Source organism: Lampetra planeri, chromosome 74 (assembly GCF_965212315.1).
Source record: "Lampetra planeri chromosome 74, kcLamPlan1.2.h2, whole genome shotgun sequence".
Classification (NCBI taxonomy): Eukaryota; Metazoa; Chordata; class Hyperoartia; order Petromyzontiformes; family Petromyzontidae; genus Lampetra; species Lampetra planeri.
The window spans coordinates 4506973-4579061 of record NC_136179.1 but is presented as its reverse complement, the minus strand read 5'-3'; the positions used below and the strand labels follow the sequence as shown (position 1 = coordinate 4579061).

The 72089-nt window shown below is 53.5% G+C and overlaps 1 protein-coding gene across 1 annotated transcript; it reads left to right on the top strand.

The window, feature by feature from the left end:
- Positions 1–30296: 30296 nt before the first annotated feature.
- On the top strand, positions 30297–70296 carry LOC144737863 (uncharacterized). The gene is made up of 3 exons (XM_078620741.1): positions 30297–30879; positions 42803–42914; positions 67269–70296. Exons 2-3 carry the CDS (start codon positions 42837–42839, stop codon positions 68781–68783), a joined length of 1593 nt encoding a protein of 530 aa, XP_078476867.1. The 5' UTR covers positions 30297–30879; positions 42803–42836; the 3' UTR covers positions 68784–70296.
- Positions 70297–72089: the final 1793 nt, after the last annotated feature.

The window sequence follows — 72089 nt, the reverse complement described above, 5'->3', positions numbered from 1 at the left end:
TGTAACTGTGTGTGTAACTGTGTGTGTGAGTAACTGTGTGTATGTGTAACTGTGTGTGTGTAACTGTGTGTGTGTGTAACTGTGTGTGTGACTGTGTGTGTGTGTAACTGTGTGTGTGTGTAACTGTGTGTGTGTGTAACTGTGTGTGTGTGTAACTGTGTGTGTGTGTAACTGTGTGTGTGTGTAACTGTGTGTGTGAGTAACTGTGTGTGTGTGTAACTGTGTGTGTAACTGTGTGTGTGTGTAACTGTGTGTGTGTGTAACTGTGTGTGTGTGTAACTGTGTGTGTGTAACTGTGTGTGTGTGTAACTGTGTGTGTGAGTAACTGTGTGTGTGAGTAACTGTGTGTGTGTGTAACTGTGTGTGAGTGTAACTGTGTGTGTGTGTAACTGTGTGTGTAACTGTGTGTGTGTGTAACTGTGTGTGTGTAACTGTGTGTGTGAGTAACTGTGTGTGTATGTAACTGTGTGTGTGTGTAACTGTGTGTGTGTAACTGTGTGTGTGTGAGTAACTGTGTGTGTGTGTAACTGTGTATGTGTAACTGTGTGTGTGTGTAACTGTGTGTGTGTGTAACTGTGTGTGTGTGTAACTGTGTGTGTGTGTAACTGTGTGTGTAACTGTGTGTGTGTGTAACTGTGTGTGTGTAACTGTGTGTGTGTGTAACTGTGTGTGTGTGTAACTATGTGTGTGTGTAACTGTGTGTGTATGTAACTGTGTGTGTGTGTAACTGTGTGTGTGTAACTGTGTGTGTGTGTAACTGTGTGTGTGTAACTGTGTGTGAGTAACTGTGTGTGTGTAACTGTGTGTGTGTAACTGTGTGTGTGAGTAACTGTGTGTGTGTGTAACTGTGTGTGTGAGTAACTGTGTGTGTGTGTAACTGTGTGTGTGTGTAACTGTGTGTGTGTAACTGTGTGTGTGTGTGTAACTGTGTGTGTGTGTAACTGTGTGTGTGTGTAACTGTGTGTGTGTGTAACTGTGTGTGTGTGTAACTGTGTGTGTAACTGTGTGTGTGTGTAACTGTGTGTGTGAGTAACTGTGTGTGTGTAACTGTGTGTGTGTGTAACTGTGTGTGTGTGTAACTGTGTGTGTGTGTAACTGTGTGTGTGTGTAACTGTGTGTGTGTGTAACTGTGTGTGTGTGTAACTGTGTGTGTGAGTAACTGTGTGTGTGAGTAACTGTGTGTGTGTGTAACTGTGTGTGTGTAACTGTGTGTGTGTGTGTAACTGTGTGTGTGTAACTGTGTGTGTGTAACTGTGTGTGTGTGTAACTGTGTGTGTGTAACTGTGTGTGTGTGTAACTGTGTGTGTGTGTAACTGTGTGTGTGTAACTGTGTGTGTGAGTAACTGTGTGTGTGTGTAACTGTGTGTGTGTGTAACTGTGTGTGTGAGTAACTGTGTGTGTGTGTAACTGTGTGTGTGTTTAACTGTGTGTGTGACTGTGTGTATGTAACTGTGTGTGTGTAACTGTGTGTGTGTAACTGTGTGTTTAACTGTGTGTGTGTGTAACTGTGTGTGTGTGTAACTGTGTGTGTGTGTAACTGTGTGTGTGTGTAACTGTGTGTGTGTAACTGTGTGTGTGTAACTGTGTGTGTGTGTAACTGTGTGTGTGTAACTGTGTGTGTGTAACTGTGTGTGTGTAACTGTGTGTGTGTGTAACTGTGTGTGTGTAACTGTGTGTGTGTAACTGTGTGTGTGTAACTGTGTGTGTGTAACTGTGTGTGTGAGTAACTGTGTGTGTGTGTGACTGTGTGTGTTTGTAACTGTGTGTGTGTGTAACTGTGTGTGTGTAACTGTGTGTGTGTGTAACTGTGTGTGTGTGTAACTGTGTGTGTGAGTAACTGTGTGTGTGTGTAACTGTGTGTGTGTAACTGTGTGTGTGTAACTGTGTGTGTGTAACTGTGTGTGAGTAACTGTGTGTGTGTGTAACTGTGTGTGTGTGTAACTGTGTGTGTGTAACTGTGTGTGTGTGTAACTGTGTGTGTGTGTAACTGTGTGTATGTGTAACTGTGTGTGTGTAACTGTGTGTGTGTGTAACTGTGTGTGTGTAACTGTGTGTGTGTGTAACTGTGTGTGTGTGTAACTGTGTGTGTGTGTAACTGTGTGTGTGTGTAACTGTGTGTGTGTGTAACTGTGTGTGTGTGTAACTGTGTGTGTGTAACTGTGTGTGTGTGTAACTGTGTGTGTGTGTAACTGTGTGTGTGTAACTGTGTGTGTGTAACTGTGTGTGTGTTTAACTGTGTGTGTGTGTAACTGTGTGTGTGTGTCACTGTGTGTGTGTGTAACTGTGTGTATGTGTAACTGTGTGTGTAACTGTGTGTGTGTGTAACTGTGTGTGTGTGTAACTGTGTGTGTGTGTCACTGTGTGTGTGTGTAACTGTGTGTATGTGTAACTGTGTGTGTGTAACTGTGTGTGTGTGTAACTGTGTGTGTGTGTAACTGTGTGTGTGTGTAACTGTGTGTGTGTGTAACTGTGTGTGTGTGTCACTGTGTGTGTGTGTAACTGTGTGTATGTGTAACTGTGTGTGTGTAACTGTGTGTGTGTGTAACTGTGTGTGTAACTGTGTATGTGTAACTGTGTGTGTGTAACTGTGTGTGTGTGTAACTGTGTGTGTGACTGTGTGTGTGTGTCACTGTGTGTGTGTGTAACTGTGTGTATGTGTAACTGTGTGTGTGTAACTGTGTGTGTGTGTAACTGTGTGAGTAACTGTGTGTATGTGTAACTGTGTGTGTGTAACTGTGTGTGTGTGTAACTGTGTGTGTGACTGTGTGTGTGTGTAACTGTGTGTGTGTGTAACTGTGTGTGTGTGTAACTGTGTGTGTGTGTAACTGTGTGTGTGTGTAACTGTGTGTGTGTGTAACTGTGTGTGTGAGTAACTGTGTGTGTGTGTAACTGTGTGTGTAACTGTGTGTGTGTGTAACTGTGTGTGTGTGTAACTGTGTGTGTGTGTAACTGTGTGTGTGTAACTGTGTGTGTGTGTAACTGTGTGTGTGAGTAACTGTGTGTGTGAGTAACTGTGTGTGTGTGTAACTGTGTGTGAGTGTAACTGTGTGTGTGTGTAACTGTGTGTGTAACTGTGTGTGTGTGTAACTGTGTGTGTGTAACTGTGTGTGTGAGTAACTGTGTGTGTATGTAACTGTGTGTGTGTGTAACTGTGTGTGTGTAACTGTGTGTGTGTGAGTAACTGTGTGTGTGTGTAACTGTGTGTGAGTGTAACTGTGTGTGTGTGTAACTGTGTGTGTGTAACTGTGTGTGTGTAACTGTGTGTGTATAACTGTGTGTGTAACTGTGTGTGTGTGTAACTGTGTGTGTGTAACTGTGTGTGTAACTGTGTGTGTGTAACTGTGTGTGTGTAACTGTGTGTGTGTGTAACTGTGTGTGTGTGTAACTGTGTGTGTGTAACTGTGTGTGTGTGTAACTGTGTGTGTGTGAGTAACTGTGTGTGTGAGTAACTGTGTGTGTGACTGTGTGTGTGTGTAACTGTGTGTGTGTGTAACTGTGTGTGTGTGTAACTGTGTGTGTGAGTAACTGTGTGTGTGTGTAACTGTGTGTGTGTGTAACTGTGTGTGTGAGTAACTGTGTGTGTGAGTAACTGTGTGTGTGTGTAACTGTGTGTGTGTGTAACTGTGTGTGTGAGTAACTGTGTGTGTGAGTAACTGTGTGTGTGTAACTGTGTGTGAGTAACTGTGTGTGTGTGTAACTGTGTGTGTGTAACTGTGTGTGTGTGTAACTGTGTGTGTGTGTAACTGTGTGTGTGTGTAACTGTGTGTGTGTGTAACTGTGTGTGTGTAACTGAGTGTGTGTAACTGTGTGTGTGTGTGACTGTGTGTGTGTGACTGTGTGTGTGTGTAACTGTGTGTGTGTGTAACTGTGTGTGTGTGTAACTGTGTGTGTGTGTAACTGTGTGTATGTGTAACTGTGTGTGTGTCTGTGTGTGTAACTGTGTGTATGTGTAACTGTGTGTGTGTGACTGTGTGTGTGTGTGACTGTGTGTGTGTGTGACTGTGTGTGTGTGACTGTGTGTGTGTGTAACTGTGTGTGTGAGTAACTGTGTGTGTGTGTAACTGTGTGTGTGTAACTGTGTGTGTGTAACTGTGTGTGAGTAACTGTGTGTGTGTGTAACTGTGTGTGTGTAACTGTGTGTGCGTGTGACTGTGTGTGTCTGTGTGTGTAACTGTGTGTGTGTAACTGTGTGTGTGTAACTGTGTGTGTGTAACTGTGTGTGTGTAACTGTGTGTGTGTGTGTAACTGTGTGTGTAACTGTGTGTGTGTGTAACTGTGTGTGTGTGTAACTGTGTGTGTGTGTAACTGTGTGTGTAACTGTGTGTGTGTGTAACTGTGTGTGTGTGTAACTGTGTGTGTGTAACTGTGTGTGTGTAACTGTGTGTGTGTGTAACTGTGTGTGTGTAACTGTGTGTGTGTGTAACTGTGTGTGTGTAACTGTGTGTGTGTGTAGGTGTGTGTGTGTGTAACTGTGTGTGTGTGTCACTGTGTGTGTGTAACTGTGTGTGTGTGTAACTGTGTGTGTGTGTAACTGTGTGTGTGAGTAACTGTGTGTGTGTAACTGTGTGTGTGTAACTGTGTGTGTGTGTAACTGTGTGTGTGTGTAACTGTGTGTGTAACTGTGTGTGTAACTGTATATGTAACTGTGTGTGTGTAACTGTGTGTGTGTGTAACTGTGTGTGTGTGTAACTGTGTGTGTGTGTAACTGTGTGTATATGTAACTGTGTGTGTGTGTAACTGTGTGTGTGTAACTGTGTGTGTGTAACTGTGTGTGTGTAACTGTGTATATGAAACTGTGTGCGTCCGTGTGAACATACGCGTGTCACCCACCCACGCGTTCCCCTCCCGCGCGCTTCGCTCCCCTCTATAAATATAAACCCGCGCGCGTGCGTGCGCGTGCGTGCGCAGGGGAGCGGTGGCGCAGTGGTTAGCGCGGTTTCTAATTTTGAAATCGGCGTAGTGACCGCCCCAACCCTCCCCCCGTCCCCCGAGATTGATTCTCGCTTCCACGCAGCGAACATCAGGCGGTGAGTGTCGTGAAGGATACGTGAACCTGTACGTGTAGTGTAGTGTGTAGTGTAGTGTGTAGTAGTGTAGTGTAGTGTGTAGTGTAGTGTATAGTGTAGTAGTGTATAGTGTAGTGTGTAGTGTAGTAGTGTATAGTGTAGTAGTGTATAGTGTAGTGTATAGTGTAGTAGTGTATAGTGTAGTGTGTAGTGTAGTGTGTAGTGTGTGTAGTGTAGTGTGTAGTGTGTGTAGTGTAGTGTATAGTGTAGTGTGTAGTGTAGTGTGTAGTGTGTGTAGTGTAGTGTGTAGTGTAGTGTGTAGTAGTGTGTGTAGTTTGCAGTGTAGTGTGTAGTGTAGTGTAGTAGTGTATAGTGTAGTGTGTAGTGTAGTGTAGTAGTGTGTGTAGTGTAGTGTGTAGTGTAGTGTGTAGTAGTGTGTGTAGTTTGCAGTGTAGTGTGTAGTGTAGTGTAGTAGTGTATAGTGTAGTAGTGTATAGTGTAGTAGTGTATACTGTAGTAGTGTATAGTGTAGTGTAGTGTATAGAGTAGTGTATAGTGTGTGTGTGTAGTGTGTGTGTAGTGTAGTAGTGTATAGTGTAGTAGTGTATAGTGTAGTGTTGTAGTGTGTGTAGTGTAGTAGTGTAGTGTGTGTAGTAATGTGTGTAGTGTAGTAGTGTGTAGTGTGTGTGTGTAGTGTGTGTGTAGTGTGTAGTGTAGTGTGTAGTGTAGTGTGTAGTGTAGTATAGTGTGTGTAGTGTAGTGTGTAGTGTGTGTAGTATAGTGTAGTAGTGTGTGTAGTGTGTGTGTGTAGTGTGTGTGTAGTGTAGTAGTGTATAGTGTAGTAGTGTAAAGTGTAGTAATGTATAGTGTAGTGTAGTAGTGTGTGTGTAGTGTATAGTGTAGTGTGTATAGTGTGTGTGTAGTGTGTGTCTGTAGTGTTTGTGTGTAGTGTGTGTGTGTAGTGTGTGTAGTGTGTGTGTGTAGTGTGTGTGTGTAGTGTGTGTAGTGTGTGTGTGTGTAGTGTGTGTGTGTAGTGTGTGTAGTGTGGTGTGTGTGTAGTGTGTGTGTAGTGTGTGTGTAGTGTGTGTGTATGTGTGTGTGTAGTGTGTGTGTAGTGTGTGTGTGTGTGTGTAGTGTGTGTGGTGTAGTGTGTGTGTGTAGTGTGTGGTATGTGTAGTGTGTGTGTAGTGTGTGTAGTGTGTGTGTAGTGTGTGTGGTATGTGTAGTGTGTAGTGTGTGTGTAGTGTGTGTAGTGTGTGTGGTATGTGTAGTGTGTGTGTAGTGTGTGTAGTGTGTGTGTGTAGTGTGTGTAGCGTGTGTGTAGCGTGTGTGTAGTGTGTGTGTAGCGTGTGTAGTGTGTGTGTAGTGTGTAGTGTAGTGTGTAGTGTAGTGTGTAGTGTAGTGTGTAGTGTGTGTAGTATAGTGTAGTAGTGTGTGTAGTGTGTGTGTGTAGTGTGTGTGTAGTGTAGTAGTGTATAGTGTAGTAGTGTATGTGTAGTGTATAGTGTAGTGTAGTAGTGTGTGTGTAGTGTAGTAGTGTAGTGTGTGTAGTGTTTGTGTGTAGTGTTTGTGTGTAGTGTGTGTGTGTAGTGTGTGTAGTGTGTGTGTGTAGTGTGTGTGTGTGTGTGTAGTGTGTGTAGTGTGTGTGTGTAGTGTGTGTGTGTAGTGTGTGTGTGTAGTGTGTGTAGTGTGTGTGTAGTGTGTGGTGTAGTGTGTGTGTGGTGGGGTGTGTGCAGTGTGTGTGTATAGTGTGTAGTGTGGTGTGTGTAGTGTGTGTGTGTAGTGTGTGTGTAGTGTGTGTAGTGTGTGTAGTGTGTGTGTGTAGTGTGTGTAGTGTGTGTGTAGTGTGTGTGTGTAGTGTGTGTGTGTGGTGTGTGTGTAGTGTGTGTGTATAGATGTGTAGTGTGTGTAGTGTGTGTGTAGTGTGTGTGTAGTGTGTGTAGTGGTGTGGTAGTGTGTGTAGTGTGTGTGTAGTGTGTGTGTGTATTGTGTGTGTAGTGTGTGTGTAGTTTGTGTAGTGTGTGTGTAGTGTGTGTGTAGTGTGTGTGTGTAGTGTGTGTGTGTGTGTGTGTAGTGTGTGTGGTATGGTAGTGTGTGTGTAGTGGTGTGTAGGTGTGTGTAGTGTTGTGTAGTGTGTGTGTAGTGTGTGCGGTTGTGTAGTGTGTAGTGTATGTGTAGGTGTGGTGTGTGTGTGTGGGGTGTGTAGTGTGTGTAGTGGTGTGTGTAGTGTGTTGTGTGTGTGTGTGTAGCGGTGTGTAGCGTGTGGGTAGTGTGTGTGGTATGTGTGTGTGTGTAGTGTGTGTGTAGTGTGTGTGTAGTGTGTGTAGTGTGTGTGTAGTGTGTGTGTGTAGTGGTGTGTGTGTGTGTGTGTAGTGTGTGTGGAGTGTGTGTGTATAGTGTGTGTAGTGGTGTGTGTAGTGTGTGTGTGTGGTGTGGGTGTAGTGGGGTGGTATGTGTAGTGTGTGTGTAGTGTGTGTGTAGTGTGTGTAGTGTGTGTGTGTGGTGTAGTGTGTGTAGTGTGTGTAGGTGTGTGTGTAGTGTGTGTGTAGTGTGTGTAGTGTGTGGGGTGTGTAGTGTGTAGGGTGTGTAGTGTGTGTAGGTGTGTGGTATGTGTAGTGTGTGTAGTGTGTGTGTGTGTGTGTAGCGTGTGTGTAGCGTGTGTGTGTAGTGTGTGGTATGGGTAGTGTGTGTGGGTGTGTAGTGTGTGTAGTGTGGTGTAGTGTGTGTGTGTAGTGTGTGTGGTGTGGTGTGGTGTGTGTAGTGTGTGTGTAGTGTGTGTAGTGTGTGTGTGTAGTGTGTGTGTAGTGTGTGTAGTGTGTGTGTGTAGTGTGTGTAGTGTGGTGTGTGTGTGTGTGTGGTGTGTGGTGTGTGGTGTGTGTGTGTAGTGTGTGTGTGTGTAGTGTGTGTAGTGTGTGTGTGTAGTGTGTGTGTGTAGTGTGTGTGTAGTGTGTGTGGTAGTGTGTGTGTGTAGTGTGTGTGTGGTAGTGTGTGTGTAGTGTGTGTGTAGTGTGTGTAGTGGTGTGTAGTGTGTGTGTGTGTGTGTAGTGTGTGTAGTGTGTGTGTGTGTGTGTGTAGTGTGTGTAGTGGTGTGTGTGTGTGGGTAGTGTGTGTGTGTAGTGTGTGTAGTGTGTGTGTAGGTGTGTGTGGTGTGTGTAGTGTGTGTGTTGTGTGGTGTAGTGTGTGTAGTGTGAGTGTGTTGTGTGTAGTGTGTGTGTGTAGTGTGGGGTGTGGTGTGTGGTGTGTAGGTGTGTGTAGTGTGTGTGTGTAGTGTGTGTGTGTGTGTGTGTGTGTGTAGGGTGTGTGTGGGTGTGTGTGTGTAGTGTGTGTGTAGTGTGTGTGTGTAGGGTGTGTGTGTAGTGTGTGTGTAGTGTGTGTGTAGTGTGAGTGTGTGTAGTGTGTGTGTAGTGTGTGTGTGTGTAGTGTGTGTGTAGTGTGTGTATGTGTGTGTAGTGTGTAGTGTGTGTGTAGTGTGTGTGTAGTGTGTGTGTAGTGTGTGTGTAGTGTGTGTGTGTAGTGTGTGTGTGTAGTGTGTGTGTGTGTAGTGTGTGTGTAGTGTGTGTGTGTAGTGTGTGTGTGTAGTGTGTGTGTGTAGTGTGTATCTGTGTAGTGTGTGTGTAGTGTGTGTGTGTAGTGTGTGTAGTGTGTGTGTAGTGTGTGTAGTGTGTGTGTGGGCTCTGAACGGGTGCGAGGGGCTTGCAACCTCCTCCACCTTGATTTAAATTTCCACAAAACCACGTAAAAAATATCAAAATAATATTTTTGCCCGAGGCCCCGGGGGGAAACATGCGTCTATGATATCTCCTGGCCAAATCCAATTTGGCGGAGCCAGGAGATTGAATCTTTACCCTCGTCGCTCCGTGGTGCAGTGTGGCCACGTGGAATGTTTGAACGCTCACTGCGGAGGAGAGAGGCTGCCACTCCTCTGTCGGGAGCTGGACCGGTACCGCCTGGATCTCTGTGGCATTCAGGAGGTCCGGTGGTCCGGCTCTGGCTCCTGCCACCATGAGGGGTGTACAGTCCTCCACTCGGGGCAGTAGACTGCCAAACAACAGGGAGTGGCTCTTATTCAGAACAAAAGAATGAAGGGGGCGTGGGAGCGTGGCAGTGAGGTGTTGGAAGCTGTAAGCCCCTGGCTACTTTGGGCTCGCCTTCCATCAACCAGAGGCGAGGAGTGGTGGTCGTGGTTACTTATGACACGACCGAAGATGAACATCAGTGGAGAGATGCAGGCAAGGCCGATGAGTCAGATGCCTTCCATGACCTCCTGTCACAGGTGCTGGCTAAAGTGGCCACTCGGGATAGAGTCATCCTGTTGGGTGACTTTAATGCCCGAGTTGGTCATGATGCTGGCACCTGGTCTGGAGTGATTGGAAGGCATGGGCCAGATCAGCTCAATAACAACGGTAGGAGGCTGCTAGATTTTTGTGCAGCCCATGGGCTTGTAATTACCAACACGCTCTTTCGGCATCGGCGCATCCACACAACATCATGGATGCATGCCGGGTCCAAGCAAGAACATGTGCTGGACTACATAGTGACGGACCAGTGGATGCGGGCCCATGTCCTTGACACCAGGACCTACCGTGGAGCTGATCTGCCCTCTGACCATCGACTAGTCATCAGTAAGATGCGCCTGCCATTCTTCCACTCCGGTGGTGGGTGTACATCAATGACCTATTCAATCCCATAGTGGCCTGGTCTCAGCTAGCTGATGAAAGTTGCAAGCGAGAATTTCATCATCGCTTGCGGCTGGGGTTGGCATCGTCCCCCACTCCACCTGATGTCGAGGGTAAATGGGCGAGGTTTAGGACTGTGGCTCATGCAGCTGCAATGGCTGCTTTGGGTACACGGTCCAGACCTCCCCAGAGACCCTGGCTGACAGAGGAGGTGTTCAGGATGGTTGAGAAAAAGCGACAGGCCCACTCTCATCGGCTACAGCATCCCACGTCAGAGAATGAGGAGGCTTACTGCAGCCTTCGCTCAGAGATTTGGAGAGCCATAAGGTGCTGCAAGGATGGGTGGTGGTCACGAAACGTGAACCCTCCTAATGGAACAACTTCGCCGGTTAGAAACATTGAGGCTGGCCTGCCTACGATCCATCCTGGGTTTAACCAGGAGCTCACAAATCCTTGAAAGATCTGGACAAAGTCCCATCGGTGAAATCCTCTGGCAGGCAAGGCTGCGTTGGCTGGGTCATGTAGCCCGCATGCCCAGCCACCGCATGCCGAAACAGCTTTTGTTCGGCCGGATCGAGGGGGCTAAACGGGCGCGGCACGGGCTAGAGAAGAGATGGAGTGATGTGGTACAGGAGGACGTGGAGCTGAGTGGACTTGCCAATGACCGTTACCAGCGGTGTCAAGATCGGCCTCTGTGGAGGAGGCTCGTGAAGGACGCTGCTACTGGGCAGTTGGAGGCAGTCGCCCTCCAACAACAACGGAGGGCGGAGGAGCGACGCTCACAACAACGAGCGGAGCGCCGGGTGGCTAAAGCACAGCAAGTTGGCACAGTAGGGGGCACAGGTGGTGCATCAGCCAGTCATCTCGGCCATCTCAGTCAGTCGACCCGTGGCACCTGCTGGGTCTGCCCCGTGACCTCCTGCCTCTCTAGGGGGTGTGTAGTGCGTGTTTGTGGTTTTTGTGGTGTGTGTGTTGTGTGTGTGGTACGTGTGTGTAGTGTGTGTGCAGTGTGTGTGTCTGTGTGTTTGTGTGTGGTGTGTGTGTAACGTGTGTGTAGTGTATGTGTGTGTGTAGTGTGTGTGTAGTGTGTGTGTAGTGTGTGTGTGTAGTGTGTATGTAGTGTGTGTGTAGTGTGTGTGTGTAGTGTGTGTGCAGTGTGTGTGTAGTGTGTGTGTAGTGTGTGTGTAACGTGTGTGTAGTGTGTCTGTGTAGTGTGTATGTAGTGTGTGTGCAGTGTGTTTGTGTGTAGTGTGTGTGTAGTGTGTGTGCAGTGTGTGTGTGTAGTGTGTGTGCAGTGTGTGTGTGTAGTGTGTGTGCAGTGTGTGTGTGTAGTATGTGTGTAGTGTGTGTGTGTAGTGTGTGTGTAGTGTGTGTGTGTGTAGTGTGTGTGTAGTGTGTGTGTAGTGTGTGTGTAGTGTGTGTAGTGTGTGTGTGGGCTCTGGACGGGTGCGAGGGGCTTGCAACCTCCTCCACCTTGATTTAAATTCCCACAAAACCACGTAAAAATTATCAAAATAATATTTTTGCTGGAGGCCCCGGGGGGAACATGCGTCTATGATATCTCCTGGCCAAATCCAATTTGGCGGAGCCAGGAGATTGAATCTTTACCCTCGTCGCTCCGTGGTGCAGTGTGGCCACGTGGAATGTTTGAACGCTCACTGCGGAGGAGAGAGGCTGCCACTCCTCTGTCGGGAGCTGGACCGGTACCGCCTGGATCTCTGTGGCATTCAGGAGGTCCGGTGGTCCGGCTCTGGCTCCTGCCACCATGAGGGGTGGACAGTCCTCTACTCGGGGCAGTAGACTGCCAAACAACAGAGAGTGGCTCTTATTCAGAACAAATGAATGAAGGGAGCGTGGCAGTGAGGTGTGGGAAGCTGTAAGCCCTAGGCTACTTTGGGCTCGCCTTCCATCAACCGGAGGCGAGGAGTGGTGGTCGTGGTTACTTATGACACGACCGAAGATGAACATCAGTGGAGAGATGCAGGCAAGGCCGATGAGTCAGATGCCTTCCATGACCTCCTGTCACAGGTGCTGGCTAAAGTGGCAGATGAACATCAGTGGAGAGATGCAGGCAAGGCCGATGAGTCAGATGCCTTCCATGACCTCCTGTCACAGGTGCTGGCTAAAGTGGCCACTCGGGACAGAGTCATCTTGTTGGGTGACTTCAATGCCCGAGTTGGTCATGATGCTGGCACCTGGTCTGGAGTGATTGGAAGGCATGGGCCACATCAGCACAATAACAACGGTAGGAGGCTGCTAGATTTTTGTGCAGCCCATGGGCTTGTAATTACCAACACGCTCTTCCGGCATCGGCGCATCCACACAACATCATGGATGCATGCCGGGTCCAAGCAAGAACATCTGCTGGACTACGTAGTGACGGACCAGCGGATGCGGGCCCATGTCCTTGACACCAGGACCTACCGTGGAGCTGATCTGCCCTCTGACCATCGACTAGTCATCAGTAAGATGCGCCTGTCATTCTTCCACTCTGGTGGTGGGTGTACATCAATGACCTATTCAATCCCATAGTGGCCTGGTCTCAGCTAGCTGATGAAAGTTGCAAGCGAGAATTTCATCATCGCTTGCGGCTGGGGTTGGCATCGTCCCCCACTCCACCTGATGTCGAGGGTGAATGGGCGAGGTTTAGGACTGTGGCTCATGCAGCTGCAATGGCTGCTTTGGGTACACGGTCCAGACCTCCCCAGAGACCCTGGCTGACAGAGGAGGTGTTCAGGATGGTTGAGAAAAAGCGACAGGCCCACTCTCATCGGCTACAGCATCCCACGTCAGAGAATGAGGAGGCTTACCGCAGCCTTCGCTCAGAGGTTTGGAGAGCCGTGAGTCGCTGCAAGGATGAGTGGTGCTCACGAAACGTGAACCCTCCTAATGGAACAACTTCGCCGGTTAAAAACATTGAGGCTGGCCTGCCTACGATCCATCCTGGGTTTAACCAGGCTGGATTGTGTGAGGAGCTCACAAATCCTTGAAAGATCTGGACAAAGTCCCATCGGTGAGATCCTCTGGCAGGCAAGGCTGCGTTGGCTGGGTCATGTAGCCCGCATGCCCAGCCACCGCATGCCTAAACAGCTTTTGTTCGGCCGGATCGAGGGGGCAAAACGGGCGCGGCACGGGCTAGAGAAGAGATGGAGTGACGTGGTACATGAGGACGTGGAGCTGAGTGGACTTGCCGATGACTGGTACCAGCGGTGTCAAGATCGGCCTCAGTGGAGGAGGCTCGTGAAGGACGCTACTGGGCAGTTGGAGGCAGTCGCCCTCCAACAACAACGGAGGGCGGAGGAGCGACGCTCACAACAACGAGCGGAGCGCCGGGTGGCTAAAGCACAGCAAGTTGGCACAGTAGGGGGCACAGGTGGTGCATCAGCCAGTCATCTCGGTCATCTCGGTCAGTCGACCCGTGGTACCTGCTGGGTCTGCCCCGTGACCTCCTGCCTCTCTAGGGGATGTGTAGTGCGTGTATGTGGTGTGTGTGGTGTGTGTGTGGTACGTGTGTGTAGTGTGTCTGTCGTGTTGTGGTGTGTGTGGTGTGCGTCTAATGTGATGTGTGTGTGTGTTGTGTGTAGTGTGTGTGTGTGGTGTGTGTGTCTCTGTGTGTGTGTGTGGTGTGTGTGTGCAGTGTGTGTGTGTAGTGTGTGTGTGTGCAGTGTGTGTGTAGTGTGTGTGTAGTGTGTGTATGTGTGTGTAGTGTGTAGTGTGTGTGTAGTGTGTGTGTAGTGTGTGTGTAGTGTGTGTGTAGTGTGTGTGTGTAGTGTGTGTGTGTGTAGTGTGTGTGTAGTGTGTGTGTGTGTAGTGTGTGTGTGTAGTGTGTGTGTAGTGTGTGTGTGTAGTGTGTGTGTGTGTAGTGTGTGTGTGTAGTGTGTGTGTGTAGTGTGTGTGTAGTGTGTGGGCTCTGGACGGGTGCGAGGGGCTTGCAACCTCCTCCACCTTGATTTAAATTCCCACAAAACCACGTAAAAAATATCAAAATAATATTTTTGCCCGAGGCCCCGGGGGGAAACATGCGTCTATGATATCTCCTGGCCAAATCCAATTTGGCGGAGCCAGGAGATTGAATCTTTACCCTCGTCGCTCCGTGGTGCAGTGTGGCCACGTGGAATGTTTGAACGCTCACTGCGGAGGAGAGAGGCTGCCACTCCTCTGTCGGGAGCTGGACCGGTACCGCCTGGATCTCTGTGGCATTCAGGAGGTCCGGTGGTCCGGCTCTGGCTCCTGCCACCATGAGGGGTGGACAGTCCTCTACTCGGGGCAGTAGACTGCCAAACAACAGAGAGTGGCTCTTATTCAGAACAAATGAATGAAGGGAGCGTGGCAGTGAGGTGTGGGAAGCTGTAAGCCCCTGGCTACTTTGGGCTCGCCTTCCATCAACCAGAGGCGAGGAGTGGTGGTCGTGGTTACTTATGACACGACCGAAGATGAACACCAGTGGAGGGATGCAGGCAAGGCCGATGAGTCAGATGCCTTCCATGACCTCCTGTCACAGGTGCTGGCTAAAGTGGCCACTCGGGATAGAGTCATCCTGTTGGGTGACTTTAATGCCCGAGTTGGTCATGATGCTGGCACCTGGTCTGGAGTGATTGGAAGGCATGGGCCAGATCAGCTCAATAACAACGGTAGGAGGCTGCTAGATTTTTGTGCAGCCCATGGGCTTGTAATTACAACACGCTCTTTCGGCATCGGCGCATCCACACAACATCATGGATGCATGCCGGGTCCAAGCAAGAACATCTGCTGGACTACATAGTGACGGACCAGTGGATGCGGGCCCATGTCCTTGACACCAGGACCTACCGTGAAGCTGATCTGCCCTCTGACCATCGACTAGTCATCAGTAAGATGCGCCTGCCATTCTTCCACTCCGGTGGTGGGTGTACATCAATGACCTATTCAATCCCATAGTGGCCTGGTCTCAGCTAGCTGATGAAAGTTGCAAGCGAGAATTTCATCATCGCTTGCGGCTGGGGTTGGCATCGTCCCCCACTCCACCTGATGTCGAGGGTGAATGGGCGAGGTTTAGGACTGTGGCTCATGCAGCTGCAATGGCTGCTTTGGGTACACGGTCCAGACCTCCCCAGAGACCCTGGCTGACAGAGGAGGTGTTCAGGATGGTTGAGAAAAAGCGACAGGCCCACTCTCATCGGCTACAGCATCCCACGTTAGAGAATGAGGAGGCTTACCGCAGCCTTCGCTCAGAGGTTTGGAGAGCCATAAGGTGCTGCAAGGATGAGTGGTGCTCACGAAACGTGAACCCTCCTAATGGAACAACTTCGCCGGTTAGAAACATTGAGGCTGGCCTGCCTACGATCCATCCTGGGTTTAACCAGGAGCTCACAAATCCTTGAAAGATCTGGGCAAGGTCCCATCGGTGAGATCCTCTGGCAGGCAAGGCTGCGTTGGCTGGGTCATGTAGCCCGCATGCCCAGCCACCTCATGCCGAAACAGCTTTTGTTCGGCCGGATCGAGGGGGCTAAACGGGCGCGGCACGGGCTAGAGAAGAGATGGAGTGATGTGGTACAGGAGGACGTGGAGCTGAGTGGACTTGCCGATGACTGGTACCAGCGGTGTCAAGATCGGCCTCAGTGGAGGAGGCTCGTGAAGGACGCTACTGGGCAGTTGGAGGCAGTCGCCCTCCAGCAACAACGGAGGGCGGAGGAGCGACGCTCACAACAACGAGCGGAGCGCCGAGTGGCTAAAGCACAGCAAGTTGGTACAGTAGGGGGCACAGGTGGTGCATCAGCCAGTCATCTCGGTCATCTCAGTCAGTCGACCCGTGGCACCTGCTGGGTCTGCCCCGTGACCTCCTGCCTCTCTAGGGGATGTGTAGTGCGTGTTTGTGGTTTTTGTGGTGTGTGTGTGGTACGTGTGTGTAGTGTGTCTGTCGTGTTGTGGTGTGTGTGGTGTGCGTCTTGTGTGATTAGTGTGTGTGTGTTGTGTGTAGTGTGTGTGTGTGGTGTGTGTGTCTGTGTGTGTGTGTGGTGTGTGTGTGTAGTGTGTGTGTGTAGTGTGTGTGCAGTGTGTGTGTGTAGTGTGTGTGTGTGCAGTGTGTGTGTAGTGTGTGTGTAGTGTGTAGTGTGTGTGTGTAGTGTGTATGTAGTGTGTGTGCAGTGTGTGTGTGTGTGTAGTGTGTGTGTAGTGTGTGTGCAGTGTGTGTGTGTAGATGTTGTGCAGTGTGTGTGTGTAGTGTGTGTGCAGTGTGTGTGTGTAGTATGTGTGTAGTGTGTGTGTAGAGTGTGTGTGTAGTATATGTGTGTAGTGTGTATGTAGTGTGTGTGTAGTGTATGTGTGTAGTGTGTATGTAGTGTGTGTGTGTAGTGTGTGTAGTGTGTATGTAGTGTGTGAGTGTAGTGTGTGCAGTGTGTGTGTAGTGTGTGTGTAACGCGTGTGTAATGTATGTGTGTAGTGTGTATGTAGTGTGTGTGCAGTGTGTGTGTGTAGTGTGTGTGTAGTGTGTGTGCAGTGTGTGTGTGTAGTGTGTGTGCAGTGTGTGTGTGTAGTATGTGTGTAGTGTGTGTGTAAAGTGTGTGTGTAGTATATGTGTGTAGTGTGTATGTAGTGTGTGTGTAGTGTGTGTGTAGTGTGTGTGCAGTGTGTGTGTGTAGTGTGTATGTAGTGTGTGTGTGTAGTGTGTGTAGTGTGTGTGTGTAGTGTATGTGTGTAGTGTGTATGTAGTGTGTGTGAGTGTAGTGTGTGTAGTGTGTGTGTAGTGTGTGTGTAGTGTGTGTGTAGTGTGTGTGTAGTGTGTGTGTAGTGTGTGTGTAGCGTGTGTGCAGTGTGTGTGTGTAGTATGTGTGTGTGTAGTGTGTAGTGTGTGTGTGTAGTGTGTGTAGTGTGTGTAGAGTGTGTGTGTAGTATATGTGTGTAGTGTGTGTAGTGTGTGGGTAGTGTGTGTGTCGTGTGTGTGTAGTGTGTGTGGTATGTGTAGTGTGTGTGTAGTGTGTGTAGTGTGTATGTAGTGTGTGTGTAGTGTGTGTGTAGTGTGTGTGTAGTGTGTGTGTAGTGTGTGTGTAGTGTGTGTGTAGTGTGTGTGTAGTGTGTGTGTAGTGTGTGTGGTATGTGTAGTGTGTGTGTAGTGTGTGTGTAGTGTGTGTGGTATGTGTAGTGTGTGTGTAGTGTGTGTGTAGTGTGTGTGGTGTGTGTAGTGTGTGTGTAATGTGTGTGTAGTGTGTGTAGTGTGTGTGTAGTGTGTGTGTGTAGTGTGTGTGTAGTGTGTGTGTGTAGTGTGTGTGTAGTGTGTGTGGTATGTGTAGTGTGTGTGTAGTGTGTGTGTAGTGTGTGTAGCGTGTGTGTGTGTAGTGTGTGTAGTGTGTGTGTAGTGTGTGTGTGTAGTGTGTGTGTAGTGTGTGTGTAGTGTGTGTGGTATGTGTAGTGTGTGTAGTGTGTGTGTGTGTAGTGTGTGTGTAGTATATGTGTGTAGTGTGTATGTAGTGTGTGTGTGTAGTGTGTGTAGTGTGCGTGTGTAGTGTGTGTGTATAGTGTGTGTAGTGTGTGAGTGTAGTGTGTGTAGTGTGTGTGTAGTGTGTGTGTAGCGTGTGTGTAGTGTGTGTAGTGTGTGTAGAGTGTGTGTGTAGTATATGTGTGTAGTGTGTGTAGTGTGTGGGTAGTGTGTGTGTAGTGTGTGTGTAGTGTGTGTGGTATGTGTAGTGTGTGTGTAGTGTGTGTAGTGTGTGTGTAGTGTGTGTGTGTAGTGTGTGTGTAGTGTGTGTGTGTAGTGTGTGTGTAGTGTGTGTGTAGTGTGTGTGGTATGTGTAGTGTGTGTGTAGTGTGTGTGTAGTGTGTGTGGTATGTGTAGTGTGTGTGTAGTGTGTGTGTAGTGTGTGTGGTGTGTGTAGTGTGTGTGTAATGTGTGTGTAGTGTGTGTAGTGTGTGTGTAGTGTGTGTGTGTAGTGTGTGTGTAGTGTGTGTGTGTAGTGTGTGTGTAGTGTGTGTGGTATGTGTAGTGTGTGTGTAGTGTGTGTGTAGTGTGTGTAGCGTGTGTGTGTGTAGTGTGTGTAGTGTGTGTGTAGTGTGTGTGTGTAGTGTGTGTGTAGTGTGTGTGTAGTGTGTGTGGTATGTGTAGTGTGTGTAGTGTGTGTGTGTAGTGTGTGTGTAGTATATGTGTGTAGTGTGTATGTAGTGTGTGTGTGTAGTGTGTGTAGTGTGCGTGTGTAGTGTGTGTGTATAGTGTGTGTAGTGTGTGTGTGTATTTGGTATGTGTAGTATGTGGTATGTGTGTGTAGTGTGCGTGTGTAGTGTGTGTGTGGTGTGTGTGTGTGTGTGTCTGTGTGTGTGTAGTGTGTGTTTAGTGTGTGTGTAGTGTGGGTGTAGTGTGTGTGTGTGGTGTATGTGTGTGTAGTGTGTGTGTAGTGTGTGTGTATTTGGTATGTGTAGTATGTGGTGTGCGTGTGTAGTATGTGTGTGTGTAGTGTGTGTAGTGTGTGTGTGTATTTGGTATGTGTAGTGCGTGGTATGTGTGTGTAGTGTGCGTGTGTAGTGTGTGTGTGTGTGTCTGTGTGTGTGTAGTGTGGGTGTAGTGTGTGTGTAGTGTGGGTGTAGTGTGTGTGTGTAGTGTATGTGTGTGTAGTGTGTGTAGTGTGTGTGTATATGGTATGTGTAGTATGTGTGTGTAGTGTGCGTGTGTAGTATGTGTGTGTAGTGTGTGTGTAGTGTGTGTGTATTTGGTTTGTGTAGTATGTGGTGTGCGTGTGTAGTGTGTGTGTGTAGTGTGTGTGTGTAGTGTGCGTGTGTAGTATGTGTGTGTAGTGTGTGCGTGTGTAGTGTGTGTGTATTTGGTATGTGTAGTATGCGGTGTGTGTGTGTAGTGTGTGTGCGTGTGTAGTGTGTGTGTGTAGTATGTGTGTGTAGTGTGTGTGTATGTGTGTGTGTGTAGTGTGTGTGTGTATTTGGTATGTGTAGTATGTGTGTGTGTAGTGTGTGTGTGTAGTGTGTGTGTGTAGTGTGTGTGTGTAGTGTGTGTGTGTATATGGTATGTGTAGTATGTGTGTGTAGTGTGCGTGTGTAGTATGTGTGTGTAGTGTGTGTGTAGTGTGTGTGTATTTGGTTTGTGTAGTATGTGGTGTGCTTGTGTAGTATGTGTGTGTGTAGTGTGTGTGTGTATTTGGTATGTGTAGTGCGTGTTTCTTAGCAGTCTGGCATCTGTTATCGCTTACAAGCTACTTGACATTTTAAACTTGAGGCATTCAGCCTAGAGGCCCACACTTGTACACTCAAACCTGCCGTGCCAGCAGCAAACTAGTGACTCACTCACAGACTCACTCACAGACTCACTCATACACACACTCACACACTCACAGACTCACTCACAGACTCACAAACTCACTCACAGACTCACTCACACACACACTGACTCACTCATATACTCACTCATACACACACTGACTCACTCACACACTCACAGACTCACTCACGCACACACTCACAGACTCACTCATATAGTCACTCATACACACACTCACAGACTCACGCACACACTCACAGACTCACTCACACACTCACACACACACTGACTCACTCATACACACACTGACTCACTCACTCATACACACACTGACTCACGCACACACTCATAGACTCACTCACTCGCACATACACTGACTCACTCATACATTCACAGACTCACTCATACACACACTGACTCACTCACACACTCACAGACTCACTCATACACACACTCACAGACTCACTCATACATTCACAGACTCACTCACACACACACTGACTCACTCACAGACTCACTCATACACACACAGACTCACTCACACACTCACTCATACACACACTGACTCACGCACACACACACAGACTCACAGACTCACTCACACACTCACTCATACACACACTGACTCACTCACTCATACACACACTGACTCACTCACACACTCACAGACTCACAGACTCACTCACAGACTCACCCACACACTCACTGACTCACTCCCAGACTCACTCATAGACTCACTCATACACACACTCACAGACTCACTCACATGCCTACAGACTCACTCACAGACTCACTCATACGCTCACAGACTCACACACACACTCACAGACTCACAGACTCACTGACACACTCACATACTCATAAACTAACTCACACACTCGCAGACTCACTCATACACACACAGACTCACTCACACACTCACTCATACACACACTGACTCACGCACACACTCACACACTCACAGACTCACTCATACATTCACAGACTCACTCACACACTCACTGACTCACTCACAGACTCACTCATACACACACAGACTCACTCACAGACTCACTCACACACTCACTCACAGACTCACGCACACACTCACAGACTCACTCACACACTCACAGACTCACTCACACACTCACACACACACTGACTCACTCATACACATACTGACTCACTCACTCATACACACACTGACTCACGCACACACTCATAGACTCACTCACTCGCACATACACTGACTCACTCATACATTCACAGACTCACTCATACACACACTGACTCACTCACACACTCACAGACTCACTCATACACACACTCACAGACTCACTCATACATTCACAGACTCACTCACACACACACTGACTCACTCACAGACTCACTCATACACACACAGACTCACTCACACACTTACTCATACACACACTGACTCACGCACACACACACAGACTCACAGACTCACTCACACACTCACTCATACACACACTGACTCACTCACTCATACACACACTGACTTACTCACACACTCACAGACTCACAGACTCACTCACAGACTCACCCACACACTCACTGACTCACTCCCAGACTCACTCATAGACTCACTCATACACACACTCACAGACTCACTCACATGCCTACAGACTCACTCACAGACTCACTCATACGCTCACAGACTCACACACACACTCACAGACTCACAGACTCACTGACACACTCACATACTCATAAACTAACTCACACACTCGCAGACTCACTCATACACACACAGACTCACTCACACACTCACTCATACACACACTGACTCACGCACACACTCACACACTCACAGACTCACTCATACATTCACAGACTCACTCACACACTCACTGACTCACTCACAGACTCACTCATACACACACAGACTCACTCACAGACTCACTCACACACTCACAGACTCACTCACAGACTCACAGACTCACTCACACACTCACTGACTCACACACAGACTCACCCACAGACTCACTCATACATTCACAGACTCACTCACACACACACTGACTCACTCACAGACTCACTCATACACACACAGACTCACACACACACTCACATACTCACAGACTCACAGACTCACTGACACACTCACATACTCACAAACTAACTCACACACTCGCAGACTCACTCATACACACACAGACTCACTCACACACATACTCACTCATACAGACACTGACTCACACACACACTCACACACTCACAGACTCACTCATACATTCACAGACTCACTCACACACTCACTGACTCACTCACAGACTCACTCATACACACACAGACTCACTCACAGACTCACTCACACACTCACTCACAGACTCACGCACACACTCACAGACTCACTCACACACTCACAGACTCACTCACACACTCACACACACACTGACTCACTCATACACATACTGACTCACTCACTCATACACACACTGACTCACGCACACACTCATAGACTCACTCACTCGCACATACACTGACTCACTCATACATTCACAGACTCACTCATACACACACTGACTCACTCACACACTCACAGACTCACTCATACACACACTCACAGACTCACTCATACATTCACAGACTCACTCACACACACACTGACTCACTCACAGACTCACTCATACACACACAGACTCACTCACACACTCACTCATACACACACTGACTCACGCACACACACACAGACTCACAGACTCACTCACACACTCACTCATACACACACTGACTCACTCACTCATACACACACTGACTTACTCACACACTCACAGACTCACAGACTCACTCACAGACTCACCCACACACTCACTGACTCACTCCCAGACTCACTCATAGACTCACTCATACACACACTCACAGACTCACTCACATGCCTACAGACTCACTCACAGACTCACTCATACGCTCACAGACTCACACACACACTCACAGACTCACAGACTCACTGACACACTCACATACTCATAAACTAACTCACACACTCGCAGACTCACTCATACACACACAGACTCACTCACACACTCACTCATACACACACTGACTCACGCACACACTCACACACTCACAGACTCACTCATACATTCACAGACTCACTCACACACTCACTGACTCACTCACAGACTCACTCATACACACACAGACTCACTCACAGACTCACCCACAGACTCACTCATACATTCACAGACTCACTCACACACACACTGACTCACTCACAGACTCACTCATACACACACAGACTCACACACACACTCACAGACTCACAGACTCACAGACTCACTGACACACTCACATACTCACAAACTAACTCACACACTCGCAGACTCACTCATACACACACAGACTAACTCACACACTCACTCATACACACACTGACTCACGCACACGCACACAGACTCACAGACTCACTCACACACTCACTCATACACACACTGACTCACTCACTCATACACACACTGACTCACTCACACACTCACAGACTCACAGACTCACTCACAGACTCACCAACACACTCACAGACTCACAGACTCACCCACACACTCACTGACTCACTCCCAGACTCACTCATAGACTCACTCATACACACACTCACAGACTCACTCATACGCTCACAGACTCACACACACACTCACAGACTCACAGACTCAGACTCACTGACACACTCACATACTCACAAACTAACTCACATACTCACAGACTCACTCATACACACACAGACTCACTCACACACTCACTCATACACACACTGACTCACACATACACTCACACACTCACAGACTCACTCATACATTCACAGACTCACTCACACACTCACTGACTCACTCACAGACTCACTCATACACACACAGACTCACTCACAGACTCACTGACACACTCACATACTCACAAACTAACTCACACACTCACAGACTCACTCATACTCACACAGACTCACTCACACACTCACTCATACACACACTGACTCACGCACACACACACACACACTCACAGACTCACTCATACATTCACAGACTCACTCACACACTCACTGACTCACTCACAGACTCACTCATACACACACAGACTCACTCACAGACTCACTCACACACTCACAGACTCACTCACAGACTCACAGACTCACTCACACACTCACTGACTCACTCACAGACTCACCCACAGACTCACTCATACATTCATAGACTCACTCACACACACACTGACTCACTCACAGACTCACTCATACACACACAGACTCACTCACACACTCACAGACTCACAGACTCACAGACTCACTGACACACTCACATACTCACAAACTAACTCACACACTCACATACTAATTCATACACTCACAGACTCACTCACACACTCACCCATTCACTCACAGACTCACATACTCACTCACAGACTCACAGACTCACATACTCACTCACATACTCACAGACTAACTCACACACTCACAGACTCACTCATGCACTCACAGACTCACAGACTCACTGACACACTCACATACTCACAAACTAACTCACACACTCACAGACTACACTCACAGACTCACTCACAGACTCACCCATTCACTCACAGACTCACATACTCACTCACAGACTCACAGACTCACATACTCACTCACATACTCACAGACTAACTCACACACTCACAGACTCACTCATACACTCACAGACTCACTCACAGACTCACCCATTCACTCACAGACTCACATACTCACTCACAGACTCACAGACTCACATACTCACTCACAGACTCACAGACTAACTCACACACTCACAGACTCACTCATGCACTCACAGACTCACAGACTCACTGACACACTCACATACTCACATACTAACTCACACACTCACAGACTCATTCATACACTCACAGACTCACTCACAGACTCACCCATTCACTCACAGACTCACTCATGCACTCACAGACTCACAGACTCACTGACACACTCACATACTCACAAACTAACTCACACACTCACAGACTCATTCATACACTCACAGACTCACTCACAGACTCACCCATTCACTCACAGACTCACATACTCACTCACAGACTCACAGACTCACATACTCACTCACACACTCACAGACTAACTCACACACTCACAGACTCACTCATACACTCACAGACTCACTCACAGACTCACCCATTCACTCACAGACTCACATACTCACTCACAGACTCACAGACTCACATACTCACTCACACACTCACAGACTAACTCACACACTCACAGACTCACTCATACACTCACAGACTCACTCACAGACTCACCCATTCACTCACAGACTCACATACTCACTCACAGACTCACAGACTCACATACTCACTCACACACTCACAGACTAACTCACACACTCACAGACTCACTCATACACTCACAGACTCACTCACAGACTCACCCATTCACTCACAGATTCACATACTCACTCACAGACTCACAGACTCACATACTCACTCACATACTCACAGACTAACTCACACACTCACAGACTCACTCATGCACTCACAGACTCACAGACTCACTGACACACTCACATACTCACAAACTAACTCACACACTCACAGACTCATTAATACACTCACAGACTCACATACTCACTCACAGACTCACAGACTCACATACTCACTCACATACTCACAGACTCACATACTCACTCACATACTCACAGACTAACTCACACACTCACAGACTCACTCATACACTCACAGACTCACTCACAGACTCACCCATTCACTCACAGACTCACTCACACACTCACAGACTCACTCACACACTCACAGACACACAAACATACACACACACACACAGATACACCCACAGACAACAACAACCGCCATTCGCCACGAAGTGGCGGTGACGTCACCACGTCGCTTGTGCCAGGCCATGTGCACCTTGAGGCCACGTGAAGTGTCGAACGCCCGCTGGCAGGAGGCCATGGGGTAGACCCAGCAGGTGCCACGGGTCGACTGACTGAGATGACCGAGATGACTGGCTGATGCACCACCTGTGCCCCCTACTGTGCCAACTTGCTGTGCTTTAGCCACCCGGCGCTCCGCTCGTTGTTGTGAGCGTCGCTCCTCCACCCTCCGTTGTTGTTGGAGGGCGACTGCCTCCAACTGCCCAGTAGCGTCCTTCACGAGCCTCCTCCACAGAGGGCGATCTTGACACCGCTGGTACCAGTCATCGGCAAGTCCACTCAGCTCCACGTCCTCCTGTACCACATCACTCTATCTCTTCTCTAGCCCGTGCCGCGCCCGTTTAGCCCCCTCGATCTGGCCGAACAAAAGCTGTTTAGGCAAGCGGTGTCTGGGCATGCGGGCTACATGACCCAGCCAACGCAGCCTTGCCTGCCGGAGGAGCTCCCCGATGGGACTTTGCCCAGATCTTTCTAGGATTTGTGAGCTCCTCACACAATCCAGTCTGGTTAAACCCAGGATGGATCGTAGGCAGGCCAGCCTAAATGTTTCTAACTGGCGACGATGTTCCATTAGGGGGTCCACGTCTCGCAAGCGTAGAGAAGGGAGGGAATGACTGTGGCCGAGAAGACCTGAAGCTTCGTGTGGAGCGACAGACCAGCTAGCTTCAAAACAGCGTTACGCAACCGATGGAAAGATAATGCCGCTCGACTGATTCGGAGTGAGACCTCTGCTGTTTAACTGGAACCGGTCATGAGCACACTGCCCAGGTATGGGAAACTCTCCACTCTCTCCACAACTGCCCCATCACCAATTGGGAGTTGTGGGGGTGGAGTGTCCGATGGAACAAAATACCCAGGCAGGTGCTTAGTTTTGGTGGGGCTGATGGTATGGCCCCACCTCTTGGTGACACGCTCCAGGTTCAGCAGCAGCGCCTCCAACTCCTCCTCTGAGTGAGCAGCAATTACCAAATCATCGGCATACGTAACGTGGTTGACCAATAGGGAGCCATCCTTTGACCGCACCCGGGCATCGATCAGCCTCCCGTTATATCTGTACCAAATGGAAATTCCTCCGGTACAGCTATTGAAGGCTTCACGAACTACGTGGTCAAAATAGATGTTAAATAATGTGGGAGCCAGAGGACATCCCTGTCGCACCCCAAGGTGTACAGGGAAAGGCTCTGACTCCCGGCCACGTAGTTTTACCCGGGCCCGCTCACCATCATGAAGGTCCTTAATGATCGTGAGCAGAGGGTCACGGACTCCGAAAGCACGAAGAACAACCCAGAGCCCAGGCCTACTGATGGTATCATAGGCCTTGATCAGGTCAATAAAGCAGAGATGTAGGTCTTGTTGGAATTCCCTACATCTGTGCTGTAGCAGACGGACAGAAAATATGGCATCTGTGCAGGACCACCCTTTCCTGAAACCGCATTGGGGCTCCGCAAGCCTCTCCCCAGCGTGCCTAGCAAGGCGATGTTGAATAATCCTTGCCAGGACCTTACCCGGCACACTGAGGAGTGAGATGCCCCTGTAGTTGTTACAGTCTGTGCGGTCCCCCTCTTTAAGAAGGGGGACCACCAGGGCATCCTTCCAATCCTGCGGAACCCGCCAGTGGTCCAGACTGTTGTTATGATGTCATGTAGGGCAGTCTGTGCACAAACGCCACCCTCCCTGAGCATTTCGCTTGGGAGATCATCTCTGCCCGGTGCCTTCCCTAGTCTCAGACTCCGGATCGCCCTCAGTACTTCCTCAACAGATGGCACCTCAGCCAGCCACTCACAGGGGGTGACCTCTTCCAATATTTGAGGCACCGCAGCCTCAGCAGGGTCATCCCCACTTTGTGCCACGATGTTTTCCTGGCTGAGAGATTTTCCCTCAACCCCCAGGACCTCACAGAAATGCTCAGCAAATCCGCAAACCTGTTCCTGGGGGTTGGAGATTGAATCACCATTTTTTCCCCTAATGATGGTAATAGGTGTGGCGCTGCAGGTTACTTTTTTGATGGAGTTAAATAGGGATTTGTGATCGCGGGCCACTGAGGCAGACTCCATCTCCTCAGCAACCCGCGACCACCACCCATCCTTGCAGCGCCTCACGGCTCTCCGAACCTCCGAGCGAAGGCTGCGGTAAACCTCCTCATTCTCTGACGTGGGATGCTGTAGCCCATGAGAGTGGGCCTGTCGCTTTTTCTCAACCATCTTGAACACCTCCTCTGTCAGCCAGGGTCTCTGGGGAGGTCTGGACCGCGTACCCAAAGCAGCCATTGCAGCTGCATGTGTCAAAGTCCTAAACCTCGCCAATTTACCCTCGACATCAGGAGGAGTGGGGGACGATGCCAACCCCAGCTGCAAACGATGATGAGTCATTTCAGTCGACCTGTGGCACCTGCTGGGTCTGCCCCGTGATCTCCTGCCAGCGGGCGTTCGACACTTCACGTGGCCTCAAGGTGCACTTGGCCTGGCACAAGCGTGTGAGTGTGTGTGTGTATGAATGTGAGTGTGTCAGTATGTGTGTGAGTGTGTGTATGTATGTGTGTGAGTGTGTGTATGTGTGTGAGTGTGTGTATGAATGTGAGTGTGTGTGTGTATGTGAGTGTGTGTATGTGTATGAATGTGATTATGTGAGTGTGTGTATGTGTGTGTGTATGAATGTGAGTGTGTGTATGAATGTGAGTGTATGAATGTGAGTATGTGAGTGTGTGTATGTATGTGAGTGTGTGTATGTGTATGAATGTGATTATGTGAGTGTGTGTATGTGTGTGTGTATGAATGTGAGTGTGTGTATGAATGTGAGTGTATGAATGTGAGTATGTGAGTGTGTGTATGTATGTGAGTGTGTGTATGTGTATGAATGTGATTATGTGAGTGTGTGTATGTGTGTGTGCATGAATGTGAGTGTGTGTATGAATGTGAGTGTATGAATGTGAGTGTGTGTATGAATGTGTGTGTATGAATGTGAGTATGTGAGTGTGTGTATGTGTGTGAGTTTGTGTATATATGTATGTATGTGTGTGAGTGTGTGTGTATGAATGTGAGTGTGTGTATGAATGTGAGTGTGTGAGTATGTGAGTGTGTGTATGTGTGTGAGTGTGTGTATGAATGTGTGTGTATGAATGTGAGTGTGTGTATGAATGTGAGTGTGTGAGTATGTGAGTGTGTGTATGTGTGTGAGTGTGTGTGTATGAATGTGAGTGTGTGAGTATGTGAGTGTGTGTGTGCATGAAAGTGAGTGTGTGAGTATGTGTGTGAGTGTGTGTATGTGTATGAATGTGAGTGTGTGCATGAATGTGAGTGTGTGTATGAATGTGAGTGTGTGTGTGTATGAATGTGAGTGTGTGAGTGTGTGAGTATGTATGTATGTGTATGAATGTGTGTGTATGAATGTGAGTGTGTTAGTATGTGTGTGAGTGTGTGTATGTGTATGAATGTGTGTGAGTGTATGTGTGTGAGTGTGTGTATGTGTGTGAGTGTGTGTATGTGTGTGTATGAATGTGAGTGTGTGTGTGCATGAAAGTGAGTGTGTGAGTATGTGTGTGAGTGTGTGTATGTATGTGTGTGAGTGTGTGTATCTATTTGTGTGAGTGTGTGTGTATGAATGTGAGTGTGTGTGTGTATGAATGTGAGTATGTGTGTGTATGTATGAATGTGAGTGTGTGTGTATGTGTGTGAGTGTGTGTATGAATGTGAGTGTGTTTATGAATGTGAGTGTGTGTGTGCATGAATGTGAGTGTGTGAGTATGTGTGTGAGTGTGTGTGTGTGTGTGTACGTGTGTGAGTGTGTGTGTGCGTTTGTATGAATGTGAGTGTGTGTATGTATGTGAGTGAGTGTGTGTATGAATGTGTGTGTATGAATGTGAGTGTGTGAGTATGTGTGTGAGTGTGTGTATGTGTATGTATGTGTGTGAGTATGTGTGTGTATGTATGTATGTGAGTGTGTGTGTATGAATGTGAGTGTGTGTATGAATGTGAGTGTGTGTGTGCATGAATGTGAGTGTGTGAGTATGTGTGTGAGTGTGTGTGTGCGTGTGTACGTGTGTGAGTGTGTGTGTGCGTGTGTATGAATGTGAGTGTGTGTATGTATGTGAGTGAGTGTGTGTATGAATGTGTGTGTATGAATGTGAGTGTGTGAGTGTGTGTATGTGTATGTATGTGTGTGAGTATGTGTGTGTATGTATGTGTGTGAGTGTGTGTATGAATGTGAGTGTGTGTATGAATGTGTGTGAGTGTGTGTGTATGAATGTGAGTGTGTGAGTATGTGTGTGAGTGTGTGTGTGCGTGTGTACGTGTGTGAGTGTGTGTATGTATGTGAGTGAGTGTGTACGTGTGTTTATGTGTATGAATGTGAGTATGTGAGTGTGTGAGTGTGTGTGTGCGTGTGTATGAATGTGAGTGTGTGTATGTATGTGAGTGAGTGTGTGTATGAATGTATGTGTATGGATGTGAGTATGTGAGTGTGTGTATGTATGTATGTGTGTGAGTGTGTGTGTATGTATGAATGTGCGTGTATGTATGTATGTGAGTGTGTGTATGTATGTGTGTGAGTGTGTGTATGTATGTGAGTGTGTATGTATGTGTGTGAGTGTGTGTATGTGTATGAATGTGAGTATGTGAGTGTATGTGTGTGAGTGTGTGTGTATGTATGAATGTGCGTGTATGTATGTATGTGAGTGTGTGTATGTATGTGTGTGAGTGTGTGTATGTATGTGAGTGTGTATGTATGTGTGTGAGTGTGTGTATGTGTATGAATGTGAGTATGTGAGTGTATGTGTGTGAGTGTGTGTGTATGTATGAATGTGCGTGTATGTATGTATGTGAGTGTGTGTATGTATGTGTGTGAGTGTGTGTATGCATGTGAGTGTGTATGTATGTGTGTGAGTGTGTGTATGTGTATGAATGTGAGTATGTGAGTGTATGTGTGTGAGTGTGTGTGTATGTATGAATGTGCGTGTATGTATGTATGTGAGTGTGTGTATGTATGTGTGTGAGTGTGTGTGTATGTATGTATGTGAGTGTGTGTATGTATGTGTGTGAGTGTGTGTGTTTTATTTGTGTTATCCGTCCACCCCCATCTCCCACCCACCCACTCACCCCTCCCTCACAGCTCCTGATAGAGACCCATTCGCTTTCAAGACCACGCAAACTTCCTCCGCTAACATCACCACCACCATCACCACTAACATCACCATCACTAAAATAGCCACCACTAACCTCACCACCATCACCACCACCATCACTAACATCACCATCGCTAACATCACCATCGCTAACCTCACCATCGCTAACATCAACATCACCACCATCACTAACATCACCACCATCACTAAAATAACCACCACTAACCTCACCACCATTACTAACATCACCACCACCACTAACATCACCACCATCACCACCACTATCATCACCACCATCACCAACATCACCATCACTAACATCACCACCATTACTAACATCACCACCACCACTAACATCACCACCATCACCACCACTATCATCACCACCATCACCAACATCACCATCACTAACATCACCACCACCACCACCACCAACATAATCAACACTGCCATCAACATCACCACCATCACTAACATCACCATCACTAACATCACCACCACCAACATAATCAACACTGCCATCAACATCACCACCATCACTAAGATCACCAACACTAACATCACCACCACTAACATCACCACCATCAACATCACCACCACCACTAACATCAGCACCATCAAAAACCTCACCACCATCAACATCAGCACCATCGCTAACGACGATCACCACAACCACCACCACTACTGCCGTCATCACCACCACCATCACCACCTTCACCACCACCACCACCATCATCATCACTGCATCACTACTACCATCAGCACCATCACTACATCACTACCATCAACAGCAATGCTCTCATCATCATCATCATCACGATCATCACTTGCACAACCATCATCACCAATGAACAACATCCACATCATTCGCCAAGCGACGTCTTAAAAGCAAACAGATCGAACGGCGAAGAGTGAAGGAGACGAGATAATTGTAAGTGTGTGTGTGTGTGTCTGTGTCTGTGTGTGTGTGTGTCTGTGTGTGTGTGTGTGTGTCTGTGTGTGTGTGTGTGTGTCTGTGTGTGTGTGTGTGTGTCTGTGTGTGTGTGTGTGTGTCTGTGTGTGTGTGTGTGTCTGTGTGTGTGTGTGTGTGTCTGTGTGTGTGTCTGTGTGTGTGTCTGTGTGTGTGTCTGTGTGTGTGTGTGTGTCTGTGTGTGTGTGTGTGTCTGTGTGTCTGTGTGTGTGTCTGTGTGTGTGTGTCTGTGTGTGTGTCTGTGTGTGCGTGTGTGTCTGTGTGTGTGTCTGTGTGTGTGTGTGTCTGTGTGTGTGTCTGTGTGTGTGTGTGTCTGTGTGTGTGTGTGTGCGTGTGTCTGGGTGTGTCTGGGTGTGTCTGTGTGTGTGTATCTGTGTGTGTCTGTGTGTGTCTGTGTGTGTGTCTGTGTGTGTGTGTCTGTGTGTGTGTCTGTGTGTCTATGTGTGTGTCTGTGTGTGTCTGTGTGTGTGTCTGTGTGTGTGTGTCTGTGTGTGTGTCTGTGTGTGTGTCTGTGTGTGTGTGTCTGTGTGTGTGTCTCTGTGTGTGTCTCTGTGTGTGTCTGTGTGTGTGTCTGTGTGCGTGTGTCTGGGTGTGTCTGGGTGTGTCTGTGTGTGTGTATCTGTGTGTGTCTGTGTGTGTCTGTGTGTGTCTGTGTGTGTGTGTGTCTGTGTGTGTCTGTGTGTGTGTGTGCCTGTGTGTGTGTGTCTGTGTCTGTGTGTGTGTGTGTGTCTGTGTTTGTGTGTGTGTCTGTGTGTGTGTGTCTGTGTGTGTGTGTCTGTGTGTCTGTGTGTGTGTGTCTGTGTGTCTGTGTCTGTGTGTGTGTGTGTCTGTCTGTGTCTGTGTGTCTGTGTGTGTGTGTGTCTGTGTGTCTGTGTGTCTGTGTGTCTGTGTGTGTGTATGTGTCTGTCTGTGCATGTGTCTGTGTGTGTGTCTGTGTATGTGTGTGTGTGTCTGTGTGTGTGTGTGTCTGTGTGTGTGGGTTCGTCTGTGTGTCTCTGTGAGTACGTGTCTGTGTGTCTCTGTGGGTGTACCTGTGTGGCTGTGTCTGTGTCTAGGTCGACTCAGCCTCAAACGACTACCTGGCGCAGTGTATAGACACCACCACTAGGGGAGACAAAGGCGGTCGGGCGTGGTGGTGCTGGCAACCCACCCCCTCTGTGTTTGCCACAGTGCCGGTAGCCTTCAGAGGTGCTGCGGCTACTCGCTAGCAGCAACTTGCCCCAAAAGTTTGTTAAGGCTACACGGGGGATCTTTGGCCTTTTGTGTGTCTGTGTGTGTGTCTGTGTGTGTCTGTGTGTGTCTGTGTGTGTCTGTGTGTCTGTGTCTGTGTGTGTCTGTGTGTGTGTGTGTGTCTGTGTGTGTGTGTGTGTCTGTGTGTGTCTGTGTGTGTCTGTGTGTGTCTGTGTGTGTCTGTGTGTGTCTGTGTGTGGCTGTGTATCTGTGTGTGTGTCTTTATGTGTCTGGGGAGCGGTAGTGCAGCGGTTAGCGCTATGAACCCGGTGACACGGGTTCGATTCCCGCTCACGGCCAACGCCAGTGACGATTATCTGAACCGGTCCCGGGCCTCCCCTAGGTCGACTCAGCCTCAAATGAGTACCTGGTGTGGTGTGTAAACATTAACATTAGGGAGACAAAGGCGGTCGGGCGTGGTGCTGGCCACTCACCACCTCGTGTACCGTTCCGACCTTCATAGGTGCTCGCTAACAGCACTTGCCCCTACAGTGTGTTAAGGCTACACGGGGGATCTTTATCTTTGTATGTTGGTTTTGATGTTAAAAAAAAACGTCATGGGACAAAGTGGGGTGTCTTTGTGAGTCTCCGTGGGTGTCTATGTGTCTCTGTGAGTCTCTGTGGGTGTCTCAGAGTCTGTGTGAGTCTCTGTGGGTGTCTATGTGTCTCTGTGAGTCTCTGTGGGTGTCTATGTGTCTCTGTGAGTCTCTGTGGGTGTCTCAGAGTCTTTGTGAGTCTCTGTGGGTGTCTATGTGTCTTTGTGAGTCTCTGTGGGTGTCTATGTGTCTCTGTGAGTCTTTGTGGGTGTCTCAGAGTCTTTGTGAGTCTCTGTGGGTGTCTATGTGTCTCTGTGAGTCTCCATGGGTGTCTATGAGTCTCTGTGAGTCTCTGTGGGTGTCTATGAGTCTCTGTGAGTCTCTGTGGGTGTCTCAGAGTCTTTGTGAGTCTCTGTGGGTGTCTATGTGTCTCTGTGAGTCTCCATGGGTGTCTATGTGTCTCTGTGAGTCTCCATGGGTGTCTATGAGTCTCTGTGAGTCTCTGTGGGTGTCTATGAGTCTCTGTGAGTCTCTGTGGGTGTCTATGAGTCTCTGTGAGTCTCTGTGAGTCTCTGTGGGTGTCTCTGAGTCTCTGTGAGTCTCTGTGGGTGTCTATGAGTCTCTGTGAGTCTCTGTGGGTGTCTCAGAGTCTTTGTGAGTCTCTGTGGGTGTCTATGAGTCTCTGTGAATCTCTGTGGGTGTCTCAGAGTCTCTGTGAGTCTCTGTGGGTGTCTATGAGTCTCTGTGAGTCTCTATGGGTGTCTCAGAGTCTTTGTGAGTCTCCTTGGGTGTCTATGAGTCTCTGTGAGTCTCTGTGGGTGTCTATGAGTCTCTGTGAGTCTTTGTGGGTGTCTATGAGTCTCTGTGGGTCTCTATGGGTGTCTATGAGTCTCTGTGAGTCTCCATGGGTGTCTCAGAGTCTCTGTGAGTCTCTGTGGGTGTCTATGTGTCTATGAGTCTCTGTGGGTGTCTATGAGTCTCTGTGAGTCTGTGTGGGTGTCTCAGAGTCTTTGTGAGTCTCTGTGGGTGTCTATGAGTCTCTGTGAGTCTCTGTGGGTGTCTCAGAGTCTTTGTGAGTCTCTGTGGGTGTCTATGAGTCTCTGTGAGTCTCTGTGGGTGCCTATGTGTCTCTGTGAGTCTCTGTGGGTGTCTATGAGTCTCTGTGAGTCTCTGTGGGTGTCTGAGTCTCTGTGAGTCTCTGTGGGTGTCTATGTGTCTCTGTGAGTCTCTGTGGGTGTCTATGAGTCTCTGTGAGTCTCTGTGGGTGTCTATGTGTCTCTGCGAGTCTCTGTGGGTGTCTCAGAGTCTTTGTGAGTCTCTGTGGGTGTCTATGAGTCTCTGTGAGTCTCTGTGGGTGTCTATGTGTCTCTGTGAGTCTCTGTGGGTGTCTATGAGTCTCTGTGAGTCTCTGTGGGTGTCTCAGAGTCTTTGTGAGTCTCTGTGGGTGTCTATGAGTCTCTGTGAGTCTCTGTGGGTGTCTATGTGTCTCTGTGAGTCTCCATGGGTGTCTATGAGTCTCTGTGAGTCTCTGTGGGTGTCTCAGAGTCTTTGTGAGTCTCTGTGGGTGTCTATGAGTCTCTGTGAGTCTCTGTGGGTGTCTATGAGTCTCTGTGAGTCTCTGTGGGTGTATATGAGTCTCTGTGAGTCTCTGTGGGTGTCTATGAGTCTCTGTGAGTCTCTGTGGGTGTCTCAGAGTCTTTGTGAGTCTCTGTGGGTGTCTATGAGTCTCTGTGAGTCTCTGTGGGTGTCTATGTGTCTCTGTGAGTCTCCATGGGTGTCTATGTGTCTCTGTGAGTCTCTGTGGGTGTCTATGTGTCTCTGTGAGTCTCCATGGGTGTCTATGTGTCTCTGTGAGTCTCTGTGGGTGTCTACGACTCTCTATATATGTGTATTTTGGGTCTCTGAGTCTCTATGGGTGTCTCTGAGTCTCTCTGAGTCTCCATGTGTGTCTATGAGTCTCTGTGAGTCTCTGTGGGTCTCGACTAGTCTATATGGGTATCTATGGGTCTCTGAGTCTCTATGGGTGTCTATGAGTCTCTGTGGGTCTCTGAGTATCTATGGGTGTCTATGGTTCTATGAGTCTGTATGGGTGTCTATGAGTCTCTGGGTCTCTCTGAGTCTGTATGGGTGTCTATGGGTTCTATGAGTTAGATTGGGTGTCTATGAGTCTCTTGGTCTCTCTGAGTCTCTATGGGTATCTATGAGTCTATGGGGTATCTGAGTCTGTATGGGTGTCTATGAGTCTCTGAGTCTCTCTGAGTCTGTATGGGTGTCTATGAGTCTCTGGGTTTCTATGGGTGTCTATGGGTTCTATGGGGTATCTGAGTCTGTATGGGTGTCTATGAGTCTCTGTGAGTCTCTGAGTTTCTATGGGTGTCTATGGGTTCTCTGAGTCTATACGGGTGTCTATGAGTCTCTGAGTCTCTAAGGGTGTCTATGAGGAGTTTCTGTGAATCTCTGTGGGTAGCTAGGATTGTTTCTGAGTGCCTGTGAGTGTCTGTGGGTATCTGAGTCTCTGTTTATGTTTGACTAGGGAAGGCCCACTGCTGAGCTATGTAACTGTTTCATAAGTGGCCTGGCTTTCACAGATGAATTGGCGTATCGTGTATACATTTATAGCAGCCAAATACGACAAAATGCATTGATATACACAGAGACCCATCGAGACCCACACTCATAGAGATACATAGAGACCCACAGAGACCCATAGAGACTCAAAGAGCCCCACAGAGACCCATAGAGACCCACACTCATAGAGATACGAAGAGATACATAGAGACCCATAGAGACCCATAGTGATACATGGAGACACGTAGATTTACACAGAGGCCCGTAGACACCCATAATACTCTAAATCCAGGCGACCACGGGGAGATAGAGAGAAAGACGCAGCCTCAAAATATACAACAGGCATCTTCAGAGATGGGATTGAACCCAAGGCCTCCTGTATACCAAACGAAGGAGTTACAATCTCACCACCGAGTCTATGGGCAGTGCTGAGTCTATGGTGCAGTGTTGAGTCTATGGTGCAGTGTTGAGTCTATGGTGCAGTGTTGAGTCTGTAGGCAGTGTTGAGTCTATGGTGCAGTGTTGAGTCTATGGTGCAGTGTTGAGTCTATGGTGCAGTGTTGAGTCTATGGTGCAGTGTTGATTCTATGGTGCAGTGTTGAGTCTATGGTGCCGGGTTGAGTCTATGGTGCAGTGGTGAGTCTATGGTGCAGTGTTGAGTCTATGGTGCAGTGTTGAGTCTATGGTGCAGTGTTGAGTCTATGGTGCAGTGTTGAGTCTATGGTGCAGTGTTGAGTCTATGGTGCAGTGTTGAGTCTATGGTGCAGTGTTGAGTCTATGGTGCAGTGTTGAGTCTATGGTGCAGTGTTGAGTCTATGGTGCAGTGCTGAGTCTATGGTGCAGTGTTGAGTCTATGGTGCAGTGCTGAGTCTATGGTGCAGTGTTCAGTCTATGTTGCAGTGTTGAGTCTATGGTGCAGTGTTGAGTCTATGGTGCAGTGTTGAGTCTATGGTGCAGTGTTGAGTCTATGGTGCAGTGTTGAGTCTATGGTGCAGTGTTGAGTCTATGGTGCAGTGTTGAGTCTATGGTGCAGTGTTGAGTCTATGGTGCAGTGTTGAGTCTATGGTGCAGTGCTGAGTCTATGGTGCAGTGTTGAGTCTATGGTGCAGTGTTGAGTCTATGGTGCAGTGTTGAGTCTATGTTGCAGTGTTGAGTCTATGTTGCAGTGTTGAGTCTATGGTGCAGTGTTGAGTCTATGTTGCAGTGTTGAGTCTATGGTGCAGTGTTGAGTCTATGGTGCAGTGTTGAGTCTATGGTGCAGTGTTGAGTCTATGGTGCAGTGTTGAGTCTATGTTGCAGTGTTGAGTCTACGGTGCAGTGTTGAGTCTATGGTGCAGTGTTGAGTCTATGTTGCAGTGTTGAGTCTACGGTGCAGTGTTGAGTCTATGGTGCAGTGTTGAGTCTATGTTGCAGTGTTGAGTCTACGGTGCAGTGTTGAGTCTATGGTGCAGTGTTGAGTCTACGGTGCAGTGTTGAGTCTATGGTGCAGTGCTGAGTCTATGGTGCAGTGTTGAGTCTATGGTGCAGTGCTGAGTCTATGGTGCAGTGTTGAGTCTATGGTGCAGTGTTGAGTCTATGGTGCAGTGTTGAGTCTATGTTGCAGTGTTGAGTCTACGGTGCAGTGTTGAGTCTATGGTGCAGTGCTGAGTCTATGGTGCAGTGTTGAGTCTATGGTGCAGTGTTGAGTCTATGGTGCAGTGTTGAGTCTATGGTGCAGTGTTGAGTCTATGGTGCAGTGTTGAGTCTGTAGGCAGTGTTGAGTCTATGGTGCAGTGTTGAGTCTATGGTGCAGTGTTGAGTCTGTAGGCAGTGTTGAGTCTATGGGCAGTGCTGAGTCTATGGTGCAGTGTTGAGTCTATGGTGCAGTGTTGAGTCTATTGTGCCGTGTTTAGTCTATGGTGCAGTGTTGAGTCTATGAGCAGTGTTGAGTCTATGTTGCAGTGTTGAGTCTATGTTGCAGTGTTGAGTCTATGGGCAGTGTTGAGTCTATGGTGCAGTGCTGAGTCTATGGTGCAGTGTTGAGTCTATGGTGCAGTGTTGAGTCTATGTTGCAGTGTTGAGTCTATGTTGCAGTGTTGAGTCTATGGTGCAGTGTTGAGTCTATGGTGCAGTGTTGAGTCTATGGTGCAGTGTTGAGTCTATGGTGCAGTATTGAGTCTATGTTGCAGTGTTGAGTCTATGGTGCAGTGTTGAGTCTATGTTGCAGTGTTGAGTCTATGGTGCAGTGTTGAGTCTATGGTGCAGTGTTGAGTCTATGGTGCAGTGTTGAGTCTATGTTGCAGTGTTGAGTCTATGGTGCAGTGTTGAGTCTATGGTGCAGTGCTGAGTCTATGGTGCAGTGTTGAGTCTATGTTGCAGTGTTGAGTCTATGGTGCAGTGTTGAGTCTATGGTGCCGTGTTTAGTCTATGGTGCAGTGTTGAGTCTATGGTGCAGTGTTGAGTCTATGGTGCAGTGTTGAGTCTATGGTGCAGTGTTGAGTCTATGGTGCAGTGTTGAGTCTATGGTACACTGTTGAGTCTATGGTGCAGTGTTGAGTCTATGATGCAGTGTTGAGTCTATGGTGCAGTGTTGAGTCTATGTTGCAGTGCTGAGTCTATGGTGCAGTGTTGAGTCTATGGTGCAGTGTTGAGTGTATGGTCCAGTGTTGAGTCTATGGTGCAGTGTTGAGTCTATGGTGCAGTGTTGAGTCTATGGTGCAGTGTTGAGTCTATGTTGCAGTGTTGAGTCTATGTTGCAGTGCTGAGTCTATGGTGCAGTGTTGAGTCTATGGTGCAGTGTTGAGTCTATGTTGCAGTGCTGAGTCTATGGTGCAGTGTTGAGTCTATGGGGCGGTGTTGAGTCTATGTTGCAGTGTTGAGTCTATGTTGCAGTGCTGAGTCTATGGTGCAGTGTTGAGTGTATGGTCCAGTGTTGAGTCTATGGTGCAGTGCTGAGTCTATGGTGCAGTGTTGAGTCTATGGTGCAGTGTTGAGTCTATGGTGCAATGTTGAGTCTATGGTGCAGTGTTGAGTCTATGTTGCAGTGTTGAGTCTATGGTGCAGTGTTGAGTCTATGTTGCAGTGTTAAGTCTATGGTGCAGTGTTGAGTCTATGGTGCAGTGTTGAGTCTATGGTGCAGTGTTGAGTCTATGTTGCAGTGTTGAGTCTATGGGGCAGTGTTGAGTCTATGGTGCAGTGTTGAGTCTATGGGGCGGTGTTGAGTCTATGGTGCAGTGTTGAGTCTATGGTGCAGTGTTGAGTCTATGGTGCAGTGTTGAGTCTATGTTGCAGTGTTGAGTCTATGGTGCAGTGTTGAGTCTATGTTGCAGTGTTGAGTCTATGGGGCAGTGTTGAGTCTATGGTGCAGTGTTGAGTCTATGGTGCAGTGTTGAGTCTATGGTGCAGTGTTGAGTCTATGGTGCAGTGTTGAGTCTATGGTACACTGTTGAGTCTATGTTGCAGTGTTGAGTCTATGGTGCATTTTTGAGTCTATGGTGCAGTGTTGAGTCTATGGTGCAGTGTTGAGTCTATGTTGCAGTGTTGAGTCTATGGTGCAGTGTTGAGTCTATGGTACACTGTTGAGTCTATGGTGCAGTGTTGAGTCTATGGTGCAGTGTTGAGTCTATGGGGCAGTGTTGAGTCTATGGTGCAGTGTTGAGTCTATGGTGCAGTGTTGAGTCTATGGTGCAGTGTTGAGTCTACGGTGCAGTGCTGAGTCTATGGTGCAGTGTTGAGTCTATGGTGCAGTGTTGAGTCTATGGTGCAGTGTTGAGTCTATGGTGCAGTGTTGAGTCTATGGTGCAGTGTTGAGTCTATGGTGCAGTGTTGAGTCTATGGTGCAGTGTTGAGTCTATGGTGCAGTGTTGAGTCTATGGTGCAGTGTTGAGTCTATGGTGCAGTGCTGAGTCTATGGTGCAGTGTTGAGTCTATGGTGCAGTGTTGAGTCTATGGTGCAGTGTTGAGTCTATGTTGCAGTGTTGAGTCTATGTTGCAGTGTTGAGTCTATGGTGCAGTGTTGAGTCTATGTTGCAGTGTTGAGTCTATGGTGCAGTGTTGAGTCTATGGTGCAGTGTTGAGTCTATGGTGCAGTGTTGAGTCTATGTTGCAGTGTTGAGTCTATGGGGCAGTGTTGAGTCTATGGTGCAGTGTTGAGTCTATGGTGCAGTGTTGAGTCTATGGTGCAGTGTTGAGTCTATGGTGCAGTGTTGAGTCTATGGTACACTGTTGAGTCTATGTTGCAGTGTTGAGTCTATGGTGCATTTTTGAGTCTATGGTGCAGTGTTGAGTCTATGGTGCAGTGTTGAGTCTATGTTGCAGTGTTGAGTCTATGGTGCAGTGTTGAGTCTATGGTACACTGTTGAGTCTATGGTGCAGTGTTGAGTCTATGGTGCAGTGTTGAGTCTATGGGGCAGTGTTGAGTCTATGGTGCAGTGTTGAGTCTATGGTGCAGTGTTGAGTCTATGGTGCAGTGTTGAGTCTACGGTGCAGTGCTGAGTCTATGGTGCAGTGTTGAGTCTATGGTGCAGTGTTGAGTCTATGGTGCAGTGTTGAGTCTATGGTGCAGTGTTGAGTCTATGGTGCAGTGTTGAGTCTATGGTGCAGTGTTGAGTCTATGGTGCAGTGTTGAGTCTATGGTGCAGTGTTGAGTCTATGGTGCAGTGTTGAGTCTATGGTGCAGTGCTGAGTCTATGGTGCAGTGTTGAGTCTATGGTGCAGTGTTGAGTCTATGGTGCAGTGTTGAGTCTATGTTGCAGTGTTGAGTCTATGTTGCAGTGTTGAGTCTATGGTGCAGTGTTGAGTCTATGTTGCAGTGTTGAGTCTATGGTGCAGTGTTGAGTCTATGGTGCAGTGTTGAGTCTATGGTGCAGTGTTGAGTCTATGGTGCAGTGTTGAGTCTATGTTGCAGTGTTGAGTCTACGGTGCAGTGTTGAGTCTATGGTGCAGTGTTGAGTCTATGTTGCAGTGTTGAGTCTACGGTGCAGTGTTGAGTCTATGGTGCAGTGTTGAGTCTATGTTGCAGTGTTGAGTCTACGGTGCAGTGTTGAGTCTATGGTGCAGTGTTGAGTCTACGGTGCAGTGTTGAGTCTATGGTGCAGTGCTGAGTCTATGGTGCAGTGTTGAGTCTATGGTGCAGTGCTGAGTCTATGGTGCAGTGTTGAGTCTATGGTGCAGTGTTGAGTCTATGGTGCAGTGTTGAGTCTATGTTGCAGTGTTGAGTCTACGGTGCAGTGTTGAGTCTATGGTGCAGTGCTGAGTCTATGGTGCAGTGTTGAGTCTATGGTGCAGTGTTGAGTCTATGGTGCAGTGTTGAGTCTATGGTGCAGTGTTGAGTCTATGGTGCAGTGTTGAGTCTGTAGGCAGTGTTGAGTCTATGGTGCAGTGTTGAGTCTATGGTGCAGTGTTGAGTCTGTAGGCAGTGTTGAGTCTATGGGCAGTGCTGAGTCTATGGTGCAGTGTTGAGTCTATGGTGCAGTGTTGAGTCTATTGTGCCGTGTTTAGTCTATGGTGCAGTGTTGAGTCTATGAGCAGTGTTGAGTCTATGTTGCAGTGTTGAGTCTATGTTGCAGTGTTGAGTCTATGGGCAGTGTTGAGTCTATGGTGCAGTGCTGAGTCTATGGTGCAGTGTTGAGTCTATGGTGCAGTGTTGAGTCTATGTTGCAGTGTTGAGTCTATGTTGCAGTGTTGAGTCTATGGTGCAGTGTTGAGTCTATGGTGCAGTGTTGAGTCTATGGTGCAGTGTTGAGTCTATGGTGCAGTATTGAGTCTATGTTGCAGTGTTGAGTCTATGGTGCAGTGTTGAGTCTATGTTGCAGTGTTGAGTCTATGGTGCAGTGTTGAGTCTATGGTGCAGTGTTGAGTCTATGGTGCAGTGTTGAGTCTATGTTGCAGTGTTGAGTCTATGGTGCAGTGTTGAGTCTATGGTGCAGTGCTGAGTCTATGGTGCAGTGTTGAGTCTATGTTGCAGTGTTGAGTCTATGGTGCAGTGTTGAGTCTATGGTGCCGTGTTTAGTCTATGGTGCAGTGTTGAGTCTATGGTGCAGTGTTGAGTCTATGGTGCAGTGTTGAGTCTATGGTGCAGTGTTGAGTCTATGGTGCAGTGTTGAGTCTATGGTACACTGTTGAGTCTATGGTGCAGTGTTGAGTCTATGATGCAGTGTTGAGTCTATGGTGCAGTGTTGAGTCTATGTTGCAGTGCTGAGTCTATGGTGCAGTGTTGAGTCTATGGTGCAGTGTTGAGTGTATGGTCCAGTGTTGAGTCTATGGTGCAGTGTTGAGTCTATGGTGCAGTGTTGAGTCTATGGTGCAGTGTTGAGTCTATGTTGCAGTGTTGAGTCTATGTTGCAGTGCTGAGTCTATGGTGCAGTGTTGAGTCTATGGTGCAGTGTTGAGTCTATGTTGCAGTGCTGAGTCTATGGTGCAGTGTTGAGTCTATGGGGCGGTGTTGAGTCTATGTTGCAGTGTTGAGTCTATGTTGCAGTGCTGAGTCTATGGTGCAGTGTTGAGTGTATGGTCCAGTGTTGAGTCTATGGTGCAGTGCTGAGTCTATGGTGCAGTGTTGAGTCTATGGTGCAGTGTTGAGTCTATGGTGCAATGTTGAGTCTATGGTGCAGTGTTGAGTCTATGTTGCAGTGTTGAGTCTATGGTGCAGTGTTGAGTCTATGTTGCAGTGTTAAGTCTATGGTGCAGTGTTGAGTCTATGGTGCAGTGTTGAGTCTATGGTGCAGTGTTGAGTCTATGTTGCAGTGTTGAGTCTATGGGGCAGTGTTGAGTCTATGGTGCAGTGTTGAGTCTATGGGGCGGTGTTGAGTCTATGGTGCAGTGTTGAGTCTATGGTGCAGTGTTGAGTCTATGGTGCAGTGTTGAGTCTATGTTGCAGTGTTGAGTCTATGGTGCAGTGTTGAGTCTATGTTGCAGTGTTGAGTCTATGGGGCAGTGTTGAGTCTATGGTGCAGTGTTGAGTCTATGGTGCAGTGTTGAGTCTATGGTGCAGTGTTGAGTCTATGGTGCAGTGTTGAGTCTATGGTACACTGTTGAGTCTATGTTGCAGTGTTGAGTCTATGGTGCATTTTTGAGTCTATGGTGCAGTGTTGAGTCTATGGTGCAGTGTTGAGTCTATGTTGCAGTGTTGAGTCTATGGTGCAGTGTTGAGTCTATGGTACACTGTTGAGTCTATGGTGCAGTGTTGAGTCTATGGTGCAGTGTTGAGTCTATGGGGCAGTGTTGAGTCTATGGTGCAGTGTTGAGTCTATGGTGCAGTGTTGAGTCTATGGTGCAGTGTTGAGTCTATGGTACACTGTTGAGTCTATGGTGCAGTGTTGAGTCTATGGTGCAGTGTTGAGTCTATGGGGCAGTGTTGAGTCTATGTTGGAGTGTTGAGTCTATGTTGCAGTGTTGAGTCTATGGTGCAGTGTTGAGTCTATGGGGCAGTGTTGAGTCTATGGTGCAGTGTTGAGTCTATTGTGCAGTGTTGAGTCTATGGTACACTGCTGAGTCTATGGTGCAGTGTTGAGTCTATGGTGCAGTTTTAAGTCTACGAATGACATCTGCTGACTCGGTTTTTCCTGCCCCAGGCCCAGCCCTATCCATGGCGACTCAGAGGGGAGAATGAAGTCATGTGACCGCTTTGGACGAAGTTCAAAGGGCACCTGCGATCTCACCTCCGATATTCGACCCCTAACCAGGGTAACCCCACAATGACACGAACACTGTGAACCCCACCCACTGACATGGCCATTGTGAACCCCACCCACAGAGACGGCCATTGTGAAACCCACCCACCGACACAGCCATTGTGAGCACCACTGACACGGCCATTGTGAACTCCACTGACACGGCCATTGTGAACCCCACAACGACACGGCCATTGCGAACCCCACACACTGATACGGCCATTGTTAACCCCACCGATACGGCCATTGAGAACCCCACTAACATTGTGAACCCCACCCACTGACACGGCCATTGTGAACCCCACACACTGACACAGCCATTGTGAACCCCACCCACAGAGACGGCCATTATGAACCTCACTGACACGGCCATTGTGAACCTTTGCGACACGGCCATTGTAAACCCAGTCATAACCACCACGCACTCTCCTACCTCTCCCCACTCACCACTCCCCTCCACGCACTCTCCTACCTCTCCCCACTCACCACTCCCCTCCATGCACTCTCCTACCTCTCCCCCCTCACCACTCCACTCCACGCACTCTCCTACCTCTCCCCTCTCACCACTCCCCTCCACGCACTCTCCTACCTCTCCCCACTCACCACTCCCCTCCACGCACTCTCCTACCTTTCCCCCCTCACCACTCCCCTCCACACACTCTCCTACCTCTCCCCCCTCACCACTCCCCTCCACGCACTCTCCTACCTCTCCCCACTCACCACTCCCCTCCACGCACTCTCCTACCTCTCCCCACTCACCACTCTCCTCCACGCACTCTCCTACCTCTCCCCACTCACCACTCCCCTCCACGCACTCTCCTACCTCTCCCCACTCACCACTCTCCTCCACGCACTCTCCTACCTCTCCCCACTCACCACTCCCCTCCACGCACTCTCCTACCTCTCCCCCTCACCACTCCCCTCCACGCACTCTCCTACCTCTCCCCACTCACCACTCCCCTCCACGCACTCTCCTACCTCTCCCCCCTAACCACTCCCCTGCACGCACTCTCCTACCCGCCCCCCTCACCACTCCCCTCCACGCACTCTCCTACCCGCCCCCCTCACCACTCCCCTCCACGCACTCTCCTACCTCTCCCCCCTAACCACTCCCCTGCACGCACTCTCCTACCTCTCCCCACTCACCAATCCCCTCCACGCACTCTCCTACCTCTCCCCCCTCACCACTCCCCTCCACGCACTCTCCTACCTCTCCCCACTCACCACTCCCCTCCACGCACTCTCCTACCTCTCCCCACTCACCACTCCCCTCCACACACTCTCCTACCTCTCCCCCCTCACCACTCCCCTCCACGCACTCTCCTACCCCTCCCCACTCACCACTCCCCTCCACGCACTCTCCTACCTCTCCCCCCTCACCACTCTCCTCCACGCACTTTCCTACCTTCTGCCACTCACCACTCCCCTCCACGCACTCTCCTACCTCTCCACACTCACCACTCCCCTCCACGCACTCTCCTACCTCTCCCCCCTCACCACTCCCCTCCACGCACTCTCCTACCTCTCCCCTCTCACCACTCCCCTCCACGCACTCTCCTACCTCTCCCCCCTCACCACTCCCCTCCACGCACTCTCCTCCCTCTCCCCCCTCACCACTCCCCTCCACGCACTCTCCTACCTCTCCCCACTCACCACTCCCCTCCACGCACTCTCCTACCTCTCCCCTCTCACCACTCCCCTCCACGCACTCTCCTACCCCTCCCCACTCACCACTCCCCTCCACGCACTCTCCTACCTCTCCCCACTCACCACTCCCCTCCACGCACTCTCCTACCTCTCCCCACTCACCACTCCCCTCCACGCACTCTCCTACCTCTCCCCACTCACCACTCCCCTCCACGCACTCTCCGACCTCTCCCCACTCACCACTCCCCTCCACGCACTCTCCTACCTCTCCCCACTCACCACTCCCCTCCACGCACTCTCCTACCTCTCCCCACTCACCACTCCCCTCCACGCACTCTCCTACCTTCCCCCCCTCACCACTCCCCTCCACGCACTCTCCTACCTCTCCCCACTCACCACTCCCCTCCACGCACTCTCCGACCTCTCCCCACTCACCACTCCCCTCTACGCACTCTCCTACCTCTCCCCACTCACCACTCCCCTCCACGCACTCTCCTACATCTCCCCACTCACCAATCCCCTCCACGCACTCTCCTACCTCTCCCCTCTCACCACTCCCCTCCACGCACTCTCCTACCTCTCCCCACTCACCACTCCCCTCCACGCACTCTCCTACCTCTCCCCACTCACCACTCCCCTCCACGCACTCTCCTACATCTCCCCCCTCACCACTCCCTTCCACGCACTCTCCTACCTCTCCCCATCTCACCACTCCCCTCCACGCACTCTCCTACCTCTCTCCCTTCACCACTCCACTCCACGCACTCTCCTACCTCTCCCCTCTCACCAATCCCCTCCACGCATTCTCCTACCTCTCCCCCCTCACCACTCCCCTCCACGCACTCTCCTACCTCTCACCACTCCCCTCCACGCACTCTCCTACCTCTCCCCTCTCACCACTCCCCTCCACACACTCTCCTACCCCTCCCCACTCACCACTCCCCTCCACGCACTCTCCTACCTCTCCCCACTCACCACTCCCCTCCACGCACTCTCCTACCTCTCCCCACTCACCACTCACTCCTCCCCTCCACGCACTCTCCTACCTCTCCCCTCTCACCACTCCCCTCCACGCACTCTCCTACCTCTCCCCACTCACCACTCCCCTCCACGCACTCTCCTACCTCTCCCCTCTCACCACTCCACTCCACGCACTCTCCTACCTCTCCCCTCTCACTTCACTCCCCTCCACGCACTCTCCTACCTCTCCCCCCTCACCACTCCCCTCCACGCACTCTCCTACCTCTCCCCCCTCACCACTCCCCTCCACGCACTCTCCTACCTCTCCCCACTCACCACTCCCATCCACGCACTCTCCTACCTCTCCCCTCTCACCACTCCCCTCCACGCACTCTCCTACCTCTCACCTCTCACCACTCCCCTCCACGCACTCTCCTACCTCTCACCTCTCACTCCCCTCCACGCACTCTCCTACCTCTCCCCTCACTCCACTCCCCTCCACGCACTCTCCTACCTCTCCCCACTCACCAATCCCCTCCACGCACTCTCCTACCTCTCCCCTCTCACCACTCCCCTCCACGCACTCTCCTACCTCTCCCCACTCACCAATCCCCTCCACGCACTCTCCTACCTCACCCGTCTCACCACACCCCTCCACGCACTCTCCTACCTCTCCCCCCTCACCACTCCACTCCACGCACTCTCCTACCTCTCCCCCCTCACCACTCTCCTCCACGCACTCTCCTACCTCTCCCCACTCACCACTCCCCTCCACGCACTCTCCTACCTCTCCCCACTCACCACTCCCCTCAACGCACTCTCCTACCTCTCCCCCCTCACCACTCCCCTCCACGCACTCTCCTACCTCTCCCCACTCACCACTCCCCTCCACGCACTCTCCTACCTCTCCCCACTCACCACTCCCCTCCACGCACTCTCCTACCTCTCCCCACTCACCACACCCCTCCACGCACTCTCCTATCTCTCCCCACTCACCACTCCCCTCCACGCACTCTCCTACCTCTCCCCCCTCACCACTCCCCTCCACGCACTCTCCTACCTCTCCCCACTCACCACTCCCCTCCAGGCACTCTCCTACCTCTCCCCACTCACCACTCCCCTCCACGCACTCTCCTACCTCTCCCCACTCACCACTCCCCTCCACGCACTCTCCTACCTCTCCCCTCTCACCACTCTTCTCCACGCACTCTCCTACCTCTCACAACTCCCCTCCACGCACTCTCCTACCTCTCCCAACTCACCACTCCCCTCCACGCACTCTCCTGCCTCTCCCCACTCACCACTCCCCTCCACGCACTCTCCTACCTCTCCCCACTCACCACTCCCCTCCACGCACTCTCCTACCTCTCCCCACTCACCACTCCCCTCCACGCACTCTCCTACCTCACCCCTCTCACTTCACTCCCCTCCACGGACTCTCCTACCTCTCCCCCTCACCACTCCCCTCCACGCACTCTCCTACCTCTCCCCCCTCACCACTCCCCTCCACGCACTCTCCTACCTCTCCCCACTCACCACTCCCCTCCACGCACTCTCCTACCTCTCCCCACTCACCACTCCTCTCCACGCACTCTCCTACCTCTCCCCTCTCACCACTCCCCTCCACGCACTCTCCTACCTCTCCCCACTCACCACTCCCCTCCACGCACTCTCCTACCTCTCCCCACTCACCACTCCCCTCCACGCACTCTCCTACCTCTCCCCACTCACCACTCCCCTCCACGCACTCTCCTACCTCTCCCCACTCACCACTCTCCTCCACGCACTCTCCTACCTCTCCCCCCTCACCACTCCCCTCCACGCACTCTCCTACCTCTCCCCACTCACCACTCCCCCCTCCACGCACTCTCCTACCTCTCCCCTCTCACCACTCCCCTCCACGCACTCTCCTACCTCTCCCCTCTCACCACTCCCCTCCATGCACTCTCCTACCTCTCCCCCCTTTCCACTCCCCTCCACGCACTCTCCTACCTCTCCCCTCTCACCACTCCCCCCTCCACGCACTCTCCTACCTCTCCCCCCTCACCACTCCCCTCCACGCACTCTCCTACCTCTCCCCCCTCACTACTCCCCTCCACGCACTCTCCTACCTCTCCCCCCTCACCACTCCCCTCCACGCACTCTCCTACCTCTCCCCCCTCACCACTCCCCTCCACGCACTCTCCTACCTCTCCCCCCTCACCACTCCCCTCCACGCACTCTCCTACCCCTCCCCCCTCACCACTCCCCTCCACGCACTTTCCTACCTCTCCCCACTCACCACTCCCCTCCACGCACTCTCCAACCTCTCCCCCCTCACCACTCCCCTCCACGCACTCTCCTACCTCTCCCCTCTCACCACTCCCCTCCACACACTCTCCTACCTCTCCCCCCTCACCACTCCCCTCCACGCACTCTCCTACCTCTCCCCACTCACCACTCCCCTCCACGCACTCTCCGACCTCTCCCCACTCACCACTCCCCTCCACGCACTCTCCTACCTCTCCCCTCTCACCACTCCCCTCCACGCACTCTCCTAACCTTTCCCCTCTCACCACTCCCCTCCACGCACTCTCCTACCTCTCCCCACTCACCACTCCCCTCCACGCACTCTCCTACCTCTCCCCTCTCACCACTCCTCTCCACGCACTCTCCTACCTCTCCCCACTCACCCCTCCCCTCCACGCACTCTCCTACCTCTCCCCCACTCACTACTCCCTTCCACGCACTCTCCTACCTCTCCCCACTCACCACTCCCCCCTCCACGCACTCTCCTACCTCTCCCCTCTCACCACTCTTCTCCACGCACTCTCCTATCTCTCACCACTCCCCTCCACGCACTCTCCTACCTCTCCCCACTCACCACTCCCCTCCACGCACTCTCCTACCTCTCCCCACTCACCCCTCCCCTCCACGCACTCTCCTACCTCTCCCCCCTCACCACTCCCCTCCACGCACTCTCCTACCTCTCCCCACTCACCACTCCCCTCCACACACTCTCCTACCCGCCCCCCCTCACCACTCCCCTCCACGCACTCTCCTACCTCTCCCCTCTCACCACTCCCCTCCACGCACTCTCCTACCTCTCCCCACTCACCACTCCCCTCCACACACTCTCCTACCCGCCCCCCTCACCACTCCCCTCCACGCACTCTCCTACCTCTCCCCACTCACCACTCCCCTCCACGCACTCTCCTACCTCTCCCCCTCACCACTCCCCTCCACGCACTCTCCTACCTCTCCCCACTCACCACTCCTCTCCACGCACTCTCCTACCTCTCCCCTCTCACCACTCCCCTCCACGCACTCTCCTACCTCTCCCCACTCACCACTCCCCTCCACGCACTCTCCTACCTCTCCCCACTCACCACTCCCCTCCACGCACTCTCCTACCTCTCCCCACTCACCACTCCCCTCCACGCACTCTCCTACCTCTCCCCACTCACCACTCTCCTCCACGCACTCTCCTACCTCTCCCCCCTCACCACTCCCCTCCACGCACTCTCCTACCTCTCCCCACTCACCACTCCCCCCTCCACGCACTCTCCTACCTCTCCCCTCTCACCACTCCCCTCCACGCACTCTCCTACCTCTCCCCTCTCACCACTCCCCTCCATGCACTCTCCTACCTCTCCCCCCTTTCCACTCCCCTCCACGCACTCTCCTACCTCTCCCCTCTCACCACTCCCCCCTCCACGCACTCTCCTACCTCTCCCCCCTCACCACTCCCCTCCACGCACTCTCCTACCTCTCCCCCCTCACCACTCCCCTCCACGCACTCTCCTACCTCTCCCCTCTCACCACTCCCCTCCACGCACTCTCCTACCTCTCCCCCCTCACCACTCCCCTCCACGCACTCTCCTCCCTCTCCCCCCCTCACCACTCCCCTCCACGCACTCTCCTACCTCTCCCCACTCACCACTCCCCTCCACGCACTCTCCTACCTCTCCCCTCTCACCACTCCCCTCCACGCACTCTCCTACCCCTCCCCACTCACCACTCCCCTCCACGCACTCTCCTACCTCTCCCCACTCACCACTCCCCTCCACGCACTCTCCTACCTCTCCCCACTCACCACTCCCCTCCACGCACTCTCCTACCTCTCCCCACTCACCACTCCCCTCCACGCACTCTCCGACCTCTCCCCACTCACCACTCCCCTCCACGCACTCTCCTACCTCTCCCCACTCACCACTCCCCTCCACGCACTCTCCTACCTCTCCCCACTCACCACTCCCCTCCACGCACTCTCCTACCTTCCCCCCCTCACCACTCCCCTCCACGCACTCTCCTACCTCTCCCCACTCACCACTCCCCTCCACGCACTCTCCGACCTCTCCCCACTCACCACTCCCCTCTACGCACTCTCCTACCTCTCCCCACTCACCACTCCCCTCCACGCACTCTCCTACATCTCCCCACTCACCAATCCCCTCCACGCACTCTCCTACCTCTCCCCTCTCACCACTCCCCTCCACGCACTCTCCTACCTCTCCCCACTCACCACTCCCCTCCACGCACTCTCCTACCTCTCCCCACTCACCACTCCCCTCCACGCACTCTCCTACATCTCCCCCCTCACCACTCCCTTCCACGCACTCTCCTACCTCTCCCCATCTCACCACTCCCCTCCACGCACTCTCCTACCTCTCTCCCTTCACCACTCCACTCCACGCACTCTCCTACCTCTCCCCTCTCACCAATCCCCTCCACGCATTCTCCTACCTCTCCCCCCTCACCACTCCCCTCCACGCACTTTCCTACCTCTCACCACTCCCCTCCACGCACTCTCCTACCTCTCCCCTCTCACCACTCCCCTCCACACACTCTCCTACCCCTCCCCACTCACCACTCCCCTCCACGCACTCTCCTACCTCTCCCCACTCACCACTCCCCTCCACGCACTCTCCTACCTCTCCCCACTCACCACTCCCCTCCACGCACTCTCCTACCTCTCCCCACTCACCACTCCCCTCCACGCACTCTCCCACTTCTCCCCACTCACCACTCCCCTCCACGCACTCTCCTACCTCTCCCCACTCACCACTCCCCTCCACGCACTCTCCTACCTCTCCCCCACTCACTACTCCCCTCCACGCACTCTCCTACCTCTCCCCTCTCACCACTCTTCTTCACGCACTCTCCTACCTCTTACAACTCCCCTCCACACACTCTCCTACCTCTCCCCATCTCACTCCTCCCCTCCACGCACTCTCCTACCTCTCCCCCACTCACCACTCCCCTCCACGCACTCTCCTACCTCTCCCCACTCACCACTCCCCTCCACGCACTCTCCTACCTCTCCCCCCTCACCACTCCCCTCCACGCACTCTCCTACCTCTCCCCTCTCACCACTCCCCTCCACGCACTCTCCTACCTCTCCCCTCTCACCACTCCCCTCCACGCACTCTCCTACCTCTCCCCCCTCACCACTCCCCTCCACGCACTCTCCTCCCTCTCCCCCCTCACCACTCCCCTCCACGCACTCTCCTACCTCTCCCCACTCACCACTCCCCTCCACGCACTCTCCTACCTCTCCCCTCTCACCACTCCCCTCCACGCACTCTCCTACCCCTCCCCACTCACCACTCCCCTCCACGCACTCTCCTACCTCTCCCCACTCACCACTCCCCTCCACGCACTCTCCTACCTCTCCCCACTCACCACTCCCCTCCACGCACTCTCCTACCTCTCCCCACTCACCACTCCCCTCCACGCACTCTCCGACCTCTCCCCACTCACCACTCCCCTCCACGCACTCTCCTACCTCTCCCCACTCACCACTCCCCTCCACGCACTCTCCTACCTCTCCCCACTCACCACTCCCCTCCACGCACTCTCCTACCTTCCCCCCCTCACCACTCCCCTCCACGCACTCTCCTACCTCTCCCCACTCACCACTCCCCTCCACGCACTCTCCGACCTCTCCCCACTCACCACTCCCCTCTACGCACTCTCCTACCTCTCCCCACTCACCACTCCCCTCCACGCACTCTCCTACATCTCCCCACTCACCAATCCCCTCCACGCACTCTCCTACCTCTCCCCTCTCACCACTCCCCTCCACGCACTCTCCTACCTCTCCCCACTCACCACTCCCCTCCACGCACTCTCCTACCTCTCCCCACTCACCACTCCCCTCCACGCACTCTCCTACATCTCCCCCCTCACCACTCCCTTCCACGCACTCTCCTACCTCTCCCCATCTCACCACTCCCCTCCACGCACTCTCCTACCTCTCTCCCTTCACCACTCCACTCCACGCACTCTCCTACCTCTCCCCTCTCACCAATCCCCTCCACGCATTCTCCTACCTCTCCCCCCTCACCACTCCCCTCCACGCACTTTCCTACCTCTCACCACTCCCCTCCACGCACTCTCCTACCTCTCCCCTCTCACCACTCCCCTCCACACACTCTCCTACCCCTCCCCACTCACCACTCCCCTCCACGCACTCTCCTACCTCTCCCCACTCACCACTCCCCTCCACGCACTCTCCTACCTCTCCCCACTCACCACTCCCCTCCACGCACTCTCCTACCTCTCCCCACTCACCACTCCCCTCCACGCACTCTCCCACTTCTCCCCACTCACCACTCCCCTCCACGCACTCTCCTACCTCTCCCCACTCACCACTCCCCTCCACGCACTCTCCTACCTCTCCCCACTCACTACTCCCCTCCACGCACTCTCCTACCTCTCCCCTCTCACCACTCTTCTTCACGCACTCTCCTACCTCTTACAACTCCCCTCCACACACTCTCCTACCTCTCCCCATCTCACTCCTCCCCTCCACGCACTCTCCTACCTCTCCCCACTCACCACTCCCCTCCACGCACTCTCCTACCTCTCCCCACTCACCACTCCCCTCCACGCACTCTCCTACCTCTCCCCCCTCACCACTCCCCTCCACGCACTCTCCTACCTCTCCCCTCTCACCACTCCCCTCCACGCACTCTCCTACCTCTCCCCACTCACCACTCCCCTCCACGCACTCTCCTACCTCTCCCCCCTCACCACTCCCCTCCACGCACTCTCCTACCTCTCCCCTCTCACCACTCCCCTCCACGCACTCTCCTACCTCTCCCCACTCACCACTCCCCTCCACGCACTCTCCTACCTCTCCCCCCTCACCACTCCCCTCCACGCACTCTCCTACCTCTCCCCACTCACCACTCCCCTCCACGCACTCTCCTACCTCTCCCCACTCACCACTCCCCTCCACGCACTCTCCTACCTCTCCCCACTCACTCCTCCACTCCACGCACTCTCCTACCTCTCCCCTCTCACCACTCCCCTCCACGCACTCTCCTACCTCTCCCCACTCACCACTCCCCCTCCACGCACTCTCCTACCTCTCCCCTCTCACCACTCCACTCCACGCACTCTCCTACCTCTCCCCTCTCACTTCACTCCCCTCCACGCACTCTCCTACCTCTCCCCCCTCACCACTCTCCTCCACGCACTCTCCTACCTCTCCCCCCTCACCACTCCCCTCCACGCACTCTCCTACCTCTCCCCACTCACCACTCCCATCCACGCACTCTCCTACCTCTCCCCTCTCACCACTCCCCTCCACGCACTCTCCTACCTCTCACCTCTCACCACTCCCCTCCACGCACTCTCCTACCTCTCACCTCTCACTCCCCTCCACGCACTCTCCTACCTCTCCCCTCACTCCACTCCCCTCCACGCACTCTCCTACCTCTCCCCACTCACCAATCCCCTCCACGCACTCTCCTACCTCTCCCCTCTCACCACTCCCCTCCACGCACTCTCCTACCTCTCCCCACTCACCAATCCCCTCCACGCACTCTCCTACCTCACCCGTCTCACCACACCCCTCCACGCACTCTCCTACCTCTCCCCCCTCACCACTCCACTCCACGCACTCTCCTACCTCTCCCCCCTCACCACTCTCCTCCACGCACTCTCCTACCTCTCCCCACTCACCACTCCCCTCCACGCACTCTCCTACCTCTCCCCACTCACCACTCCCCTCAACGCACTCTCCTACCTCTCCCCCCTCACCACTCCCCTCCACGCACTCTCCTACCTCTCCCCACTCACCACTCCCCTCCACGCACTCTCCTACCTCTCCCCACTCACCACTCCCCTCCACGCACTCTCCTACCTCTCCCCACTCACCACACCCCTCCACGCACTCTCCTATCTCTCCCCACTCACCACTCCCCTCCACGCACTCTCCTACCTCTCCCCCCTCACCACTCCCCTCCACGCACTCTCCTACCTCTCCCCACTCACCACTCCCCTCCAGGCACTCTCCTACCTCTCCCCACTCACCACTCCCCTCCACGCACTCTCCTACCTCTCCCCACTCACCACTCCCCTCCACGCACTCTCCTACCTCTCCCCTCTCACCACTCTTCTCCACGCACTCTCCTACCTCTCACAACTCCCCTCCACGCACTCTCCTACCTCTCCCAACTCACCACTCCCCTCCACGCACTCTCCTGCCTCTCCCCACTCACCACTCCCCTCCACGCACTCTCCTACCTCTCCCCACTCACCACTCCCCTCCACGCACTCTCCTACCTCTCCCCACTCACCACTCCCCTCCACGCACTCTCCTACCTCACCCCTCTCACTTCACTCCCCTCCACGGACTCTCCTACCTCTCCCCCTCACCACTCCCCTCCACGCACTCTCCTACCTCTCCCCCCTCACCACTCCCCTCCACGCACTCTCCTACCTCTCCCCACTCACCACTCCCCTCCACGCACTCTCCTACCTCTCCCCACTCACCACTCCTCTCCACGCACTCTCCTACCTCTCCCCTCTCACCACTCCCCTCCACGCACTCTCCTACCTCTCCCCACTCACCACTCCCCTCCACGCACTCTCCTACCTCTCCCCACTCACCACTCCCCTCCACGCACTCTCCTACCTCTCCCCACTCACCACTCCCCTCCACGCACTCTCCTACCTCTCCCCACTCACCACTCTCCTCCACGCACTCTCCTACCTCTCCCCCCTCACCACTCCCCTCCACGCACTCTCCTACCTCTCCCCACTCACCACTCCCCCCTCCACGCACTCTCCTACCTCTCCCCTCTCACCACTCCCCTCCACGCACTCTCCTACCTCTCCCCTCTCACCACTCCCCTCCATGCACTCTCCTACCTCTCCCCCCTTTCCACTCCCCTCCACGCACTCTCCTACCTCTCCCCTCTCACCACTCCCCTCCACGCACTCTCCGACCTCTCCCCACTCACCACTCCCCTCCACGCACTCTCCTACCTCTCCCCTCTCACCACTCCCCTCCACGCACTCTCCTAACCTCTCCCCTCTCACCACTCCCCTCCACGCACTCTCCTACCTCTCCCCACTCACCACTCCCCTCCACGCACTCTCCTACCTCTCCCCTCTCACCACTCACCACTCCCCTCCACGCACTCTCCTACCTCTCCCCCCTCACCACTCCCCTCCACGCACTCTCCTACCCGCCCCCCTCACCACTCCCCTCCACGCACTCTCCTACCTCTCCCCTCTCACCACTCCCCTCCACGCACTCTCCTACCTCTCCCCACTCACCACTCCCCTCCACACACTCTCCTACCCGCCCCCCTCACCACTCCCCTCCACGCACTCTCCTACCTCTCCCCACTCACCACTCCCCTCCACGCACTCTCCTACCTCTCCCCCTCACCACTCCCCTCCACGCACTCTCCTACCTCTCCCCACTCACCACTCCTCTCCACGCACTCTCCTACCTCTCCCCTCTCACCACTCCCCTCCACGCACTCTCCTACCTCTCCCCACTCACCACTCCCCTCCACGCACTCTCCTACCTCTCCCCACTCACCACTCCCCTCCACGCACTCTCCTACCTCTCCCCACTCACCACTCCCCTCCACGCACTCTCCTACCTCTCCCCACTCACCACTCTCCTCCACGCACTCTCCTACCTCTCCCCCCTCACCACTCCCCTCCACGCACTCTCCTACCTCTCCCCACTCACCACTCCCCCCTCCACGCACTCTCCTACCTCTCCCCTCTCACCACTCCCCTCCACGCACTCTCCTACCTCTCCCCTCTCACCACTCCCCTCCATGCACTCTCCTACCTCTCCCCCCTTTCCACTCCCCTCCACGCACTCTCCTACCTCTCCCCTCTCACCACTCCCCCCTCCACGCACTCTCCTACCTCTCCCCCCTCACCACTCCCCTCCACGCACTCTCCTACCTCTCCCCCCTCACTACTCCCCTCCACGCACTCTCCTACCTCTCCCCCCTCACCACTCCCCTCCACGCACTCTCCTACCTCTCCCCCCTCACCACTCCCCTCCACGCACTCTCCTACCTCTCCCCCCTCACCACTCCCCTCCACGCACTCTCCTACCCCTCCCCCCTCACCACTCCCCTCCACGCACTTTCCTACCTCTCCCCACTCACCACTCCCCTCCACGCACTCTCCAACCTCTCCCCCCTCACCACTCCCCTCCACGCACTCTCCTACCTCTCCCCTCTCACCACTCCCCTCCACACACTCTCCTACCTCTCCCCCCTCACCACTCCCCTCCACGCACTCTCCTACCTCTCCCCACTCACCACTCCCCTCCACGCACTCTCCTACCTCTCCCCACTCACCACTCTCCTCCACGCACTCTCCTACCTCTCCCCCCTCACCACTCCCCTCCACGCACTCTCCTACCTCTCCCCACTCACCACTCCCCCCTCCACGCACTCTCCTACCTCTCCCCTCTCACCACTCCCCTCCACGCACTCTCCTACCTCTCCCCTCTCACCACTCCCCTCCATGCACTCTCCTACCTCTCCCCCCTTTCCACTCCCCTCCACGCACTCTCCTACCTCTCCCCTCTCACCACTCCCCCCTCCACGCACTCTCCTACCTCTCCCCCCTCACCACTCCCCTCCACGCACTCTCCTACCTCTCCCCCCTCACTACTCCCCTCCATGCACTCTCCTACCTCTCCCCCCTCACCACTCCCCTCCACGCACTCTCCTACCTCTCCCCCCTCACCACTCCCCTCCACGCACTCTCCTACCTCTCCCCCCTCACCACTCCCCTCCACGCACTCTCCTACCCCTCCCCCCTCACCACTCCCCTCCACGCACTTTCCTACCTCTCCCCACTCACCACTCCCCTCCACGCACTCTCCAACCTCTCCCCCCTCACCACTCCCCTCCACGCACTCTCCTACCTCTCCCCTCTCACCACTCCCCTCCACACACTCTCCTACCTCTCCCCCCTCACCACTCCCCTCCACGCACTCTCCTACCTCTCCCCACTCACCACTCCCCTCCACGCACTCTCCGACCTCTCCCCACTCACCACTCCCCTCCACGCACTCTCCTACCTCTCCCCTCTCACCACTCCCCTCCACGCACTCTCCTAACCTCTCCCCTCTCACCACTCCCCTCCACGCACTCTCCTACCTCTCCCCACTCACCACTCCCCTCCACGCACTCTCCTACCTCTCCCCTCTCACCACTCCTCTCCACGCACTCTCCTACCTCTCCCCACTCACCCCTCCCCTCCACGCACTCTCCTACCTCTCCCCACTCACTACTCCCTTCCACGCACTCTCCTACCTCTCCCCACTCACCACTCCCCTCCACGCACTCTCCTACCTCTCCCCTCTCACCACTCTTCTCCACGCACTCTCCTATCTCTCACCACTCCCCTCCACGCACTCTCCTACCTCTCCCCACTCACCACTCCCCTCCACGCACTCTCCTACCTCTCCCCACTCACCCCTCCCCTCCACGCACTCTCCTACCTCTCCCCCCTCACCACTCCCCTCCACGCACTCTCCTACCTCTCCCCACTCACCACTCCCCTCCACACACTCTCCTACCCGCCCCCCTCACCACTCCCCTCCACGCACTCTCCTACCTCTCCTCTCTCACCACTCCCCTCCACGCACTCTCCTACCTCTCCCCACTCACCACTCCCCTCCACACACTCTCCTACCCGCCCCCCTCACCACTCCCCTCCACGCACTCTCCTACCTCTCCCCACTCACCACTCCCCTCCACGCACTCTCCTACCTCTCCCCCTCACCACTCCCCTCCACGCACTCTCCTACCCCTCCCCTCTCACCACTCCCCTCCACGCACTCTCCTACCTCTCCCCCTCACCACTCCCCTCCACGCACTCTCCTACCTCTCCCCCCTCACCACTCCCCTCCACGCACTCTCCTACCCCTCCCCTCTCACCACTCCCCTCCACGCACTCTCCTACCTCTCCCCCCTCACCACTCCCCTCCACGCACTCTCCTACCTCTCCCCTCTCACCACTCCCCTCCACGCACTCTCCTACCTCTCCCCCCTCACCACTCCCCTCCACGCACTCTCCTCCCTCTCCCCCCTCACCACTCCCCTCCACGCACTCTCCTACCTCTCCCCACTCACCACTCCCCTCCACGCACTCTCCTACCTCTCCCCTCTCACCACTCCCCTCCACGCACTCTCCTACCTCTCCCCACTCACCACTCCCCTCCACGCACTCTCCTACCTCCCCCCCCTCACCACTCCCCTCCACGCACTCTCCTACCTCTCCCCCCTCACCACTCCCCTCCACGCACTCTCCTACCTCTCCCCACTCACCACTCCCCTCCACGCACTCTCCTACCTCTCCCCTCTCACCACTCCCCTCCACGCACTCTCCTACCTCTCCCCACTCACCACTCCCCTCCACGCACTCTCCTACCTCTCCCCACTCACCACTCCCCTCCACGCACTCTCCTACCTCTCCCCACTCACCACTCCCCTCCACACACTCTCCTACCTCTCCCCACTCACCACTCCCCTCCACGCACTCTCCTACATCTCCCCCCTCACCACTCACCTCCACACACTCTCCTATCTCTCCCCTCTCACCACTCCCCCCAAAGCACTCTCCTACCTCTCCCTTCTCACCACTCCCCTCCACGCACTCTCCTACCTCTCCCCCCTCACCACTCCCCTCCACGCACTCTCCTACCTCTCCCCACTCACCACTCCCCTCCACGCACTCTCCTACCTCTCCCCCCTCACCACTCCCCTCCACGCACTCTCCTACCTCTCCCCTCTCACCACTCCCCTCCACGCACTCTCCTACCTCTCCCCACTCACCAATCCCCTCCACGCACTCTCCTACCTCTCCCCACTCACCACTCCCCTCCACGCACTCTCCTACCTCTCCCCTCTCACCACTCCCCTCCACGCACTCTCCTACCACTCCCCTCTCACCACTCCCCTCCACGCACTCTCCTACCTCTCCCCTCTCACCACTCCCCGCCACGCACTCTCCTACCTCTCCCCACTCACCACTCCCCTCCACGCACTCTCCTACCTCTCCCCACTAACCACTCCCCTCCACGCACTCTCCTACCTCTCCCCTCTCACCACTCCCCTCCACGCACTCTCCTACCTCTCCCCCCTCACTCCACCCCTCCACGCACTCTCCTACCTCTCCCCACTCACCACTCCCCTCCACGCACTCTCCTACCTCTCCCCACTAACCACTCCCCTCCACGCACTCTCCTACCTCTCCCCACTCACCACTCCCCTCCACGCACTCTCCTACCTCTCCCCACTCACCACTCCCCTCCACGCACTCTCCTACCTCTCCCCTCTCACCACTCCCCTCCACGCACTCTCCTACCTCTCCCCTCTCACCACTCTTCTCCACGCACTCTCCTACCTCTCCTCCTCACCACTCCCCTCCACGCACTCTCCTACCTCTCCCCACTCACCACTCCCCTCCACGCACTCTCCTACCTCTCCCCTCTCACCACTCCCCTCCACGCACTCTCCTACCTCCCCCCTCACACTACTCCCCTCCACGCACTCTCCTACCTCTCCCCACTCACCACTCCCCTCCACGCACTCTCCTACCTCTCCCCACTCACCACTCCCCTCCACGCACTCTCCTACCTCTCCCCTCTCACCACTCCCCTCCACACACTCTCCTAACTCTCCCCACTCACCACTCCCCTCCACGCACTCTCCTACCTCTCCCCACTCACCACTCCTCTCCACACACTCTCCTACCTCTCCCCTCTCACCACTCCTCTCCACGCACTCTCCTACCTCTCCCCTCTCACCACTCCCCTCCACGCACTCTCCTACCTCTCCCCACTCACCACTCCCCTCCACGCACTCTCCTACCCCTCCCCCCTCACCACTCCCCTCCACGCACTCTCCTACCTCTCCCCTCTCACCACTCCCCTCCACGCACTCTCCTACCTCTCCCCTCTCTCCACTCCCCTCCACGCACTCTCCTACCTCTCCCCTCTCACCACTCCCCTCCACGCACTCTCCTACCTCTCCCCACTCACCACTCCCCTCCACGCACTCTCCTACCTCTCCCCCCTCACCACTCCCATCCACGCACTCTCCTACCTCTCCCCACTCACCACCCCCCTCCACGCACTCTCCTACCTCTCCCCTCTCACCACTCCCCTCCACGCACTCTCCTACCTCTCCCCTCTCACTTCACTCCCCTCCACGCACTCTCCTACCTCTCCCCACTCACCACTCCCCTCCACGCACTCTCCTACCTCTCCCCACTCACCACTCCCCTCCACGCACTCTCCTACCTCTCCCCACTCACCACTCCCCTCCACGCACTCTCCTACCTCTCCCCCCTCACCACTCCCCTCCACGCACTCTCCTACCTCTCCCTTCTCACCACTCCCCTCCACGCACTCTCCTACCTCTCCCCCCTCACCACTCCCCTCCACGCACTCTCCTACCTCTCCCCACTCACCACTCCCCTCCACGCACTCACCTACCTCTCCCCCCTCACCACTCCCCTCCACGCACTCTCCTACCTCTCCCCCCTCACCACTCCCCTCCACGCACTCTCCTACCTCTCCCCACTCACCACTCCCCTCCACGCACTCTCCTACCTCTCCCCTCTCACCACTCCCCTCCACGCACTCTCCTACCTCTACCCTCTCACCACTCCCCCCTCCACGCACTCTCCTACCTTTCCCCTCTCACCACTCCCCTCCACGCACTCTCCTACCTCTCCCCACTCACCACTCCCCTCCACGCACTCTCCTACCTCTCCCCACTCACCACTCCCCTCCACGCACTCTCCTACCTCTCCCCCCTCACCACTCCCCTCCATGCACTCTCCTACCTCTCCCCCCTCACCACTCCCCTCCACGCACTCTCCTACCTCTCCCACCTCACCACTCCCCTCCACGCACTCTCCTACCTCTCCCCACTCACCACTCCCCTCCACGCACTCTCCTACCTCTCCCCACTCACCACTCCCCTCCACGCACTCTCCTACCTCTCCCCCCTCACCACTCCCCTCCACGCACTCTCCTACCTCTCCCCACTCACCACTCCCCTCCACGCAACTCTCCTACCTCTCCCCACTCACCACTCCCCTCCACGCAACTCTCCTACCTCTCCCCACTCACCACTCCCCTCCACGCAACTCTCCTACCTCTCCCCACTCACCACTCCCCTCCACGCACTCTCCTACCTCTCCCCCCTCACCACTCCCCTCCACGCACTCTCTTACCTCTCCCCCCTCACCACTCCCCTCCACGCACTCTCCTACCTATCCCCCCTCACCACTCCCCTCCACGCACTCTCCTACCTCTCCCCCCTCACCACTCCCCTCCACGCACTCTCCTACCTCTCCCCACTCACCACTCCCCTCCACGCACTCTCCTACCTCTCCCCACTCTCCACTCCCCTCCACGCACTCTCCTACCTCTCCCCTCTCACCACTCCCCTCCACGCACTCTCCTACCTCTCCCCACTCACCACTCCCCTCCACGCACTCTCCTACCTCCCCCCCCTCACCACTCCCCTCCACGCACTCTCCTACCTCTCCCCTCTCACCACTCCCCTCCACGCACTCTCCTACCTCTCCCCCCTCACCACTCCCCTCCACGCACTCTCCTACCTCTCCCCTCTCACCACTCCCCTCCACGCACTCTCCTACCTCTCCCCCCTCACCACTCCCCTCCACGCACTCTCCTACCTCTCCCCACTCACCACTCCCCTCCACGCACTCTCCTACCTCCCCCCCCTCACCACTCCCCTCCACGCACTCTCCTACCTCTCCCCTCTCACCACTCCCCTCCACGCACTCTCCTACCTCTCCCCTCTCACCACTCCCCTCCACGCACTCTCCTACCTCTCCCCACTCACCACTCCCCTCCACGCACTTTCCTACCTCTCCCCTCTCACCACTCCCCTCCACGCACTCTTCTACCTCTCCCCTCTCACCACTCCCCTCCACGCACTCTCCTACCTCTCCCCACTCACCACTCCCCTCCACGCACTCTCCTACCTCTCTCCCCTCACCACTCCCCTCCACGCACTCTCCTACCTCTCCCCTCTCACCACTCCCTTCCACGCACTCTCCTACCTCTCCCCTCTCACCACTCCCCTCCACGCACTCTCCTACCTCTCCCCACTCACCACTCCCCTCCACGCACTCTCCTACCTCTCCCCACTCACCACTCCCCTCCACGCACTCTCCTACCTCTCCCCACTCACCACTCCCCTCCACGCACTCTCCTACCTCTCCCCTCTCACCACTCCCCTCCACGCACTCTCCTACCTCTCCCCTCTCACCACTCCCCTCCATGCACTCTCCTACCTCTCCCCACTCACCACTCCCCTCCACGCACTCTCCTACCTCTCCCCCCTCACCACTCCCCTCCACGCACTCTCCTACCTCTCCCCACTCACTACTCCCCTCCACACACTCTCCTACCTCCCCCCCCTCACCACTCCCCTCCACGCATTCTCCTACCTCTCCCCACTCACCACTCCCCTCCACGCACTCTCCTACCTCTCCCCTCTCACCACTCCCCTCCACGCACTCTCCTACCTCTCCCCCCTCACCACTCCCCTCCACGCACTCTCCTACCTCTCCCCCCTCACCACTCCCCTCCACGCACTCTCCTACCTCTCTCCACTCACCACTCCCCTCCACGCACTCTCCTACCTCTCCCCACTCACCACTCCCCTCCACGCACTCTCCTACCTCTCACTCCACCCTTCCACGCACTCTCCTACCTCTCCCCACTCACCACTCCCCTCCACGCACTCTCCTACCTCTCCCCTCTCACCACTCCCCTCCACACACTCTCCTACCTCTCCCCCCTCACCACTCCCCTCCACGCACTCTCCTACCTCTCCCCTCTCACCACTCCACTCCACGCACTCTCCTACCTCTCCCCTCTCACCACTCCCCTCCACGCACTCTCCTACCTCTCCCCCCTCACCACTCCCCTCCACACACTCTCCTACCTCTCCCCCCTCACCACTCCCCTCCACGCACTCTCCTACCTCTCCCCACTCACCACTCCCCTCCACGCACTCTCCTACCTCTCACTCCACCCTTCCACGCACTCTCCTACCTCTCCCCTCTCACTTCACCCCTCCACGCACTCTCCTACCCCTCCCCCCTCACCACTCCCCTCCACGCACTCTCCTACCTCTCTCCCCACTCCCCTCCACGCACTCTCCTACCTCTCTCACCACTCCCCTCCACGCACTCTCCTACCTCTCTCCCCACTCCCCTCCACGCACTCCTACCTCTCTCCCCACTCCCCTCCACGCACTCTCCATCCTCTCTCCCCACTCCCCTCCACGCACTCTCCTACATCTCTCACCACTCCCCTCCACGCACTCTCCTGCCTCTCTCACCACTCCCCTCCACGCACTCTCCTACCTTTCTCACCACTCCCCTCCACGCACTCTCCTACCTCTCTCACCACTCCCCTCCACGCACTCTCCTACCTTTCTCACCACTCCCCTCCACGCACTCTCCTACCTCTCTCACCACTCCCCTCCACGCACTCTCCTACCTTTCTCACCACTCCCCTCCACGCACTCTCCTACCTCTCTCACCACTCCCCTCCACACACTCTCCTACCTCTCCCCCCACTCCCCTCCACGCACTCTCCTACCTCTCTCCCCACTCCCCTCCACGCACTCTCCATCCTCTCTCCCCACTCCCCTCCACGCACTCTCCTACATCTCTCACCACTCCCCTCCACGCACTCTCCTGCCTCTCTCACCACTCCCCTCCACGCACTCTCCTGCCTCTCTCACCACTCCCCTCCACGCACTCTCCTACATCTCTCACCACTCCCCTCCACGCACTCTCCTGCCTCTCTCACCACTCCCCTCCACGCACTCTCCTACCTCTCTCACCACTCCCCTCCACGCACTCTCCTGCCTCTCTCACCACTCCCCTCCACGCACTCTCCTGCCTCTCTCACCACTCCCCTCCACGCACTCTCCTACCTCTCCCACCACTCCCCTCCACGCACTCTCCTACCTCTCCCCCCACTCCCCTCCACGCACTCTCCTACCTCTCTCCCCACTCCCCTCCACGCACTCTCCTACCTCTCCCCCCACTCCCCTCCACGCACTCTCCTACCTCTCCCTCCACTCCCCTCCACGCACTCTCCTGCCTCTCTCCCCACTCCCCTCCACGCACTCTCCTGCCTCTCTCCCCACTCCCCTCCACGCACTCTCCTATCTCTCCCCCCACTCCCCTCCACGCACTCTCCTACCTCTCTCCCCACTCCCCTCCACGCACTCTCCTACCTCTCCCCCCACTCCCCTCCACGCACTCTCCTACCTCTCTCCCCACTCCCCTCCACGCATTCTCCTACCTCTCTCCCCACTCCCCTCCACGCACTCTCCTACCTCTCTCACCACTCCCCTCCACGCATTCTCCTACCTCTCTCCCCACTCCCCTCCACGCACTCTCCTGCCTCTCTCCCCACTCCCCTCCACGCACTCTCCTACCTCTCTCAACACTCCCCTCCACGCACTCTCCTGCCTCTCTCACCACTCCCCTCCACGCACTCTCCTACCTCTCTCACCACTCCCCTCCACGCACTCTCCTGCCTCTCTCACCACTCCCTCCACGCACTCTCCTACCTCTCTCACCACTCCCTCCACGCACTCTCCTGCCTCTCTCACCACTCCCCTCCACGCACTCTCCTGCCTCTCTCACCACTCCCCTCCACGCACTCTCCTACCTCTCTCCCCACTCCCCTCCACGCACTCTCCTACCTCTCTCCCCACTCCCCTCCACGCACTCTCCTACCTCTCTCCCCACTCCCCTCCACGCACTCTCCTACCTCTCCCCCCACTCCCCTCCACGCACTCTCCTACCTCTCCCCCCACTCCCCTCCACGCACTCTCCTGCCTCTCTCCCCACTCCCCTCCACGCACTCTCCTGCCTCTCTCGCCACTCCCCTCCACGCACTCTCCTATCTCTCCCCCCACTCCCCTCCACGCACTCTCCTACCTCTCTCCCCACTCCCCTCCACGCACTCTCCTACCTCTCCCCCCACTCCCCTCCACGCACTCTCCTACCTCTCTCCCCACTCCCCTCCACGCATTCTCCTACCTCTCTCCCCACTCCCCTCCACGCACTCTCCTACCTCTCTCACCACTCCCCTCCACGCATTCTCCTACCTCTCTCCCCACTCCCCTCTACGCACTCTCCTGCCTCTCTCCCCACTCCCCTCCACGCACTCTCCTACCTCTCTCAACACTCCCCTCCACGCACTCTCCTGCCTCTCTCACCACTCCCCTCCACGCACTCTCCTACCTCTCTCACCACTCCCCTCCACGCACTCTCCTGCCTCTCTCACCACTCCCTCCACGCACTCTCCTACCTCTCTCACCACTCCCTCCACGCACTCTCCTGCCTCTCTCACCACTCCCCTCCACGCACTCTCCTGCCTCTCTCACCACTCCCCTCCACGCACTCTCCTACCTCTCTCCCCACTCCCCTCCACGCACTCTCCTACCTCTCTCCCCACTCCCCTCCACGCACTCTCCTACCTCTCTCCCCACTCCCCTCCACGCACTCTCCTACCTCTCTCCCCACTCCCCTCCACGCACTCTCCTACCTCTCTCCCCACTCCCCTCCACGCACTCTCCTACCTCTCCCCCCTCTCCCCTCCACGCACTCTCCTGCCTCTCTCCCCACTCCCCTCCACGCACTCTCCTACCTCTCCCCTCTCACCACTCCCCTCCACGCACTCTCCTGCCTCTCCCCCCACTCCCCTCCACACACTCTCCTACCTCTCTCAACACTCCCCTCCACGCACTCTCCTACCTCTCTCAACACTCCCCTCCACGCACTCTCCTACCTCTCTCAACACTCCCCTCCACGCACTCTCCTACCTCTCTCAACACTCCCCTCCACGCACTCTCCTGCCTCTCTCCCCACTCCCCTCCACGCACTCTCCTACCTCTCCCCTCTCACCACTCCCCTCCACGCACTCTCCTGCCTCTCTCACCACTCCCCTCCACGCACTCTCCTACCTCTCCCCCCACTCCCCTCCACGCACTCTCCTACCTCTCTCACCACTCCCCTCCACACACTCTCCTACCTCTCTCACCACTCCCCTCCACACACTCTCCTGCCTCTCCCCCCACTCCCCTCCACGCACTCTCCTGCCTCTCCCCCCACTCCCCTCCACGCACTCTCCTACCTCTCTCACCACTCCCCTCCACGCACTCTCCTACCTCTCTCCCCACTCCCCTCCACGCACTCTCCTACCTCTCTCCCCACTCCCCTCCACGCACTCTCCTACCTCTCTCACCACTCCCCTCCACGCACTCTCCTACCTCTCTCCCCACTCCCCTCCACGCACTCTCCTACCTCTCTCCCCACTCCCCTCCACGCACTCCTACCTCTCTCCCCACTCCCCTCCACGCACTCTCCTACCTCTCTCACCACTCCCCTCCACGCACTCTCCTACCTCTCTCACCACTCCCCTCCACGCACTCTCCTACCTCTCTCACCACTCCCCTCCACGCACTCTCCTACCTCTCTCACCACTCCCCTCCACGCACTCTCCTACCTCTCCCACCACTCCCCTCCACGCACTCTCCTACCTCTCCCCCCACTCCCCTCCACGCACTCTCCTACCTCTCTCCCCACTCCCCTCCACGCACTCTCCTACCTCTCCCCCCACTCCCCTCCACGCACTCTCCTACCTCTCTCCCCACTCCCCTCCACGCACTCTCCTACCTCTCCCCCCACTCCCCTCCACGCACTCTCCTACCTCTCTCCCCACTCCCCTCCACGCATTCTCCTACCTCTCTCCCCACTCCCCTCCACGCACTCTCCTACCTCTCTCCCCACTCCCCTCCACGCACTCTCCTACCTCTCTCACCACTCCCCTCCACGCATTCTCCTACCTCTCTCCCCACTCCCCTCCACGCACTCTCCTGCCTCTCCCCACTCACCACTCCCCTCCACGCAACTCTCCTACCTCTCCCCACTCACCACTCCCCTCCACGCAACTCTCCTACCTCTCCCCACTCACCACTCCCCTCCACGCACTCTCCTACCTCTCCCCACTCACCACTCCCCTCCACGCACTCTCCTACCTCTCCCCACTCACCACTCCCCTCCACGCACTCTCCTACCTCTCCCCACTCACCACTCCCCTCCACACACTCTCCTACCTCTCCCCCCTCACCACTCCCTTCCACACACTCTCCTACCTCTCCCCCCTCACTACTCCCCTCCACGCACTCTCCTACCTCTCCCCACTCACCACTCCCCTCTCTCTACGTGGCTTTACCGACAGATCCAAACCACATGAACCCATCAACAGCGGGTGTGACCAAGACACCCAGGCACGGTGCCGGCCACACCTCCCCTTTTAATCAGCCCACCGACCCCCGGCCTCGACATCCGCTCCCTACGACCACAGCAGGAGGTTGTTTTGTGGGACTGTTGTTGTTGTTGTTTGTCTTCCCGACAGTCCGTGCGGTTCTGCGTCCTCTTCCTGGTCGCGGGGCTTGTCTTCGTGACCGTCGTCATGGCGACGTGGACGGGGCCCCTCCACCTCCGAAGCCGACCCTCGCCTGAGCAGGCCCAGGATGCGCCGCTGACTCCTCCTCCTCCTGATCCCAGGCCCAGGCTCGGTCACGTGACCTGTGGGCGGGGCTTGAGGCGCTCCTCTGACCCCGACCTCAGGCTCGACAACAAACCTCGCCCCGACTGTGACACCGACCCGAAACTCGAGCGTGTCGCTCAGCTCAGGCCTGATCCTAGGCCCAATCCAAGACCTAGCCCTAAGCCTAGTACCATGCCCGGTTCTACCTCTACCTATAGACTCAAGCCACGACTCCGGCTTAAACCTAGGCCTAACCCACCACGCGACCAGCCCGGCCTTGGCGTTAGCACTGGTCCCCGAACGAGTTTTAACGCTACCACAGGCCCCGACGCAATTATCCCCAGCGTCAGCCCCAGCGTTAACAGAAGCAGGAGGCTGAAATCCAGACACCTCAATTTTAGGGTGAATTTGTGTTACAACTTCAGCCCTTTTCTGAAAGACTCGGGCCTCAGATCTAGGCATAGCCCTGGTACAACTTCCGATATGAGTCCTGACACTACCCCTACCCCTGGCACGAATCGCAATGACACTGCTGCCCCTCCCCGTGACACGATGCCTAACCCAACACGAAACTCGACAAACCCCGTGCCTGACTCCAACCCAAGTTCCAGCGGTCCGGGTAGGCCGAGACTTCTCCGATCTCCCCGAGCCTTTTCGCTCACCCGATTATCTGCCTCAACCGCATCCACCACCACAACCACTACAAGCACCACGACCACCACCGCTACCACCACACGTGGCATGGAGTCTGACGTCCAGCGTGCCTTGGGTGACGATAACATCGTCCGGCCAAGTTCGTCGTCTGTCACTCGTCCCGTGACCTCCCTGCATGGCAGGGCGTTCGAACCTTCCCGTGGAGGTCACTCCAGATCTCGCGGAGGCCACGGTCGCAGTGGGACCAGAGACAGAGGGGGAGGACTGAGCCGCAGAAGTTTAGCGCGGACGGCATCGTCGTCGTTGTCGAAGACCAGGGGTTCCGACCGCTGCCACCTCAACTTGGTGGAGGTTCGAGTGAGCGACCTGCAAATCGGCTTCCAGTCGGACGAGGTGATCTCCTTCCAGTTCTGCTCGGGCTCGTGTCTCCACGCACGCTCCACCTACGACCTGGCCCTGTCGCGCGTCATCCACCTGGACCTGCAATTCTCACCGATGCGCAGACGACGTCGCAACCAGCAGCAGCAGGTGGAGAAGCAGGAACAGGCGGCTGTGGAGGAGGTGGCAGTGAGGATGAGGAGGAGGAGGGTTGCAGGCGAGGGGGTGAACATCGAGCAGCCGTGCTGCAGGCCGACGGCCTTCGAAGACGTCACGTTTCAAAACTCGGAGCACAAGTGGCAGAAGGTCCCTGACTTGAGCGCCAAGAGGTGCAAGTGCGTGCGGTGATTGACGTTCGCCACGAGGAGTGAGTGAGGAGGAGGCTGGTGAAAGGCGTGGATGAGAAGAGAGACACGGGGGAGCAGGAGATCATTGCGCGCACACACACACACACACAAACTGTCTTCTTGGTTCTTTCGGTAAAGTCACGTGGAAGGGAAATAATAAGATGGAAAAAAATAAAACATGATAAAATGATAAAAATAAAACACAATAAAATAATAAAAATAAAACATAATAAAATAATAAAAGTTAAACATAATAAAATAATAAAAATGAAACATAATAAAATAATAAAAATTAAACATGATAAAGTGATTATTCTAACAGTAATGACTAATCGCATATCTGCGTATTCCATAAATATGCTAAATTCCTCTTGATATGCAAATTCATTTGTCAAGGCGCCCTTCCCCTCTTTAACCCAGCTTAAATATACGCTGCCAAGCATGGTGGTGCTCATTCAGACGCTGTCTTTCCGACAGACCTGTTCTTCTGAACACCACCAAGCTTGGCAGCGTATATTTAAGTATATATTTAAGTATATACGCTGCCAAGCTTGGTGGTGCTCATTCAGACGCTGTCTTTCCGACAGACCTGTTCTTCACCTGAGGACGGCTGCTTGCGTTGTGGCCGAAACGTCGTGAGAATTGTATTTTATTATGTTTTATTTTATTATTTTATTATTTCCCTTCTACGTGATGACTTTACCGAAAGAACCAAGAAGATGAATCCCTGCAGTCACGAAAGCTTTTAATCGAAACACATAAACTGCTTGCCAACGAATGTACCGCAATAGCTTTGCTCGTATTAGTCAAGGAGCTATGAACCATCGTCACACGATCGGTACCTCATTTGCCAGTAAAAAAAAAATATGATAATTGTTTTTTTACCCTTTTATCTGGCAACAAAACTGACACCTTTTTTACGAGGAGTCATGTTTGCATAGACCACAATACCTGCAGTCATAATGCAAACAAAAAACACAACTCTGATTATGATATGCACTGTCCTTGAAGTTGATTGGTCCACACCCGAGACAGCTTTCCTTAGAGCCTAGTCTCACATGGTGTTGGACCAGATGCATTATGACTGCAGGTATTGTGGTCTATGCAAACATGACTCCTCGTAAAAAAGGTGTCAGTTTTGTTGCCAGATAAAAGGATAAAAACCCAATTATCATATTTTTCCTTCTGGCAAATGAGGTTCCAATGGTGTAAATGCTTACCCCGAGCTCTCATACTCTGACGGTGCATTTTCTTTGAGTTGTGCGCCTTTTGGCGTCATCTGGTCCAACACCATGTGAGACTAGGCTCTAAGGAAAGCTGTCTCGGGTGTGGACCAATCAACTTCAAGGACCATGTGAGACTAGGCTCTAAGGAAAGCTGTCTCGGGTGTGGACCAATCAACTTCAAGGACCATGTGAGACTAGGCTCTAAGGAAAGCTGTCTCGGGTGTGGACCAATCAACTTCAAGGACCATGTGAGACATCAACTTCAAGGACAGTCCATACATTTTCAGAGTTATGTTTTTTGTTTGCATTATGACTGCAGGTATTGTGGTCTATGCAAACATGACTCCTCGTAAAAACAGATGTCAGTTTTTTTGCCAGATAAAAGGGTAAAAAACCAATTATCATCATCATCACACGATGACCACTCGCTGTGGCTTTTGGACGCCCTTCAGATGCGGCTGTCTGGAACGCTTTGCCTGCCCGACATTAGGAAGCCACAGTGCGCTATGGACGTTTAAATCATCATCTATATTGACACACTTAATCTCCTTGGTTCTTTCGGTAAAGTCACGTAGAATGGAAATAATAAAATAATAAAAAGAAAACATAATAAAATAAAGTAATAAAAATGAAACATAAAAAACATAATAAAATAATTATTTTATTACGTTTTATTTCTATTATTAAATTAAACGTAATAAAAAAGATATTTTATAATATTTTATTTTTATTATTTTATTATTTCCCTTCTACGTGATGACTTTACCGAAAGAACCAAGAAGATGAATCCCTGCAGTCACGCAAGAAGCTTTAAATCGAAATTTAAACTTAATCTCTTCATAACCGTTCGCGGTCGTTGTTGTTTCGCACCTCCGATAACACTGGTCAACAAAAAAAAACACATGTTTTTCTCGCCTGGACTTTTGCAGCTGTTTTAGACTAATTTCAGGGTGCTCATTCCAAATCTGATCTCATATTTGCTCTATCACATCTCATTTTTTTGCTATCGGCATACCCCATTTTCATTGATTTTACCCGAAATTAACTCTGTCACTTATGATGGCAAGTTGTTGCGAGTCAGTGACTTGCTTTAGTGTTAAAATATGCTGGCTGTATTTTTAGGATAGTGTGTTTATAATATCATCATTTTATGTAGATATCCACATTTCTTTAATATTTTTTTCCGCAGTTTTTATTGAAAATGCAATATTTGACATCTCAAAAACCTGATGTGATAGACAAAAACTGATGCCAGATTTGGAATCAGCACCCCAAAATTACCTTAAACCCGTTGGAATATCTTATGCCAGAAAAAAGTGTGTTGACCAGTGTTATCCACGGTTGCTTGGCTACGTACTGCGGATTTGGAAATTTGAGAGACCTAACTGGCTGTGTAGTCGCCACGACGCTTGTGCCAGGCTAGGTGCACTTCGAGATGGTCACGTGCAGAAGGCTGTCGCTGCTGCAGGCAGGAGGTCACGGGGCAGACCCTGCACGTGCCATGGGTCGACTGCTGTGCCAGGCTAGGTCCAGGAGGAGGAGGTCAGGGGACATACCCTGCAGGTGCCATGGGTTGACTGCTGTGCCAGGCTAGGTGCAGGAGGAGGTCACGGAGCAGACCCAGCAGGTGCCATGGGTTGACTGCTGTGCCAGACTAGGTGCAGGAGAAGGAGGTCACGGGACAGACCCAGCAGGTGCCATGGGTTGACTGCTGTGCCAGGCTAGGTGCAGGAGGAGGTCACGGGACAGACCCAGCAGGTGCCATGGGTTGACTGCTGTGCCAGGCTAGGTGCAGGAGGAGGTCACGAGACAGACCCTGCAGGTGCCATGGGTTGACTGCTGTGCCAGACTAGGTTCAGGAGAAGGAGGTCACGGGACAGACCCAGCAGGTGCCATGGGTTGACTGCTGTGCCAGGCTAGGTTCAGGGGGAGGTCACGAGACAGACCCTGCAGGTGCCATGGGTTGACTGCTGTGCCAGACTAGGTTCAGGAGAAGGAGGTCACGGGACAGACCCAGCAGGTGCCATGGTTTGACTGCTGTGCCAGGCTAGGTGCAGGGAGAGGTCACGGGACAGACCCAG

What these genes read in the sequence shown, in the direction of transcription:
- LOC144737863 (XM_078620741.1), top strand. Translation starts at nt 42,837, where the DNA reads ATGAAGTCATGTGACCGCTTTGGACGAAGTTCAAAGGGCACCTGCGAT. An exon ending in ATATTCGACCCCTAACCAGG is followed by an intron (nt 42,915 to 67,268) that starts GTAACCCCACAA and finishes TCTTCCCGACAG; the next exon opens with TCCGTGCGGTTCTGCGTCCT.